Raw genomic sequence first — 72,089 nt, forward strand, 5'->3', positions numbered from 1 at the left:
GTCTTGTCAAGCTTATTGCCGGGTTTGGTCGGGCCGTTTGCTCTCTTTTCTCATACTCTGCTCTGCAGACTGTACATCGTACATTGCTGAATGAGCTACACTGATGAGTATATCCAGCTACCCAGCTCTTACTATCGTGATCCAGGTACAGGTATTTATGAATGAATCGTATCGCGTGCGTGCCAAACAAAATCCCCCGATTATTCTACTCTTTCACTGTATTCGACATTACTTGTTCTCTCAATTACTTTATTGACTTGTGTTTAATTCTAGTGTGCAATTGGGCTTCTGTTTCATAATTTATGGTTTCTTTTTTTGTTATACAACTTCAAGTAAATTATTCCAAGAAAAACTGTAGGGTACGGCAAATTGGAGGAATTATTTTTCAACTGTATTATAATTGTAATTAAAATAGTTGGTGAAATAAAAAACCGAAGTAAAAAAAAGTACGTCTGAGGTCGTTGGTGGTTAGCCGCGCGACGCTGCTGTGAAACGAACAAAAGAGCATCAAGTGTAATGTACGATATATAAGCTTATATATGAGAAATAAGAAGGAGTAGGCGAATAATAAAAAATGAGAGAAAGACGACGATGATGATGGTGATGAGGGTTGGTTCTGTAAGAACCAAAAGAGTTCACGTTGACGTCTCTTGTTAGAGTTAGTACCTACGTAATTGGAACGGTCGCGTGCTCCTGTCTACGGACAATAGAATCGTCGTAGTGCAAATTATTAAAGTGTGTTTCGCAACGTCCTTTACTTGTACGACTGCTGCTACTGGTACTGCTACTGCTGCTACAACCAAACAACCATCTAGAATGTCATCTCTTTCTCCCATTTCTTTTACTGGTACCCGTAGAACAAAAATAAGCTCAGATGTATAACGAGCAAAAATAAAAAAGTAAAGAATGTATATAGCGTAAAAAAATAAAGAAAAAAAAATTGAATGTTCTTGCTGCAGTAGCTTAAGAGTGAACGCATAATATTCAGAGATACAACCAAAGTCTTTTTTATTTATTTTGATTTTTTAGTCGAATGTATTCCAAGATGAGAAAGCACAAGAGAATGAACGCTGAAGGAGTTCTTCATTCGTGACCGCTGGGTTTTCAAGGAATCAATAGACCTCTGACGTATATTTACAGATATCTCTTAGTATATTTAGTTTCTTTCATTGAAAGTTTAAAAAAGAAACGAAAGAAAAGATCTAGACAGATAAGACAAACCCAGTAGCGTCTACTGTACGGTCAAGCGCATTTACCGATGGTCTTTCAGCGACAGAAAAATTGCGAGTCTAAAGGAGAACAGAAATAGATAGAGTTTTTACATCCTTGAATCGAAGATAAGAAAAACTGAAAAAGCTTTAACGCAAAAAAATTCTGAGCTTAAATTCCCCCCCCCCCCCCCCCCCCCCCGCTCAGGTTGCAGTATTCTCCTCAGCAGGAAGGCCTACTACTGAAATGCAGATGAGAAGAACAACTCTGGTGGCCAATCAGGGGTAAGTCCTATTTGAGCCGCGGCTTCGTTACTCTTTTACTTATTCGGAGATCTCTCACTTTTATATCTGTATCTGTACTGTATCCTATGGTACTATACTGAAAGGGATTTAGCCAGATTGGCTAAAAGGTCCTTTCATTAAACATTTCACTTTGTCTCATTCTTTTACGCTACATCTTTTATTTATCTTTTTTTAGTTCCGTTCCGTTCCATTTTCCTTCTACTTCTTTTCTCTTCTACTCTCCACTCAAGTTTGTATTTTAAATGCTAATTGCTACTTTTCAATGGGCTGTGGTAGACTATTTGATTGTACGCAGGAGTGAGTTTTTAAAATAAAGTATAAAAGATAATTGTAAGGAATAATTAAAAAAATAAATTTTATAAAAATAAATTACCAAGGAGATTAAATTCGTTGCTAAATTACAAAAACGTTTATATTTGAATGCGGCAAATATACATTTATAATTATGACTTATATGTTATTATATTCGTTTAAGTTTTTAAGCTGTTTACATTGTATAATATTGTGTGTATTTTCCACTTCCTTTTCAGCATTCATATCTTCTTATCACTCGTCTTTGCTCTTTGTTGGCTCCAGTAATTAAATTAACCGTTTTCCGGACAATCTAGCACTAATTTTAATGCTCTTTTCTTTCAACGAGTCACATTAAGAATCACCAAAGTAGCAAACTCGACGCCGATAGATAGATAGATTACTAAAATAATGATGAATAAAAGTAGTCAGTGTGTAAAGGAAAAAAAAAACGTCATTATGTGTTAGAGGGCGGATTTAGTCAATGCGTGTATTCCTTTGTTAAAAACGGTCGGATAATAAAAGAAAATACCAATAGAGTCGAGAAAGATAATATATAACGAGGTTGTCGTTTTGTTACTTGTGGTAACCTAAGAACCAGGGAAGTCAAAAAGCTAAAAATAAACGATAACGCCTGGGTGGATGGAAAAAATGAAAAAATGTCGAAAATAAAAAGCCTGGATTCACTGTCACTGGTATGGCTGACGTCCATGTATTTTAAACCCTTATCCCTTACCCTTATTTCTGGTTTATGCATGACGGATGCATATAAAAGACTCAAAAAAGTTTATAGAGAAACAGCCAAAGAACACCCGGAAGAGAATTGAAAATTTTTCTTTTTCACCATCATTTTTAAAGGACAATTATTTTCTTGTCGTGGACTCCCTTTCTCTAGAGCACCGTCTAATCAGAGAATTAAAGCATGCCCAAGGCGTGTTCTTCTGGTGACAGAGAAAGAGAGAAAGCCAATTGTCTGGTTGCCACTGAAAAATTTTATCCTGGATGTATTTTTTAGCTGAAGTAAGAGACAAGGTAGTTAAAAGGCTGGACATTATTCACCAGTCTATAATGATGTCCCAGTCGTTCCCTTCCTGTCTGAAGTAACTCATTTCTGTGTAAATGTGTGAAAGTATGTTTTGTAAATGGAAATAAAAAAGTTCGATATGCAATTCATAAATTGAAACAACAGTTTAGTTTTTGAGCATTCGCGTAAATTGGTAAATTGACGAGAGGTTACGGAAACGCGGACTACCGCGGATGAGGTGTGGGGTGGTAATCAAGTAACTGCTGGCGAATAACTCGTCTCTAAACTCATTGAAATAGTTGTTACCAAGTTGTGTAGTGGGCCAGCATCAAAGTTTGCATGCCTAGTTTGCTGTAGAATTTAACAACTACTACTACGGTAATGTGTATCATGTTCACCAGAATCTAAATGCTAATTTGTGAGAATCGTTGTGACTATTTAACAATCGCAAACTCGTCTACTACCGGGCTTGGGGAGTGGTGGACTATAAACTTTGTACAGTTAGGTCAGACATTATTATTACTTACATCATTAAAAAGTGTATCAAACAATTGTCGTATTGTGTCGTTAGTGTAACACTATTGGCAACAACTGGTGTAAGAGTAGGAAGATCAAGCAGATCTCATCGGATTAAAAGTTTCGGAGAGACATAAATAAATGAGCTGCTGGGTACAATGGATCCAGAGATGTGGAGTGAGGCAAAGACCGAGGGGAATAAAGATGGAATAGGAAGGTGGAAGCGAGTCGGTGTGTTTCGAACAACGAACGAACGAGGGACTAGCCGCTGGCTCCGGGTTTACGTATCCGCTCTTAGTATATTGGAAGCGAAGCAATCCCTCCATCTACCTCTGCTTTCTACCTCTAACTCTGATTCTCATTCTCATTCTCCAGATCCCTTGCTCGCCTGGACCCAATCCTCTCGACTGGTCTCTCTCGATTCCCCACACCCTAACTGCTACGTCCACAAAGACTGTCTCCTCTCTCTATTCTTCAGGTTCTTGCTTCTCTCTCTTCCTTGGTTTGCTTGCTTACTTTTATTATATGCTGAATATACCAGATATATAGTCACCGGGTCTGCCGAAACCGTCCGCATTGCAATAGCGAAGTCTATTGGTAAAGTTTGCCAACACCCGGATCACCTTCGGATTAGCCATTTCGAGCAATATCGCCCATTCTTGTGGTTATCATCAATGTAAAAAAATATAAATCCTTAGGTTTTATCCAAAATTCATTTACTGTATATTGTTCATTCAACAAAAGTTTAAATAAATCCTTCAATCGATTTATTTCCATGAGCATAACAGAATCTTATAAGTACAGTTTATGTCATCTATTTCTTCGATTGGAATTTCTATTTCTTCAAAGTCACAAGTCAAGAATAATACCTGTAAACACTAGTAAAAGCACAGACGAATTGATTAAACTATATATGAGTGGAGCAGAAGAGCAGTGTATAAAACCAGCCACCAGCTTGAGACGAGGAATGGAATCGAGTATGGGAAACCGATAGACCAACCGAGATTGGATAGGATAGGAAACCTTCAAAGTAGATGAGCGAACTGTATATATCCAGCAATATCGGATCCTATATGACGAGAGTGTATACGAAACGGGTTCTGGAAGGCTTAAACTCGGCATCCACTGATATGATGATGCACGTGAACCTTTTCAGCAAAATTATACTTTTCACGGTCTCAAGAGATCCGGAGGCCTCTTTCTCGCAGATCATTGTGGATCATACTACCAAGTGTTGTTCCCTCCTCCTGTCTGCCCTTCTCTTATCGCAATAACGCTCAGTACACCTTTTACTACAGTTTTTATTCCCCACTTTGTTTTTTATGCAGATTGCCTGTGATTAACCCACGAGCTTCACTTAAACCTCGTTATTATATACGCTAGTTCTGTAATAAGTTAAGAGCTAAATTATTATTAATTTATTGGACTTTTAAAAGTCGTTGATGTCTTGTGAAAAATAATATTTCATCTGTTATTTATGACAGTTTTTATTCTTTATTAATTTGAATACTCATCCACAGTAATAAATTCACGGGACCAGTCAAAGAAAAACATTTGTTAAAGGAATTTATTAATTAAATCTTACTTTTAAATTGAAACAGATGAAACTTCTAAGTGAATAAACGTGGTTTTAACAATTTTCAAGTCATTAACAATTGTGTTTGGTGATTATTTTAAGTGTTAAACTGTAACCAGAGGACATTAAATTTCACGAGGTGATGAACAAATGATCTAGTATGGTCCTTTGATCAACCTGACAGAAAATTTAATCAACTGTAATACTCTGGGTTTTTAGTTTTATTCATTTATTTATTTAGTTTATTTGGCATTACATCTCCATTAAATGATTCAAATAAAATACTAGTCTATCTGCAGACTAAGTAACATCACCCGGAGATCGTTGGCTTTGACATTCGATATGTTGCGAACAAAGCTGGAAAAAAAAAATTACACCCGAGAAAAAACTAGTATGAGAGATACAATATATATTTGACTAACGGAATGGAGGCTAACAGGAAAAACCCAGAGGAGGGTTGAGAATAACGTATTCGAGTGTTTCTGAGTATCCGTGAGGGGTTGGACTAGGAGTTTGGGGTGGATCCTACGGCTAGATATATTTTCCTATACGCGTTCATTCGCTTTACTTTTCTCCAATAAATCTACGCCTGGAATTCCAAAAATGTCAAAATGAAAAACGAGAAGAAAAAATATTGAAACTGTTTCATATAAAATAGAAAAAAAAAGTAGCTTTCTATTACTGCTGTATTTATTCTAACATTTTTTTTTTTTTTTTAAGGCAATTTATCCGTGAAATGACGATAGTAAGACTTGTCTCTTAGTCCTCGTTATTTTTAGCCGATGGAAGCAAAAAAGCATCCAGATCTCAGTATCTCAAGCCGAAAGCTTTTCTCCATCCAAAAGCTCTCTCGTTTCTGGGATCGCGACATACAACACTGCGATTTACAGAAATATCACGTGGATTTAGCGCGTAATATTTTTTCTATCTTTTATATATTTCACAGCAGTTCTTCATTCGATACTCTCGATCACGATATTAAGACTATTAATATACATTTTTAACTTCCCGCTAAGAAAATCAAAGATTTTCAAAAATCGGGAAGTTATTGGTTTTACCCCGTTTTTCGAAAATCGAGTTTTCATCAGATCTCGACGTTATGAGGTCCTAGAAAGCTTCCCTGACTATTCCCGCGATGGTGTCTGTATGTCTGTATATATGTATGTGTATGTGTGTGTGTGTGTGTGTGTGTGTGTGTGTGTGTGTGTGTGTGTGTGTGTGTGTGTGTGGATGTATGTAAACCTCTTATAACTTTTGAACGGCTTGACCGATTTCATCGCGGTTGACGCCATTCGAAAGTTTTGGACTGAACTTAGATTTTGAATACGATTTGGACCGATTTGGACTAGTAGATTTTGAGAAATCTCGAAAAAACTACGAAAAAATTTTTTTTTCAAATGTGGTTTTTCTCTAATAACTTTTAAATGGCTTGATCGATCAATTCCAAAAACCAATCAGCTGTTACCATCGAAAAACCACGTCGATCGTCACCAAGCCGGTCAAAATCGGTTGATTTGTTTATGAGTTATCGTTGACAAAAAAAATTGAAGTGTTTTTTTTTTTTCAAATTACACCGAAGTTTCCGGTCTGATCAATTTGTGTTCAAAAGTATTTTATAGAATTTGAAAAACTGCGTCGAATGCTACTAACCACGTGAAAATCGGTTCATTCATTCAAAAGTTATTCCGGTTTGAAAATTCAAAAAATAGTGTTTTATTAAGCTTCTATTAGACTTTTGAGCTCGGAGAGCTCAAAATTACACGAAAATTATATTTTTGAGCTCGAAGAGCTCAAAAACGTAATAAGTGCAATTTTGAACGCTTAGTTATGAAAGTAGCGGGAAGTTGTAGGGATGGCCTTCAGAGTCAACCGTTTTCCTAATTTTTTTACGTATATTTATTCCATTCGCGATGACAATTGATAGTACAAAAACGTTAAAATTTTTTTAAACTTGCCGAGCTTTTATTCTTAACACATTGTGAATAATGATAAAATGTTTTTATAAATTAGAATAGAAGCTGATCCAAAAAAAAAAGGAGGGGAATATGTGATATCACAGTACGGGGAGAGATAACGATCGGGAATATTAGTTTCAACGTTGGTTCGTTTGAATTTCCATCGCTGTAGGGCATGCCAATGTTAATTATTTTTTTTTTTTTGCTCTTTATATTATCTCTTTTCTCACTCTAGTAATACACTCCATAGAATCACATCTAGTCGATAGAATCGCGATACTGTGAATGTGAATAGATTTTGTCCGTGGTTTTTACTTGCTACTAAATCCACGAAAGTAATCTCAATATGAGTTGGATAGTAGTGCAGTGGGTTTCCTTCTTTATTTTTTTTTCTAATTTTACGTAGCTTTCGCAAAATCTCAATGTCTATAGCTCGGGGTGGCTATTCACCAAGCGGATCTATTCAAACGAGCATAAAAACACAGACATCAAATTTTTACGAGTGGGTTTATCCTAGAAAAAAGAGCCAGCTTGGTTTTATGAATGTTCGCTGATATTAAGGTAACCCAGAGAGAGAACGAGTAAGAAAGGCCGACCCCAAAAATGATGCAGGTGGTTTCATATTTCTATTCGTTTTGTATACGTCAAACCCGGTGGGGATTTTGCCACCTGCAGGCTTAGGGTTCAAGATTAAATTCTATTCAGTTGATTTGACTTGTGAGCTGCATTAAAGAACATTAGAGTTATTAACGAATTTTAACACCAAAACCTGGTTGTTCATACAAACGCAAAAGACTGAATGGAATTAAATAAAAAAAGAAGCTGCTGAAGTGGGTATAAAGTCTTGCTCATTAGTAGTTGCTAGTATTAACACCTTTTCTAAAACTGAATCGCTACAAAACATCCCACGTTCTAAGTATCTATTCAACCGTAATATTCTATTCAATTATATTTCTTGATTTAATTGCATGTAGGGTGAAAACCGAGAAAACATGAATAATTGTTGTAAATGTCGACGAAAAGTTTGACCTGGACATTGACAATGCTGAAGATTGACATTTTGAGAATAAAATAAAATTTGATATTCGATATGTGTACTGTAGATAAATGAGGATAAAAGGAAGAGAAGAGAAGAGGAGAGGAGAGTAGAGTAGAAAAAAAGAAAAGGAAATAACGATATAGAAATAACAAAAAGAAAGGTAACGGAAGAAGAGAGATAGGTTCCTCGCACCCCGGGATAGTGTCGTTCAACGAAGTCGTCGGGACGTTTAATTGAATTTCGCTCGCTCGACGATTGCGCGTTTGAAGTTTCTCCGTTCCTTTTGCCCCGGGTCTATCCGCGATCCCGGGTCAACGGTAGCTCATACTACCAATACCCGGTTTTCGAAGACTACCATGGCTACGACAACGACCGGGCCATACGGGAAGAAGGAGAGAAATCGTAAAAGCAAGCAAGCAAGTCGGAGAGACATTTGAAATCCCGAGGACGCAGAGATAAAAATAAATCGGCTTTAGCAGGGCTTCTGCGACAAGAAGTAGACGACAAGAGAAGTAGAAAAAAAATATATGAAATAAAATAAGAAGAGAGTAAGATAGGTCTCCGTGCCGTGAGGGGTTATTCTTAATATTTGTAAGGTTTTCATCTTTACGACTGTGTAGCCCCGGGGAAAACTGTAAAACGAACTAAGCAAAAAGGATAAGATGGAAAATCGACCAGGATACCTTCCGGTTTGCCAGTAAGGGAAGATAACACAAAATAATAAATAATAAAATATGAAATAGGAAAATCCCAGAGAATCCAGGATTATAGGTGGCTAAAGACGCTGACGTAAATCTTGGGATGATCTACTAGTCAATAAAACACCTTTAATGTATCGTATGAAAAGTCGCAGTCATTTAAAAGGAAAACGTTCACCAAACATTGATTGAAACAGTTAAACAGTCTGTGTTCCGTTCACGCTTGTTAATCCCCATCTGGTTGATAACTGAAAACACCCGAATGCCCGTCGGCTGTGAGACCCGCGAGTGGATTTGGCCAGCAGTCCAAACCAGAGAGAACTGGAGACTCAAGGCATGTGTGGATATGTATGTTATGCTGTTGAACATATATACTTCCCATTTGAAAGCATCACCCGGAGCTCACGGCAACATAACTAATTACCTGATCTCACTCGCTACCAACTAAGTTCCGTGGTGAAGGGGCCAATGTGCTAGTGAGAAAGGATAGAGGACGTGTATTAAACCGCCACTGAATATACGAATATACTACGTACTACAGATATACAACCACCCGTACTAGCTGGATGGATGATGAGCGAAACAAGAATATACTGTGTTAGTAAATGAGGGTGTTGTAACCCCTTCAGTTTCTGTACTCTATAGGTTCTGGTGCTGACACCAAAGCCTCCTCACTACACTACTGTAGATGCCAGCCAACGCAATACAACTTTACAGCTCGCAGCACATTTCATCGTGGATTTTGGTTATTCTGCGAGAACGGCCTTTATTTTATACATCTATGAGTTTCGTTTAACATATAGTCAGTAGTATGAAAGTAAAAATACTTGGAAATTACCACTGGGAAATGGGAAAATGTAAATTTTATGCATAACATATACATTTAAGATCCTCACAAGCAAAAAAGTTGCTTGAGAAAATATTTCCTGTAATCTATTTTACTTATTATTGCAATAATAGATGAAGCGAATGATTGTAAAGATAGAGTTTCTTTTTTTTTCTTTTTCTTCATCTTTAAGTACATGAATGATTTGGGATTAGAATTTTGAGTGAGTGAGGGTGGAAGTTGCATGGTATGCGAATAAAAATGTAGATTCTAAACTTAGGTATTGGGAAAAACGGGATCCAATAAATATATATATATATATATATAAGCGTTTGGTTGAACCAAAGACCAGAAGCAACCTCGCAAAGCCAAAGTTCCATCAGAGAGAAAGAGGACAAGAGTAAATCGATCGGATTTTCCAATCTCCCTCATACCACCGTTTCGGTCTATACGGACTGTATTTGAATTCCAATGTCGGTGGATGCTGAAGCGCATAGTTGTCTAGGTAGCAGTATGGACAAACTCTATCTCTCTCAATCTCTCTGGTGTTAGCATAACACTAACATCCTGATTCTCTGCTAGCGTAACAGTAGTAGAAGCAGCAGCAGCTATGTCCGCCGCTGCAGTGAAATGTCGGTAGATAGTAGCTAGATACATCACATCTACCACCCACTCTGGTTTCTCTTGCAGCGGCACTCTGGCATGTATCCGCACACAGAGGATCAACACCAACGTGGCCTATCTCTATGCAGACAATCCTGTGCGCGTAGTTGCGACCGGCGCTGCGATTGAATGCTAGGAATTTCATCATGAGTTTGAGTCGAGAGTGAAGGGGCCAAAGGGGGGGTCACAAGCGGTGGCAGTAACAGCACCAGCAGCAATAGCAATAGCTGTGTGGATGTGGAGAGATCGGGAATAGAACAGGGAGACGAGCGAGTACCGCCCTCGGCCACCCCCTTAGCAGCCCCTGGTGAGAGCGATAGACGATGAGAAAGAGAGAACTAGAGAGCCAGAGAGAACGGGGCCAGAGCCCCTTACTTAGCAGTGGCCGTTCCAATCATGATTCCACGCTGCACCGTTTGAAGTCTCGATTGAAAAGGGGCGGAGGATTGACTAAAGAACGAGTCCTGGTTATATCGACTATCCCAGAGCAATCCACGCTCAAGCTTACTTCTCGGTGTATCTATGTGACCCAACGCGTGCATACATATGTATATTTCGTGGGGTTTGTTTGTGGGACAGAGGAGAGTCGAGGGTGGAGGGTTAGGCGCTCCAGTGAGTGGACCCGACTGCATGGGTGATATCCTAGCACAAACACTACCCGAAGGTCCAAACTCGTCCGCGTAATGCTATATATCCGGAGATATCCCCGGGAAATTTGAGAAGAGTCTGTATCTCAAATACTGCTTAATCTGGGCACCGTCAATTATTTTAATTTTTAATTAGAAAAAAAGTATCACCCCTTTCTTACTGATTGTTAATTTTGCTATGGCAAAACTCGTTTTGTTATTTTCTCCAGGCAGCAATGTCGCTCTTTAGTCCTGAATGTTATCAAAAGCTACATCACATCTCGCTAATCGTTCGTTTACGTTCAGAACCTGGTGTGATCAACGCTGTCACCGTTATTACGTCATTTAATAACACATCTACGCTATAATTTCAGTGAGATTACCCCGTGATGTAATATCCACGGCTACTTTATAGTTATAACTGAAATAAAACTGAAGCATATATATTCTTTTTATATATTATATATACACATACAAAGGAGAACCTACGGACGTCTAACATGAGGCCTTCGATGAAGTGATACGTCGAGGGTTGATGCATGAATGAATCGAAAAGCAAAGGGTGTATCGAGATGCTATCGCACGTCTCTTTGTGATCGCAATCCAGTCAATGTGTGCACTTACTCAGAATCTAATAGACCTGGTGAAAAGCACCCCGGTTGAAGGATCCGAGGGGGTTGATACGGTCCATTTTGATAATAAGGCGTTTCTCAATCTATCACCCCCTCGTATCTTTTTCTCCTACACTTACATCATTTGTAATTGTTCTGGGTCAAGATAAACTCTAGTACAATGGACTTTCACAGTTTTTATTATATGCACTACCGGACAATCCAGCTTTTGTCGAAGGCAAAGGGCGCCCTTGAATAAAAATATTCGATCAAGTGATCTTATATTTTTTTCCCACTGTATATGTTATCTGTTTTTTTTTTTTTTTTTTTTTTGTGAGGACAAAGGTTTAAGAATCAACAAGTGAATCGTCATTGAATATCCGATCATATGAGATCTGATGCCCCCCTTGGTTGCTTATAAATAATAAATGTTCATATACCCGATGTAACTATAAAATCTCTCGTATTTTTGGCATTTCTCTCAATTCTATTACACACTCGGTAAGCAAAGGTCCGTCACAGGTGCTTCCACATGACTTTCCTCGTATTGTATGATTGCGAAATTCCACATTGCAAAGGGATCAATTGAAAGACAGGAATGACCTATCGGTGTTAGTTTTAATGCAATTTATGAAAAAATATTAAAGATAAGGAATTAAAAGTGCGGATATCATTAAAATCCAAAAACTGTATGCATATAAAACAAAAGTATGAGTAAAAAATATGGAAAGTGACTTATAAAGAAAAGGCTTAAGAAAGAGAGGATGCGAGGAGAGGAAGTTAGTTTACGCTGTATAATCTAGTATCTTTTCGCTGTGGCAATTAACTTCTCTCAATAATGTCACGTTCATTCTAGCCTCATTTCAAACGCGTAACAAACTTGAACCTCATTCCCCTGAGCTGCCCCTCTTTCCCGGTTTCACTGGTACTCTCTTGGTTCTTTGTCGTATACTCTCACACTCTCCGATCCTTTTAACTCAGCTCCTAAATTTTGTAATCAAGTTTTTCCTTGACGCAAGTAAAATTTGTAAATTTTCGCTTTTCCTCTCGCAAACTTAACTTAGTATTCTCGCCATCGCTTTTTATCTAACGTTATATTATATTCACACGTAGTATTCTCTCTGTCGCCCTTGCTTTATGGCCTATATGTTGTGGAGTACGTTTACTTTGATGTCAAGCTGAGAAAACGCCACTGCCGTTTAATTTACCGGATGATATATTTCCAAGAAATCTACAGCCTTACTCAACTACTACGACAGCGATGTCGTCCCAACATTTTCAATTCCTATCATCAACTTCTCATCTTTCCATTCCAATTACTTTTATATTTATATATATATATATATATATATATATATATATATATATATATATATATATATATATATATAGAAATGTAACGAACCAACAACCCATATTTATTTTCCACCAATTATAATTTCAAGATAATTTGATTACTTCAGGTCGATTCCGTTTGAATTTCATTAAATTAAATTAAAAAAAATAAAAATCTCAAAGATCTCACCCAAGATTCCAGAAAGCTCATAAACATAGATTGTAGTTGAGTTGTTGTACACAATTTTTAGTATGCGAAGCACAAAGTATGCCAAAGTTGAGAGCCAATAACGTTTGGAGGGTAGACAAGAGGTAAAGACAGAGAGTGTTACGCCGGCAAACGTGTAGGCCGAGCACCCCGCGAAGTCAATGCAAGTGGAGCGAAAATCAGATTTGCTCGTTGTCGCCTCTGCCCTCCCGACAAATCCACCCCGAATCACCCAACCACCTACCAGATCCACTCGTTCTATTTCCCTCTGCCAGGACATTTCACTCACCAGCACACTCTTACAGTTTCGTACTCCAACGTGTACATTTAGCAAGCTGCCAGCTCCACTACTTTTGCAATTCACAAGCCACCCTTCACTCTCTTTCTCTCTCAGCGAGTCGTAGCTGAAACGAGCGTGTAGCCCTTTGATCCTGCCGACAGTCACCCTCCGATCCTCTACCACCCCTTCGAGTCTACCGACCTAACTTAACCCCCTAGACGTTCTCTACCCCTCACATTTCACATGCCACCTTCCAAATTCTCGTTCTCTTTCACTTGTGTCTCCACGTCCTCGCATGTCGCACCGACCAACTTCAAGTCTGAGTACACCAACGACTGCGACAATCCCCTTCGAGAAATATACCAACGACACGCGACTATCTGCGTTTACACGTGCGTGCTACAGCCTTCCAATCATCCTCCAACCCTTTGTCTTTTAGTTTTTAAATTATTTCCGTCTTCCGTCTTCCAGATACTACCTGGCTCCTCGAGGTATACACAGACTTTCTTTATCTTCGGAAAATGACTTTAGCAAACGTTATGCTGTTATGGATTTTATAAATTTAAACTTTAGACAAGATGATGATGTTTACCCGTCACAACCCGATTTCTGAATTCTGGGATAGATCAAATGTTAGCTGAATTGTTTCCAAGAACACGTCAGTATTAGTATAAAAAATTGGTTTATAACCACCTCAAGTATCATTCACGGCCCGTGATAATAAAGAGAGTCATTATCAATATAGGTGTTAATCATGTTTTTGTATTTCGGTGTATTTTAGTTAGTTAACACTTTAACTTTAGTTATCTCTTACTTTGTGTGCTAAACTTGAAGTTGAACTAAAACTTCCGTGCTTCTCATAATGATCCTCTGAGACGTGTTAATAAAACAAAAGGTGCTTTTACCGGCTTGTCTAGCTGGTGTCTTTACCCAAGTTCCGACCCGACGGACACTTGGAACCTCCGGGCTAATACTTCAATGTCTTTACAAGTAGTCTCGTCTTTACGTTATTGTCACTGCGGGTACCAAGATGCTAATAATCAAGTGTTTATTTCAATGACTATTAATTTAACACTAAAAAAGTAATCACGTGTTCTCTCAAAAGAAAACCATCTTTGTTGTAGGTTTTGAAATTAGGTCTAGCCAAAGGGTTTTTACTCTCAATAATCTACTTATCAAGCTGTAATAACAGCACCAGAGTTTTCTTTAATTCTTATCGGATCGGCTTGGAACATCAAAGGCTCGACAGTAGCGGCACGTTTGAATATAATCCGTATGCGATATTTCAGTCAAGATCGCCGTGTAAATCGCGCGAAACTAAACTCAGTCACACGGTCTCTGTCGAATTATATATTGCTAACCATCACTCATGTAAGTGCAATAAACATTTGTTGTCGCGTATTTGCTTAATAAATACTCGACAGTCACGAATTACAGTTAAAGTATCGGGTTGTATTTTCCGCTATTTATCTACATGAAAACAAGTGTGAAAATAAAATTGATTCAATAAAGTAAATTAATCTGCTGTTGGCGTTTAATTTTTTTTCATTCAACTATGGCTGTGATAAGTTTGAACTTTAAAAGTTCTCAACAAATTTTCTTGGCTGTTTAGTAACGCGTTACAAGTTTATTTATAAAACTAAAGTTAAAATTTGCATGGAATCGTTTTTATCAAAAAGGAAAGTGGGCCACGTGTAGTCAGATATAGTTTAAAAAGAAAATAAGAACTAAGTAGTACTAGATCTTCAAATGAATATACACGCAATAAAAGCTTTAATGTTGTCCTCTCGATGCTTACTGAACTTAGTGACACTTATCAGCTTTCTCGAAAAGTGGGTTACACCAAGTTTCTTCCCTTATTCACTACTTCACCATAGCCTTCATCTTCGACAGTAAAAGAGATACAGATATAAGGGAGATGCGCTATCGATAAGAGTGGTGATGATACCTGATAGTAGTGATGGTGGAGGAGAAAGTCACAGTGGAGAGAAAATAGCTCGCATGGTGGGAGTAGATCGGTGTGTCAAGTGAACGCAGGCGCCGGTAGCCATGGCGACGACTCCTTCGGATTGGCCACAGCATCCACTTTAATATCCCCGCTCTTGTGTTTCTACGTCGTAATCCACCATCGACAACCCCTCCGGTGTCCTCGTAACCGGCCATCTACCCTTACTTTTTCTTTACTTCGCTCACTCTCGCCTCAAGCCCTGTTTTTTCATCCTCACTTCTCCCCTTATCTGCTTTTTTATACGTATTCTTGGTATCTCCAACTAGTAACTTCCTAGGATCAGTCTTTACTGCGAAAAAAACTATCCGAAAAGACCAGTCCGAAAAATGAACCAGCTTTCGATGAGGAAAAAATATCAGAAAATTTTCATGATTACTTGGTGAGAAAAACCTAAAACAATTTGGGCTGAAGTAAATTTGTATTTATCGTCAGAAAAAGTAACCCCTCTCACGGTATAGACTCCCACTCGAAGTGATCTCACCCCTCTGCCTACGCCTCTCTGGTTGCCTCGGCAACTTGGCTTGGGGTTGGCTACTAGGTCTCGTATTCGCCGCCCTTGTACCCTTGCTAGATCTCAGAGCTAGTGAGAGAGTGAAAGACTGACTTACAGCATCACGAGGGCGATACTCCTCGACCGTAAGAGCAACAGAGAGAGTGAACTCCCTCGGTAAGGATACTTCAGCGCAAGCCAAGCGGATTAATGTATTTCGAATAATTCATAAGACCCTGTACATACTGCGTTGTATGTCCCGTATACTGTATATATATGTTTATTACCGGCACCAGCCAATTTATGCTTAACCTCCTCTACTGAGAGTGTCACGCATTACAAAAAATCCACCTTCTATGAAAAGATTATTATGCTAGTTGGATTTTAAGTAGTTAATACATATATTTATACTTGAAAATTTTCCATTTTAAAATTCCCATGAGAGCAAATTTCAATTCATCGTGATATGATGCATGGAGTTGTCGTGAATGATCACAGTCACTAATTTTTATTTGAATTCTCCTTTGGAGTACTTGAAGATAAATAGTACGCGACTTATTTGAATAAGTAACTTTTTTGTGCTCCGTGCAAGCCTAATATGTCAGAAAGCTTTCGCTGTAACGAGGTAGATGTCAGATAATGAGGCAATTAGCGGGGAAAATCATCTTTCCATGTTGCAACAAATCCCTCCGATTAAAGAATATGTAAATTCAGTTAATTCAATGCAATTTAAATTAATAACAAATTAAACATATAAGATTTATACAAGTAAGATTAATATATACTATTTAGTTTATTATAACATAACTTGAGAAGAAAATATAGTTTTATTATAAACTATAAAACGGGTTTCCATATTAGGTGATAGACTATGTCGACAGTTTTTGAGAGGGAAAGGTTATAAAAGCTTGTCAGGCTACTAATTCTTGAGATATCCGGTAAATATGTTTGCGTTATATCAACACGAGCCAAATCCTCGTACGTCATTCCTGTTCCCCGTTAATAAATTTGAAAGCTGTGTAAAGCAAACACGTGTCAAGAGATTATTTATGATTTATATATTGTGAAAGTTACGTTTATGCCTATTTACATACATCAGAAAACAACAAAAGTACATTAATAAGTAATATAACTATGTTTAATAATAGAACTTGTATTTGCGTATATTTTTTTTAAGTAAAATATTTATATGAAACCGCATTAGACTTGAAAAGGTCAGTTACAAGTTTCGATCTATCCTTTAGCGCTATTTTTTCACCCTCTATGAATATTTAAACTGTAAGCTAGAGAATCGATGCTTACAGAAGCTTTTTTTTTTAACTAAGCAGCATCGAAATACACGTCATTTTTGGGGATAAATATGGAGAACGTACTTGCTGATAGAGAGTGAATTGAACCAACAAATTCTGGGTAGAATGATACTACTAAGATGGTGTTATTTTGAGTTGAGTAACATAGCTTCCTCTCTTACAATAAGCCCTGGAAAACGCACTGGGTCCTTGTCTTGTCGCAGCTCGTTCTCTGTGTAGATCATCAATGCAGCTGTCTTGCTTGCTCGTTCGCAAAGGATTCTGGTTGGTACCACTTTGGTATATCTGGCGTCGCCTCTTCCCCAACACCCGCGGGCATCCCATGCCAACCAGCGAGACTGGGAGCCGCTTTTGCTTTGTGCGCGTCGGGCGGTGGTACATCAAAGCCTCCTAGTTACCGCTCCGGCCTTTGACGGTTACGTCGCAGCCATTCGCTCAGTCGTCGTTCGGTAGCGCGAGTGCCCACCACTGTACGCGACGTATCAGTGTCATTTTAGGACGTTATTTTGGTGCCGCGAGTCTAAAATACCCCTCCGGATGCATTGGACAAAACAGTTAACCAGCGTTTCGCTGGGCTCTAAATCCAGGGTTTATTGTCCAGCTGTTACATGGACTACTGGTAAGCAAACGTACTGCAGTGTGAGTCCGTTGCTGCGATTATGCCGCCTCGTAGTAGTGGCAAGAGTGCGCGTGGCAAAGTTGTTAGAAAAGGGCGGAAAGTGCGTAGTGGCGGTACTACTATGGTGGTGCCGCGACTAGGTGAACGAACGACAGCACCTACCCAAGAGCGGGAGCGAAGAAACGGAGAGACGATGAGAATGGACAAAAAGCCCGTCGCCGTAGTAGTTCCCGAGACAGGTCGATGCACCGCGACGCGCACGCGCCAGTCCCCAGATTCCAAGGCACTTGGCAGCGCCCTGATGCTACGATTTATGGATAAACCTCCAACGACCACTGCTGACGCTGATGCTGATGCCGCTACTGGAACGAATAATCAAGATGTAGACCCACATCTTGATTACAACGATAATAATGACTCAGACGAAAAAAACTACGAAGTAGTTGAGGATAAAAAATTAAAATATCTCAGGACAATTAACAAATCCGAAGATACGTTCAATTACGATGATAAAAAAATATTCGACTCACCAATTTCTCTAGAATCATTCAATTCATCCAGGTATTCAGCATCTGAAGCATCGTCGATTTCTGTGAATATTGACTGTCTAGAAAAATCAGCATCAAACTGTTGTCCAATTACGAGCATTACGCATACGCCTCTCGAGACATTGAAGAACGCTTTAGAAGGTTATGACCATAGTCGTATTTATTTAGCTCATGTATCTTTTTTGGATTGGCGAGATCTGCCGGGTAAACGTGCTTGCAGTGAGAGAGTATGGGTGGTTGGTGCTGCCGATCACGGTGGTCGTCATCGAACGAGATTGCTAGTAGCTGGTCGTCACTGGAGGCCAAAGTGTTTGATTAATGTAAATATGGTTACTCAACCAGTTGTTTATGCAGGTGGTGGTAGTGGATCGTTAACAGTAGATCTCTTTTTATGGTGGTTTCATCGCGAATTCGCTACTACTGCTATCGCTATGCATCCTGATGGCGCTATTCTAGTGGCTGAGTCCGCCGATTATCTCCCGTCGGAGATAGAATGCGTCTCAGCTGATGGATTGGTCAGACTATTTATCGTTCCCAAAAACTTCTTAGAGCCAAAGATTGTCGCCAATGAACTAAGGATCCGTCTGGCAGCAGGATTGCTTACTGGTATCAGAATAGATCTTAACAGTAACAGAAAAAATTTGACGGAACGCGTGGGTGGGTTTACACTGAAAGAAGCGTTTGCTGAAATGCATCGGGCGTGGCTTAACATACGATCGGAGACATTTGCCAGGTGTTGGAAGCATTTGTATAAGCGGTCAGATGCAACACCACCTCCTTCAGGCCCATCACTATCCACGCAGCTTCATCGAGTTAGCGATCACACAGAAGATCGTCTGATGATTGCTGAGCTAAGGAGACTAGCCCTTGAAGCCGGTCTGGAGGTCGGAGATTCGGAACTCGAGCGGTGGATACTTGACGAAGAGAGTGAGTTTGCTAAACGGGTCAAGAAGAATGAACTCGATGAAGAGCAGACAGATAACAAGGAAACTGTAGCCGCTGTACCAGCAAACGATGAGTACGATGACGAAGAACCAGTAGATAAAGACAAGTACGATAGAGTAGATGAAGAACCACCCACCTCTGAAGAAACCGTCCAGCTCCTATCCCGAGTTCTCTTGTGGATGGAAAGAGAACCACTCGACCCAGGTCTCTTACTTGCGGTTAGGTCGATGCGAGATACTGCCGCCCTAATGGTAAGCATGTATGTAGATGATGGACTATACCACCTTGACAAGTGCGCTCGTTGTAACCGTTTCTTGTGATCGACTTACCGGGCCCTCTTGTCTTGTCTTGTCTTCCCTAGTTCTGTACCACCTTCCATCGCACTTGCCGTATAAATTGGGCTAATTTAGCACTCTGGCTCATTCAGGGGGTGCCAACATCTCACGATCATGTCAACGAAAGAGACTCTCAAAGCAACTGGGACTGGCGAAATCATCCACCGCTATTACCTCTCTTTCCTTCTTGTTTTCAGTAACTGCAAAACCTACCGGAACCCATGTTATACTCAAGAGCCTTGAAGTAAAGGGCGCAACCAAGCTTTCGTAAATTGATCCTTCACTCGGTTTTCTTGCGCGACCCTTATCCTGCAGTCTTTTCCAGCGTTGCTCATATTTCAGCGTAATCAAATACTCGACTAACTTTTATTTTTTTTAAATCAATCGAAAATTTTACTGGTTTTTAATTTTGAACATTTTATCTGTTTTAGGCGAGCAAGATGGGACTTGCCGGCACGCATCCAAGTGGTTTACCCTTCTTTTGCGGAAACGGTGACCACTTAACGCAACCACCGCCGGCACACATGGGGATCCCACCTTATGGAGCGTTGGACGCGGGGAAGGCGGCTGCGGCTGCCGGTGAGTACTGGCCAGCACCCCAACACGGTCCATCCTCACACCCTGCACACTGGAAACGACTTCTTGCAGCAGCAGCCTCCACAGGTCAGCCACGCTTCCAACCGCCCAATCGTTTTGTTTCATATTTTGTTTATTATTTTATTTTTCCCACACTAAAACAACCACTGCTTTCATCAACACACATCATTCATTCATTCACTCATTTTTTTTCGATAATACCGAAAATTTTTGTTTGTTTTAAAGAAAGATTATTTTTGGGTGGTGGTGGCTGAGGTGGAGGTTGTGTGTCCTATTCGAGCCTCCCTTTTCTCTCCTACATTAATGCGAGTTCGCGTGGTGTTTATCGGATAAAATAAACGATTTCTCAAGTAGACAAAATCTTTTGAACGTCAGGCAAGAAATACCCCTCAACTGTATTCAATGTAAATTCAACAACTATGATATCTCTTGATGTTCATCAGCTCGTCGAGAATTAAATCAAACGCTATGGAAATTTCGCTTTATTCTCCGCTTACCTGTCTCTTTTACTCCAGTAAAAGCTTTTAAGTGCTTGTAAATATTGATGTATTTTAAAATTTTTTTTTATTTTTTTTATGACGTCCTAATTGAAAGAATATTCCATATCGAGTCAAGTAGCGAGAACGTCGTCAAAAGGAAATATTTCATGAGATAAAATAAAAACCGAGGTTATAAGTTGATATTAGTTGTGTATGTATACGTGAATGTATACTAAATAAAAGAAGGAAACGAACGAGAAGCTGACAGAAGGGAGAATACTTGCAAACTGGCCTCAAGTATAAGAACAAGAGACTTCACCATTAGGCTAATCAGTCAGGCATGCAGTTTTTTTCCGGCGTCAGGTCAACGAGTTTCAATGCTTTATTTATACATATTCCTTTTTCATTCTTTTCCCTCTTGTTATCTCTCTGCTCTCTGCACTCCACTTTACTGGAGTAGGGTAGTTTCATCTCATCTACGCTCCAAAGCATGTTCAGTTCTTAAGTAAATGTATTAATATACATATACAAACAATTTCAAATAATTAAGTTATGAACATTTATACTATATTTTACTCAAATTATTAAGCTTCGCGGATATCATTTCACGAAATTAATTTACAGATAGACACATCCACGAGAAATCGTTCAAAATGTGCTTGACTTTGATTGCACAAGATTTGGGTCACGAGAATTTATATCTATAAAGAAGAACCTCTTCCACTCGGTATTCACAGATTGAAATCCTGACTGTAGTAAATCAAGATTGGAACAGTGATTACGCACGAAAATAATACGCGCTAGCGCGTTAATATCAAAAACGAAGAAATCAAGACGTAAATTTAGAAAATAGTAGAAATGAAAAAATGAGAGCAAAATGATCTAGCTTACAATTACAGCTATGTCATATCATATCATATAGTATATGTAGATAGGATTGATAACGTTTATGCAAGACTATAAACTCATACAAGCTGCGATGGAGTTCTTTGTCTTGCAAACAAGCGAACGTTTCTCCCCTTGTCAACCCTCTTTAGCCGACTATCATATACATATCCCCACGTCAGAAATTCTCACAATATCTTTTCCTCTCACTCCGGCTCTCATTTAGTTGCAAATGTCTTTTTCTCACGGAACTACAGCGTTACAACTCACCTTTTCCATTATCCTTTCTCAGGTCTTTACATTTTCCCCTGGCCTTATTCCAATTCTACATTACCTGCCATTTCTTTACCCCTTGAGTCGCTCGGAATACTTCTAATTAGCCAGCACTTTTCGATACCCGTTTATTTCCAACCACTGAAGTACCCGCATTGATTCCCTTAATTTCAGCATCCTTCTCTAGCTTTTCATCCCTATTGGCTTGCAATAATCCTTTCCACTTCACACACTACTATAGGAAACAAAAAACCTGAATCTAGGCATAATTGACATGTCGTAGAACGAGAGAGCCTGCGTTTCAATTTTCCTCGGATCCTTTGTTACCTCCAACGATTTGATTTTATTTTCAGAATCCTTTAGCTTTAGCTTGCTCCTTTTCTTTGGATTGTGATTTTCCGTTTCCAGAGCTGTAGCTTGATCGTTCGCGTACGTAAATGCAAAGAACAGGGCAGAAGAATCTGCAGAGATGGAGAATCGGGGAGTTGCCTCGTGGCACTCCTTGCACTACACAATTACAGGGCAACTAGTTCCACTTGGCTAGTCCAGTTAAATAGCATACCGAATGCAAATAACGAGCAAGAGGCATTACACAGACACTTTAGCTCAAGGCGTATCTGAGCTTCGTTATAACAACACTAAAGTCCTCCAAGACTTGCTGAAACAAAGCTTTACTCCACATTGCACACTACACATTAGAACCGCCGCTAATTTACAACCATTGAAAATTGAAAATCAGTTATCGAACTATTGTTCGTGCTTGCTAATGACTAATTATTCTCATGATTACCATCAACTGGATTTTATTTTAACGATGATTTACAAGCTCTGCCTCTTGAAACAGGTTTTGAAGCTGTGTAAAAACGGCGCGTGTGCGTGTTGACTTACCAGAACTCAAGTCTAATTACTCAAGTATTTTTACGTGGGTTTTTTTTTATCGCTGATCTGTTCGTCATCTGTCCGGTGATCGTCTGTATTATCTCATCCGCTGTATCGTATATCAGAGTTAGGTGTAGCCAGTACACCAGTGCTATACAGCAGTAGCCGTTTTACACAGCAGGATTCATTATCACCCTTACTCTTGCGGGACCACGGGACGTCGAGTAGCCACGTGTCTGTAAGTTGTGTTCTCCGTCTAAAATGTACCGTCAACTAATGCAATTATCGTGTATCAATGTACAAATACACTAGATAACATGAATACATGTATATGTCCGATATGATATGATGTGGTTATAATCTAACCCACTAGAGCTTATAAGTTAATAGCTTGCTCGAAAAGTATCCGAGAATGCCGTGTGAAATAAAGGAGTTTGACACATTACGCAAATTCAAATTACGGAGTGTAAAACTCTCTCGCCTAGATTTTGCAGCGATTGTTGATTCATTTTATAATAATAAATAATGGATAATAAGTATAATATACTATATAGTCCAAGTTTACTGTGACTCGGGCAGTGTCGTCGGGTTACGCTCGATTGGATCGATAAAACGCGGAATTAATGCAATTATCGCGTACGTATAGATATCCGCACAGCGATCGCGGTTAATTTTTTAAAATATAACAGCCTGGATATTTATGTACTCTTAGCAAAGGCTAATGGCATGTACATGATGATGGAGAAAAAGAAAGACGGATAAGAGTAAATGGGTGCGCCTGAGAAGGCTACGGTAAATTATCTACATCCACGTCCAGTGTACGGAGAGCAATAACTTGCTGATTAATGAGTTCCAAATAAAGTCTAAGGTGGTTAACGCACTGGTAATAGTCGGTGTTGTTACCTGTTCTTTTAATTCACACTTGGTGATCCTTATAATGACGATGATCATGATAATGATAATAATGATGAGCAATGCTTAGCTAAGTCAGTTGAGAAATATCTTGTGGTGAAAAGGCTTCTTGATCATTGATCCTAACGCTCGATTAGACTCGTCTAACTAGAGGTATGATTGAAGAAATTTTCCGGGATGGGGACTATTAATGCTACTGCTTCCTCTGGCTAAAGTTAACGACGGGATCTAATAAAACGCAAGTGAAAAAGGAGCCGGAGCCAGAGCAGGAGGATGGTTAAAACGGGCCAAAGGATCAAGGATCCAAGTTAGAGTACGGAATGAAACGGAAAATGGTTTATAAAGTAAAAAACCTGACAAAGAGTAAACGATTGCTCGCCGGAATCTCGATCGTTCGATTCCTCGAGCTGCTCACGAGAATAAAAGAGTAATTTTCCGGGTGGTGAAACCTCGATAATGGGGCTCCAGACTGCCGAGTCGACTGGAAAGTGATTAAGCACACATGACAGAGTCTGGCGGACTTGCCAGGATATTACCAACGAATACAGCTACCCCTTCATCTCTCGTCTTGTTCATCGTTCTTCGTTCATCATCTGATTCTCATCTACTCTTGTTCACTTACCAGCTTTTACTTTCCCGATTCCCCGGCTTGATTCAGTACTTTATTTCTATTCACACACTTGTCGCTAAATTTGAATACTAATCCCTATTATTATAGTGGTAAATAATTGGCCAGATTGCGGAAAAACATGCATAGGCAACCCACACGTCGGCCGCCATCTGCATACAAATTTCTGGGCAGCGATAACGACACTCGTTAGCTCTTGACGAAGCCAATTTCGGCAAAACTACTGGAGGCCCTCAATACTCTGAATTATTTGACACAATACCCGCACCGATATCAATATGCAGACACGTCAAGCTTTGTCTAAACAGATATCATTTCAAAGTTACAATTTCTAACAGTAATGATGAAATCATTATTAGTCAAAAAAGCTGTATAAACATTAACCAAACGAATTTTTAGCGTTTACATTCGGTCATACGATTTCACAATATTTATTTATCAAATCGAGCGTTAACCCCTATATATCTACGAGCAAATAACAGTCACTCATCTTTTCATTTGATCCGACAAATTTTCTTTGATGTTCTCATAATATTTGCACTAAATTTTCCGTTGCACCAACTCGCTTTCTCTTCCATATCTGCAAAAAAAACTTGATTTCATTCACGTTTTTTAACCGGAGTCATAAGTCAATATTTTTTGTTTAGCGTGTTAGTTTTTAATTTTTTCTTTTATTTCCGCAGGTTTGACGAGGGCGCCGATGTATCCATTCTCGACGGGCCAGTATCCGTACCCTATGTTGAGTCCAGATATGACGCAAGTTGCATCGTGGTAAGTGTGATAATCAATAATCCGATGGCAATATTTATAATTTTTAACCTCCAAAGTTCATAATCTCTACACTTATAACCTTTTCAACCTTATCAGCTATACATACATCCGGAGAAAAAATAAAAATAAATAGTAACTAGCCCTGAAAATCAGGCAAAAGTGTCCCTAAGCAAAAACTGGTTGGTCATCTTGTCTGACCATCCTTTCAGTTCCAGTCTATTAGCTCGTGTACACCCTCTTGGCTAAATTCACTTATAAACCTTAGTCCCTCCTTGTTATTTGGTTTCTGCCTGAACCACCCCAAATTGAGATTTTCCACGGATGATTAGTCCTCCGTCCTCAATTACCGTTCCCTCCATTTTTCTTCTCCTGTTCCATCTATTAATAGTTAATAGTTTATAAATTGTCGATAACATATAAGTTACTCCCCTTTCTCTAGAAGTACAAAAAGAGAAAAAAATAACAATAAACTAACTTTAATTAAAATATTCAACAGGCATACACCAAGCATGTATCCTATATCTCCAGCAAGCGCAGGGTTTAGGAGTCCGTATCCTACAAGTTTACCAATCACAAGTTCCAGCTTACCCAGGTATGTGCTAATTTAATTAAACCTACTGTTTAGCGATATAATTAATTCCGCTATGGTATTGTTTGCAGTGATCTTTATCGGTTTTCACCAACGGGCCTTATGCCTCCTCATCCAGGACTGAGTCCACACGCACACGCACTAGCGTCTCACGCGTTAGTATCTTCAGCACCTAAAGCGGATCACTCTACCTTGGATCATAATCACAGGTAGCTGATAATTATCAATTATAATTATTATTTACATTAACATTTTATCATTATAATAACGACAAACTATCCTTTCAACGCATTTAAACTTAGTATCCGTGACGGTAAATATTATATCGCACAGAACCGAACGTTACAATGGCTCCATCCCCGAAGAAAAGGTCAAGTGTGATATAAATATGATAAAAAAAAGTGACCGATAAATCAAAACGGAATTATTAACCGTCGGTCCAGTCGATAAAGATATAGTCGCAAATGATAAGGAAGATAAAGTAGTTACAAAAGAGTGCCGCAGGGGGTAGCACGTCCTAAAGCAATAGCTTCCCTATGACAAAAGTTATCGAATAGTCGACTTGGTTGGTTCTCTTCTCTTGTCGCATTTCAACAAAGCGACTGCGCTGTTTCCGCGTATTGATCATTACCCTCTTAACAGATTCATAATTTGTATTAGTACTTAATCTACGTTATTGGTTTGTATTTATTCCCGAGGCACTTAAGACATCGCAACATGTGCTCGTTGCCAGAGTTATCATTGTCTTTGGGTAGATACCTCACACATATATAGACTCCTCATGCTCAATACGGATCTGTATCTATAGATGCGACACAGACAGAGACAAATACAGAAACGCAGACATAGACTCATCGTATATATATATATAATATGACATTTCCGTTGAAAATTACGAGTTTGCTATTATTATGATTGTCGAATCGGAAAGAGGGGTGGTCTCCCAAAGGCTCAAGGCCTTGTATTACAATGTAGTTGCATCTATCACTTCAAGTAGTAACGTTCGTCTCTCAATATCGTATTCACATTGTTTAAATATTAATCGGCGAATAAATATCGTAATTTCATTACTCCTGTTAATTAATTATTCATATTCATCGTGTTTGGTGCGACTGAGTCATTGACCTACGGTATAGTTTCCCGACCTGGACGTACCGGTAGAGGACTAATTGCGTCTTACCATTATCTACTTGGTCTACAGACAACCCGGACTTGAGTGATTAGTACATCAAAGAGTGATTTGTTTGTTTTAAAAGTTAAGATTCAGTGAACAGGACGACATTTGCATCGTAGCTCGACGACAGTAGCGCCACAGCCCGCCAAAAAAATGCTATTTTCACCCCCAACGAGAATTATACATTGGATATATACAATATAGACTATAGGGCTGAGAGAGTCGTATAGCGAGAGATGTAGCTGTAGAGAGCCATGAATTGCAATGATGGGCCGTGCACCCGCACCGTCCACCCCCTAACCCCCCAACCCACGGATAATCAATCGTAACACCGCTGGGTTATTCGTGCTACGACGACTCACAAAAGACTTTACTTCACCATTAATATTTTCATCCAACACAACAATAACTTATCAGTGTGAGAATAAATTTGGGTAGTTTAATTTACAACTGATAGTGTAACGCCATATATGATACATATTTGTCGGTAGATATTTATGGTGCTATATTGTATAAATATTGGGATATTTATGGCAGTCGAGTGCAGATTTGTTAGTAAAGAGCTCGGATAGTAATAAGCAAATGTGATAGTTTTTGTTGATAATTATTTATTTATTTCGATTTGGCTAAAAAGATATATATATATATATGTATGTTTATAAACTTAGACATCTTTTATGATAATGATAATGATAATGATGATATATATATATTTTGTCGATATATTTTTGTGATATTGTGATATTTATTGAGTTAAAAGTAAGTTTTTTAACAAACAACAATTGCCAAATTTAGTCTGTGATTTATTTTAAAAAATATTTGAGTGGTCAATTAGTGATAAATATATGTATATATCTATATTGTAGATAAATAGTGAATAAAATGGCAATGGAGTCGGAGTGTTTAGAGCCCCTGAATTTGGTAATAAAAAAAGATAACAATAGTAGTAGTAATAGCACTACCAGTAGCGAGTCAGTTTTAGAGCCGGACGATTTGTCATTATCAAGTACAACTACCACGGGTACTGTTACGGCAAATAAAAAGGAGGATATTGTTATTGACGGCGATGATAACAAAGTTGTAGATGATGCCAAAGTATTGATGCAAACAGATCCAGACAACATGGCGATTGAACAATTGGCGAATGGGAACAAAAAGATAACCGACAGTAATCTCGCGATAGCTGACCATAAATTATTGACGGCGTTGCATATGAGTAATCTGATGCAGCTTAATCTCGGGAATTTGAGAGAAACGACACCGGAGTCGCAGGTTCAGGTTCCTCCGCCGTATGGAACTCAATATTATTTTATGCAACTCCTAGCGATGGTAGAAGCACAACAACTGATGTGTCAACAAATGAACTGGTCTTTGCCTCAACATTTGGTCAGGAGTCCCATGAGATTGCCTACACAGGCCTATTTCGATAACCCCGCGGTTAATTTAGGCGAACAACTGACCTCTAATTCATTGTACGCGGCTAATCTTAAGCATGAAAGTGACGTCAAAACGGCTAGCAAACGGTACGATTTTTTCCGGGTTCGAAGTTGTGATTTTAAAAAGATTTTTTATTATTCCAGGTCTTCAATGGATCAAAAAAACTCGTCGTCTTTGTCTTCGGATATCACAAAAGCTCAAGATACTGGACAACAGAACAATCAAGGTTAGTTTTCTTTGTAACGATGCGCGCGCATCTCGTTTGGCGCCATATTATTTTTTTACGCGTCGCCATCTTGTTGAACAAAAACTTTCGATATTTTTCTTTGTTCTTCTGCATTTCACAGCTGAGTTAATAATTTTTTTTATCAATTATGAAATAAACTAGTAAAAAATGATCGATTTTGTTTGCAGATAAGAAGAAACCCCATATAAAGAAGCCTTTAAACGCTTTTATGCTGTATATGAAAGAGATGAGAGCGAAAGTGGTGGCAGAGTGTACCTTAAAAGAGAGTGCTGCAATAAACCAAATTTTAGGAAGACGGGTAAGAAAATTTATTTATTAAAAAACAAATAATTGGTGATTAATTAAAACTTGATAATTTACAGTCGATAAAATGACTTTATTTTGTTTTTAAAAATTAGACTTTCAAATGATAAATAATTTTCTTGCATGACAAACGCTTTCGAAAAAAGAAAAGCTTTACTCAATTATTAACAAAAAAGCAGAGAAAACATTATTAGTACAAATAGAGCATTGTAGGTGGGATCTATGGAATATATTATAAATTAATCGTTTAAATCGCGAGGGCGTTGAGGGTGGGCGAGGGTGGTAATTAGGCAAGTAAGTTAGTACCTCGTATGAAGCTAGTGAGCACGGTGCACGCTAAAAAAAATAAAGATAAAAATAAATAAGAAAAATCTGAGACTTTGAATGACTATTCGATTTGGGGCATATGACACGCAGTGGCATTCGCTAAGCCGTGAGGAGCAGGCGCGGTATTATGAGGCGGCCAGGCAGGAGCGCCATCTCCATCAGCAGCGCTACCCCGGCTGGAGTGCCAGGGATAACTACGGATACGGCAGCAAGAAGAAGAAGAGGAAGAAAGAACGCTCCGCAGATCCCACCGGAGGTACCACTTTCCAGTGCTAGAACAGCAGGCCCTTTATTAATTAATGATAATAATAATAATCATAATAAGAATAATAATAATAATTAACTATTATTTATAAATAGTAACCTCATTGGTATTTTATTGAAACGATCAAAGTCTCTGCGTTTCTTTTTTGTTATTTTTTTTTCTTTCTTATACATATATATTTACATATATGTATATATGTATGTATGTTTTTTTTTTTTCGTTTTATTTTTTCCTATTCTCTTTGATCAGCGGATTATTTATATTGTTTTTATTGGATTGGATTGTCTGTGGGAATTGTGGAATGTGGCAGCATTTAATAATAATAATAATAACCATAATAATATTAATATTATTAATAATAATGATAATAATGTTGATTATTTAAAATGAATATAATAAACCCGCGAATGCAATAATTATCTCTGGCCAACTCCCTGAAGCGGTTTTGATTTTATGGTAAATTTTTTTAAGGACGTTCATGCGTGGGATCAACGGATTAAAATTTTAAAATGTTTGTGGTTTATCACAAACATTTATTAGTTATTTTTGAAGTAATGGCTTCGTTTAAGTTTATTACACTGATAAAAAAATCAACTTTATTCAAGAAAAAAATCTCTAACCCAGAACATCATTCTGAAGAATTTGATTATCTTGAATCAAGAAAAAAAACTTTTAAACTCGGAAATTTCTTTTGGCGCAGTTAATTTTACTTTATTCAAAAGTTTTTCTGCTTGATTCAAGATAATCAAATTCTTTAAAATGATGGTACTTGGTTTTTTTTCCCTTGAATCAAGTACATTTTTTTATCAGAGTAAATTCTTAGCAATTCTTGGACCGAAAATTGAAAGTGGTTTTCTTCTTCAATAAGAATTTTTATGAAAAAATATTAAAAGAGATAGAATTTTAAACTTTAAGCTCTTCAGCAGTAAATTTTAAAGCATTCATTGGTTCTGTTCAAGTTTCCTAAATTCTTAGTAGTTTTTGCGTCAAAAATTAAAAGTGGATATATTCTTCTTAGAGTTTAAATGAGAATAAGTAAACTTGAACGCAACTAATGTAAAAAAGAACTTGAATATTGTTTTAAGAATTGAATTGTCAAAACTAACTCAAATAATTGGCTGGCCCCCACCGTAAGAACGTCCTTAACTGAAAAAAGGGGTAATAACGGTAATTACTGTTTTATTTATAATTGTAATTGGAATTTTGAAATAACGAGCGGGGAGCATAGGCTGTTCTTCTAGCACTTTAAACGGAAAGTAGGACCCCCACCAATGTTATTGTCGAATGCTTTTTTAAATACTTAGTTTGATTCTAATAATGAGTAATTGCTCGAGGGTGGCGGAGTAGATAGTACTTAAACCTAAAATAAACAAAATAAATAATTTTACATATTACAATACTTGATAATATAAATTAATAAAATAAAAAAATAAAAAGTGTTAATTTGAAAATCGTTAGCCGCATAAACAATAAGTGTAATTGATTCCAATTGGTTCTCTCGGTAGTGGCACGCGCTAGGGCGAGAGGAACAGGCCAAGTATTACGAATTGGCGCGACGTGAGAGACAGTTGCACATGCAGCTGTACCCTGACTGGTCTTCCCGCGCAAATACCAACCGAACTAAGAAGAGGAAGCGCAAACAAGACACAAACAGTGATCCTGGAGGTACCCACATACCTCACTCCACACATTCTTACAAAATAACCCACCACACCCACCACCCACCCCTTAATTTATTATTATTATTATTATTATTAATACATATACCATATATCATATATCATATCTTATCTATATTATCATATTATTATAATATTTTATTTAAATTATTATATTATTATAAATATACTATTGCTACACTACATATTGTTGCATGTTTTCCCCATTTCGGGGCTAAAGGTCAATTGTATCACACATACGTACATACATATATGTATTTTTATTATCATAGATACTCTTATTGTTATTATATTGTTATTACTTCAACCTAGCTTAATATTTTTCATTTTTATCATCAAAAATCCTGTTTGTTTTGTTAGAATTCGATAGCAAAAATTTATAAGAAAATGGGCGCCAATTTCCGGGCCACAGAGAGGCGTGATGACGCCCAAACTATTGGAGCGCCCATGAATCTGACCCAGCCTGTGGAGCTAATCTTTTGAATCACTGAAACCTAATTCAACAAATAGGACCATGATAAAAACGAAAAACTGAGCTAGATTGTCGGAAAAAACGAATTATCTGAGGAGCAATCTTAGCGAACATTAACATTATTAATTATTATTAATATTAATATTATTAATATCACAACAAACATACGTTGAGAAACAACAGAAAACGCTATAAAGATTCTTCAGTCTGTTATTTGTCAACAAGAACATACATATATTAATAACGTACTTATTAAAAACACCGAACAACCACAACAACAAACTTTGGGGACGCTGGCCATCTTGCATTTACAGGGACCTAATTTATCCGCAATCAGACAATCCTAAAGCGTTTTTTATTTATCTATTTTTCACGTCTTTTTTATAATCCTGTTGAATTTTTTATATATCCTTTGATCGTTTCAATGTTTATACCCTTTTTTTACGTCCTTTTTATTTATTATTTTAACAAAATTATTATTTGCATTTACTTTCAATTATTATTTACACCCGTTAAATATATCCCAGCTAAATTTTCGTTCACTGTTTACCTTCGACGCTTTTATCCAATTATTGTATCCACGCTTACTATCGCGAACAGAGTAGTTATAAAATTCAAATTCATTATTTTTTCATTAAGTTTAAAATACATTGCATGCGCTTTATTTACTTTTTTGGGAATGCTTTCTGTTGCTACTGACTAACTGATTGGGCGCCACATTGGCCTCCATCTTATCAGTAGTTAAGAAAGCAGCCTCAACAAGAGCTTTACAAATAGTTATCGATATTTCCATAGGGTTTGGTAGTGCATGTCATTTCTTATTATAAATAATAATTATTTAAAATAACGTCTGAACTTAAAAGCTCTGCTTTGTTCGACGAATTCACACCTACAGCGAACGAAAATTTATGTTGCTTCTTACCGATTACTTATTAGGCACTATTGTGACTACTTTGTACTAATATGTCTTTGATTTGTAGGTAATAATATGAAAAAATGTCGCGCGAGGTATGGATTAGATCAACAAAGTCAATGGTGCAAACCTTGCAGGTATGTTTTTGACCATTTTTTTATTATATTAATCGTTAGTTATTTTAATATATGGTTAATCTAAGTTTATTGCAGTTAATTACGTTTAGGGTAATACAGTTTTGTCGGTTATTCCATCTTAAATCCGTCGTCATCCATAATAAAATAATATTAATGATTCGTATTTTTACATTTAAACGTTTTGCTTTATAAAAATCTAATTTATTTTAGTATAATATAACCGTCAGAAAATGTGTCTTCCAAGAAGAAATAACTTTAATAATTGCTTGTAAATACCTATTATACATAGTTTGTAGTTTAATTTTCGTGTGAAAAATATAGTAAAAAGTATTAAACGCGAGGGGTTGGATAATTAAAAAAAAAGTCCGATACCTCTCACGCTTAAATATTTGCACTACTGAAATTGATTTTCACACGGAATAATTATTAGAACCAGCAACGGTAATTGTATTGTTTATTAAAATTAGTGCCCTAAAAACTCCGCATCTCCCAACTGGGTTTTAACGATGTCATTAAGCTCATTAAAGGGGTGAAGAAATAAATAACCAAAATTTAAAACAAACTTTCTTCTGGGAGACATATTTTCTGATAATTTAAACAAATGGTAAATAATTAGAGATAATAGATGTTTTTAATGGTTTTTTTGGAATTGTGGGTGACTTTTCGGGACTTAAGGTGGGAACAATAAATAAATAATATTTTGCGAGCGCCCCTTTAATGGCTGGTGGTTGGTTTTGGCAGCCCAGTGGAGCATGGAGCGGGGATGGGCATCCACGCGAGCATAATCCATCACGGTGTGGGAAATAGCGCGGGGACAGGGGTCGGGGCTGGAGGTGGTGGTAATGTTGGGTCAGCAAGTGCCCCAACAAACACAAACACTGCCTCCAATGCCTCCTCGCCTCAGCAAGAACCCACTTATGTTAATCTCTAGTCAAGCCTATCGCCTCCCTACTACTGCAACACTTCTTCTTAAACAGTGGTCAGTCCCGACTTAAACCAACGGACTTGTTTTCTCTTAATGCCGTTTTTATAATTAAAAAATTTTTTATTAATCATTCGCTAAAATAGTTACCAAATTCGGCCATTTTGTTTAAACTGGCATTAAGTGACAATCCAAGTTCCGATGCTCGCATTGTTTCTCATTGTTGTGGCTCTTTACAGCTTATTGTTGTTATTTATTATTATTATTGTCATTATTATTATTACTATTTTTATTATTATGATTATTATTATTATCTTTATTTGTCCTCGTTTAGTTGAAGATTTTATTTTTTTACTCAATGTCGCCCTCAGCATGGCTAATCTGTTATATGTATCACATTTTTTTAAATATATATATATATATTTATTTATTTATATATATTTATATGTATGACAGATTTTATCGGTTTAATCAAACAGTTTGATAGATTTTATATTTATTATTATTTAATTTTGGCATGGCAATTATTATTACTATATAATATATACAATTTTTGTGTATCAATATTTATTCGATCTGTGCTTTGGAAGTTCACTTTTAAATCGCTAGATGCTGATGCAGCTAATTTCCAATCCAGCTATTCGGCGAACATAATACGACACTTTTCACACTTTTACTTCACTCACAATTTTCAAAAACTGAACTTTCAAGTCGTGTATTGCGTTAAATATTGTTTGCAAACTCAAAAACTAAAAAACCTACTCAAATATTTTGAATCTGTGCTTTGGAAGCTCACTTTTAAAATTTATATCATCAGTTTTTGGACTTATACTCAATTAATAATTTGAAATTTGAAGTTATTATCGCGAAAAAGTTTCAGAAAATTGAACTTTCAAATCACGTGTTGCATAAAACATGCAAAAGTTCCAAGTATTTTTTTTAGGTTACAAAAAGATCCGACAGACTGTGGCAAAGAAGAATATGAGTTCAGCGCTGTTTATCGAGTCCTTCTGTAACTATTTTTTGGAACTTTTGTATAACTAGCTGGGTATTTAGTGGCTATTGTTAATGCCATTGTTTTTCGAGCGCGTTAACTTGAAAAAATTTTTAAAATATTTACTAAAATATAAAATAATACTAAAATTAAATGCTCTATAAATGAAAACTAAGAGATGAATAATGAGAGCCAATGGCAGAGCGGTAATGTCTCGACTGTAGAACTGAATAAAATTTGTAGGTTCATAACCTCAACATAAATCCAGTCCAGTCCATTCCTTAGCAACAAAATACGTTTATTAATTTTTGAAATGGATTTTTGGTGTTTATTTTATTTTGTTTAAAAGTTACATGCTTGCAAAATATTTTGAAATAATTCATTTATAATTTTATTTAATTGATTTTATTGAGCATGGCATTGCAGCGAGTGGACACAATAATATTTTTAATTATCTTATCGTATATCAACGCATGATATTATTTTTAGTTAGTTGTGAGGTGGTAAAAAATTAAAATAAATTTTTTTGCTCAACGGGCAGAAAGCGTCAACTTTCGGCCCTCTGCGCTAAACGAAAGTGCCGCTTTCTGCCTTCGTTGAGCAAAAAAATAGTATACACTCCACGGGAAGTAAATAAGAAAGCCTCAGATCACATGTTTGTCAACCTCGGCTTCACCTCGGCCGACAATTACATGTGATCTGAGACATTTCTTACTTTACTTCCCTAGGTGTGTAATATACTATTTTTTTAATTTAATTTTAATGTTAAAAAAAAAACAAATCACTTTGAAATTCTAACAATTTTATTTGCTTCCAGGCGTAAGAAGAAATGTATCAGATACATGGGTGAGGGAGGAGATGGTGACGTTGAAGGTGACGGCGACGGTGAGGATGATCACTCGGAAGACAACTTAGGGAGCGTCGGAGAAGCGGGGACTCCTGAAGATGACGAGTCGCTGAGTAGTCCTGGTGGATTATCGGCGTTATCCAGTTTGGCGAGTCCTTCGTTGGTGCTGCCATCACCAGCGAGCTTGGCAAGTCCGTGTCCGTGTCCACTGACGCCTCCAGTGGCGCCCCAGTCGTCGATTTCGATGAATCATAACCCAGTGCCGGTCCCGCACCGTAATCCAGTGGGAACTAACCCACATGACATAAACAATCCGCTCAGCGTTAATCAATTAACTGGTCAGTGTATAAAGAGTGAAGTTAATCAAGCGCCCTCGGGTCCTTCTAATCCGGCGATCAGTGTTACGTAGCCCTGGATGGCCCCATGTGACAAGACTCTTCTACGATTCGGTGTCATCGGGGTTTATATTTTTAAATTTACTCGAAATGTAATGATAAAGATTAATGTTGTTCTCTACTTGTCTCAGTACTGAGCTTTTCTTCTTTTAATTTCTGCCCTGAAACTCAATTTAAAGAAATGTTCTTTATTCGAATTCCTTAAATTAAAATTTTTTTGTATTCTAAGAATTAATTTTTTATCTTAAATTTTTTTTTTGTTTATTTAAAAATAATGAAATTCTAGTTTTAGTAAATTTTTTTTTACGTTATGAAAATTTTTTGAAGTGTAAAGCTTGATAGTGAAATAAGTAGATCACAAAATAATTATTATAAAAAAAATTATAAATAATTTTACTGTCCGGAATTGATAAAAATTCCGGAAAGAAAAATGAACGTACCAGTTAATTATATAAATATAGATTTATAATTAATAAGTAAAATAATACAGATTAAGTTAGATAATAAAAACTGTAAAAAAAATAATACTCAGGACCAAGTGTCTAGCTGTATAATCCACCTCTCGACGCCTCGTGCAATTAATATTTAAAAAATGACAGTGACTGATTTTATTAAAGACAACTGGAGGTTGATTCTTACAGCTTGTAGTCCTTGTTATGTTGTGATGCCAATGACTGATTGAGGTCATGTTCCTGTGCCAGGTACTATATTCTATTGAATTTATAAATTGAATTTAAAATTATGATTATTAGAGATAATTATTATTAATAATAATAATAATATTATTATTAATATTGTAATTAATAATAATAATTTTTATTTAATATAACATAAGTTAAGAATTATTTTAAGTTAAATAAGGTTAAGGAATACACGTGTCAAAATACCTTTTTCTGTATGTAATTTGTTATTTTTTTAAAAGTCTATACAGCGATTTTTAATTAGCTCGTAAGACAATTATTAATTTTTTATTTTATCACGTCGTTTATTTTTTTTAAGTATCGAGTCCTTTGCCTAAAAATGAAAATGAAGATGATAATGAGTAAAGAAGAAAACAATTGTAATAAGGCTTTTTATACTGACTATTTGATCTCCAGTTTTAAATAATTTTAAATTATAAATTCTAAGTGCATTTTGTTTGGATATTTTGATGAAATTTATAAATTTTATTAGTTCATTGTAATCGGAAGAAATGACTGTTATAGTTTTTAACCGTTGCTGAATTATGTTTGCAAAAAAAATTATGATTTTGTGTAATAGATTGTTATTTTTTTTTAATTTTAGTTCATGAAAAATGATGGTAATAAAAAAAAATAATTGGATATGAAATTGTGAATGGTTTTATTTGTTGAATATTGGCGACTGGTTTTCGCGATTTGCTTCGTGCAGTTATTATTAATTAATAATTTTTTAGACTTTTATTGATTAACTTGTGTCAAAATAACCAATTTGTCTGGTTATCTGTCAAATTTTTACTACAGTAGTATATTTTAACCCTACAAATTTTAATTTAGTCTGTGATTTAATTTTTCATGATAAAGAAACAAAATTATGGATGAATTACAATAATTATTGAGTAATTTTATGATTTTTTAGCAAACAATGATATTAAATCATAAAAATTGATATTTTGTAATTTTGTTCCGTCATAACCTTTTTATCTTACGTAAATGACTAAACAATTGAATTAACCTCAAAATTAGTGAGAAAAATTTCCGTTATTTTGACTTGAGTGGAAATAATTTTAAATATTCCCTCCATTTCCTCATAAAGTTTTTTTTAATAATACTTGAAGAAAACAATCAATTTTTCCCAGCTAAATAATCTAAAAACGAACAAAAAAAATTGCATTAAAGGGCAATTAACCAAACAACCAAAAAGGCAATAGAATAAAACCGATTATATAAAAAAGAATATAAAACAGGCAATGTAAATAAAAATACGTTTAAGATGCATTTATTGATGATGGGGAAAGTGCAATGGGGAATTTTATTAAAACAATTGTATACGGTAAAATACAAAAACTAATCAGATGACTGATAACCTAAAAATTTGTCACAATAAACCGAAAATCTAATGATATAAACGTGCCATAACATCATGCCAATATTACTGATAATAATTAAACTAAACAATTAAATTTGTTTTTTAAAAAACAAATATCTTTGTCTGTCAGACTTAGCATTTATCAAAAAACCGAAGGGTGTATTTTATTTTTTTATAATTATAATTATAATCATTAATTGTAACGCCAATATTTTTAAATGTTTATACTTGACAATTGATGTAATAGAGGCCAAAATACTAGATAATAAATTGTTTTAAATTTATTTCTTCTTAACCGTAAAACAAATTTATTGATAAACAAAGATATTAATGCACACTCCGGTGGGCATCAGTATGAATTTTTTTATATAAAATAAAATAATTATTCAAAGTACTGACAGACGCGAAGAAATAATGATAAATAATAACAAAGAAGACTATTATGAAACAAATTAAATGTACTGATGTGTGTATGGATGCCCGCTAAAACTCTGTGATGCCAGTGACATTAGGCCGGAATTAAATTCCTCATAAATAATAAAACTTTAATTAATATAATACTAATTAATAACAATAATAATAAACAAAATAATAATTAATATGAGTACTGACACGATAATTAACCGCGGCCGTCACTTTAACAATGTAAACAATACAATAAGTGAGGTTAGAACGTAATCTATTGATTGCGTTTTTATCCCGAACAAAATGGCCTAGTGTAGTTCCAAGCGGAGAAAAATGAAACTAAAAGTAAAATAAAAAATGATATATTGTAAAACACGAGCCGTGTTATAATTTAGTGCCTCGAAACCCGAGACGGACATGAATGGTGATAGTGTCTGGCTGGGTGTTTAGAGAGCGCTTTGTATTATATTGTAAAGTATATGATGATATGATGTAATGAGACAGTTATACTGCGTTGTACAGTGTTTTTTAAGTATCTAGTTTATAGTGTGTAATTGAGAAACTAAGAAAACAACTGCTAAAAGAATAATAAATAAAATAATAAAAATAAAACTATTAAAAACACACATTGTATTTACAATTAAATAAGTGATCTGTATCAAAAACACTAAATGAAGATAAATTCATTCTCATATAGCCTGTAATCCTACTTATGTAGATGCTAAAAAAGTGATTTGTGTCATAAATCTATTAATAAAATTAGAAATTTCAGATTATTGTACATTTTTAAAACGATTACTTTATTATTTTTATTCATTCATTCATTTCTTCATTTTTTTTTTCTTTTTCTTCTTTAAAAGAATCCATAGTGTAGAATTTTGTTATAATTTTACAAGCCAAAAATATTTCTTTTGCTGTTAAAAATTTATATTTAGGATATTTGCATAAAAATTAATAAAAAAATACCATAATTTTATTAAAATATTTTTTTATTGTCCAAAAAAAAAGAATCCAGTACAAGAGATAATTACAATAATGACTTGCCCCCCAACAATTAAAATTATTGTTCCAATTACTTCGAAAAGAATGAAACGCTCTTTATATTCACAGCATTAATGGTATAAACACAAGGAACTCTATAATTACAATTACCAACAAAAATGCTCGCCAACCTCATTATACTCTCACACTTGGCTACACAAGCGCCACCTCCCCCGGCTTGGTCCTTCCTCTCGTCATTATCATTATCATCCACGTCATCAAGATAATAAGACCTGCCGAATTTGTCACACTCACTTGGATCGAACATGTAGAATTTACCATAATGCTGCATAACTGCAACTGCTAAATTGCTGGTGTGAAGAATACCCGCGCAGTAGTTTTTGAAAAAAACTCCAAGTGCTTGAGCCAAGTCATGCACCACTAGAATTCCCGCCGTCTCGTTGCTGCTAATACTGATGCTTACTCTAAAATCTCCTATAACGAAGCTATCTAACAATTCTTTAGCCAAAAGATTCCTCTTGTCAGATTCAGCATTTCTGATCCTTGCAGAATCTCGGTGCAGAACATCACCATACTTGACAATCACATCGACAAGTTCTAGCGTCCAAGTGCTTGGAACATGAAGAACTGCCACTGCGTTTGCAACTGCAGCAATCGCAGTACTCTGGCACCCTCTGTATTTCAAGTCAAACCTAGAACTGTTCATATGAATGCTTCCTTTCAAGACACTCAGATCTTTGTCTAGAAAGAAAAATTCACTGGCAACTTTAACATCAACAGTCTGCATTGTTCCTTCCTCTACAAATGCTTGGAATCCCACCGGACCGGGAAGACTTTCAACAATCAACGTATTGACAATCACTCGAAAGATTTCGAAGCTTCCAAACTTATCTTCTTCATCAATATTCTCCAGAATAACATCGTAGAGAGGTTCCAAGCACGCAAACCACATCACACAAGCAAATCCTTCTTCAGAAGGCCCAGAAATCTTCAAGCCCTGTTTGTTTCTGGGTCTAGGGTCCCAGAGAAAGTAGACACCATGTTCCATCCACATGGAAACCATGTAGCTGCCTATAACGAGGATTCCTGCACTGTTTCCTTCCCAAAACTGTTGGACCCCTTCTTGTAGCAACGGAAGCACTGCTTGAGAAGGCAAATCTCGGGTTTTTTTCTTTCCTCTAGCAGACTTCGGCTTCTTGGTCTTCTTCCCTTTTACTTCAGGCTCAGGAGGCTTGACCGCCACCAATCCTGCAACTGCAACTTCTACATCAGCCGTCAAAGCGTTGACACCAATATAAAACACTCGGACAACGTCTCCAGGCTTCATTTTGTCCTTGGTTACCTTCAGTGATTCTCGATGGAGCTTGTTTCCAATAACCAAGATTTCATCAAGAGTCTTCTTGGTCCAGGTTAGGGAGTTCTTTACAACGGCCATTGCAAGCGCTACCACGCAATTGGAAGCAGTTTGGCGGTTCCGGAGTGACGAAGGAAAGATATCGGAAGATTGGTCGATTCCTGCTTGAAGAATAGCTCTTGCTGGAGGGAGTTCCCGGTATGCATTCAGAGCTGGAAGATTAGAAGGACGTACCACTGAACTAGGGTCGTGTTTCCAAGGCGAAAATTTGTTCCAATCAACCACATCTATCGCGTGGATTTCGTAGTCTTCCTCTGCGTCAACCAGTCCAGAGAGGTAAGCAGCCAACTGTTCGGTTGTCTTGAATCTTAAGACCTTCACTTGATCACCAGAGTCAGCTGGGAACTTTGAACTCGGTAGAACAGCGAAGAAATCTTTAGTCTTCCAGATTCCGATGTTGACGTCTCCAAGCGTCAAAGCTCCGGAATTGAAGTTTTGGAAGAAGCTTTCTAAGCCTTCCTTCAAAGTCAACAAGGTGGAAGAAACTTTTCCAGATTCCACACAGTCGCGTATCGTCAAGTCTAGTCGTCGGTTGGACAAGAAAAATTCGGGAATCACTTGATTTACTCTAGGGTTGACAACAACACCAAGACGCTCTACTGTTTTGGTGTGAAGCTTATCAGCAGTCACTACCACTTCGTCGATGATTTCTTTGTTCCATAGCTTTGGCTCGTAGACTTTCGAAAATATCACTGCCATTGCAGCCAGAGCTGCTGTTTGGTTTCCGTGGTTTCCTGGAAGAAACTTTTCGTCGCTTAGGGACACACTCCCTAAAAGCTGCCAAACACCTTGAATAACCTTGGGGAAGTTGTACCAAAGCTCCTCATCGGACGTGGCCGGCTTAGGACGTTCATTTTTGGCTACCCGTGTTTCATACTCGCTTTCTAGGTTCACAGAATCCAGAACAATGTTCCCAGCTTGGTCAAACATCGGCTGAATGTTTGTTGTCAGGGCTGCGATGTTAGTAAACCAGAAGACCGTTGGATTTTCCTTAGTTTCTTGATCCAACCGTGGGCTGAACGTGAAGAAAACGTCACCCTCTTTCCAAATCGGCACCATAATTTCATTTTGCCGAAGAATCCCCGCAGTATTCCTGGCTAAGAACCCCTGGAGCATGATAACCAAGTTCTCCAAGGTCCCAGTAGCGTTTTCTTCCGCTTCGACACTAATTCTATTGACACCAATATCAAACTCTTCAATTTCACTGGGTAGGAGGTAAACTCTTTCCTCCTCTGGCAAGTTTTCAACGTTGTTTTCTGCAACCTTGACTCCTAACTTGACAATATCATCAACGACTTCCCTGGTCCATAAGAAAGGACTGTACAGCTTGGTCATCCCTAATGTCACCAAAGCAACAGCAGCTTGGGATTTATCATCCAGATCAACAGATCCGTATAAACAAGCACTGTCTTCATCAAGTTCCACGAAATCACCCAAAGAAGGCTTCATAGGCTTCTGCTTGTCTGCTTCTATTTCTTCGGGAGTCATAGTCTCACTCATCTCCCCAACTTGGAATGAGTGGATAAAAAACTCTCCAGAGCCCTCTTCATTTGCATGGATTCTCCGAGCTATTTCTTCAGGATCAATTGCACGAATCACACAAGCAGCTTCTTCTTCATTGGAATTCTTTTCTCCAAGTAGTCCACGAGGATTTGCATCAAAACAATAGTAAGTAGTTTCCGTTCCAGCTTCCTTGCCCTTTGTCTTCGGAAGAACTTGATCGTGCTTCCATATTGCGACCACTAGATCCCCGAACTCTACTATACCGTACTGGTTCTCAGTAAAGAACTTGGTGATTCCCTCTGATAAGGAAGAAAATTCAGAATTACCAACTACCACTGCTTCACCAATATCAAACTTGACTCTCCTACTGTTGATATAGACTTTGCGTTTCAAGTTTCTTAAAGTAATTTCTTGTTCTTCCTCTTCTTCTTCAGGAACACACCACTTGAAAAACGCATCGCCATCTCTCACCACCTGATCAACAACTGTCTTAGTCCAGTCCTGAGGCGCCACCTCTTGAGCAGTAACCAAAGCTACGACTGGGATCGCGATTCCTTGCATACCAGCGCTTTCAAAATCCTCGTCTTCATTAGAAATAGTTCCCTGTAGAACCCAAGTCTTTCCAGCTTCCCCAGGTTCAAACTCCCTCCATTTTCTCGTTCCAGGAACATCATCAACGACACTTACGCTATTTATAATAAACCGGTCATTTTTATTCTCTACTTTGTCGATAAAATTATTAGCTAATGATTCAACTGTAGGGAATCTTATTACACAGCATTTGCCACTTTTTTTTTTAACCTCTGTATCTTTCTTCTGCTTACGCTTGAGCTCTTCTCTAACTCGATCGCCATTTGCATCACACTGCCGAGGATCAAAGGAATAATAGCAGCCATTTTGCGTCCAAACCGCTATAGCCATTGAGGAACATTGTACAACACCATCTGTGTTTACCAAGAAGAACTCCAGCAACGCTTGCTTCAAATTTAGGACATCAGGAACCTTGGACGCCAGGGTACCGGTGACAGTCATCAAATCCACGTCGACAAAATGGTTTTTTCCATCGATTTGGATCTTTCGATCGTTAAAATCAATAGCACGTCTCGCAGAATTCAAACTCTTAATCTCCAAGTACAAGGCGTCACCTAGCGATAGAATTTCGTCCAGCTTAGGACGTAGCCATGTTCTTACCGGATTTATCTTCTTGATCGCTAAAGCAGAAATACAATTGGCAACATTTTGCGCACCTTTTCCTTTGTATACATCCGCAGATTCATGGGTCCATCCGTGCAGAATGGCTCGATCTTGTGATAACTCGCGAAATGTAGATGGAACATTAACCTCAATGTCATAGTAATCATAGCCCGTATCAAAGTTATTCTGATCAATCAACGGATCTTGGGCAAAAGTCGTCTCGATATTGTAATTCGATATCGCTATTGCCAATGGCTCTTTATTAACGACATCTTTCTTTTTTACCTTAAACCTATCTATCAATTTCTTTTCCCCTTTTGTATTTGTACTCGAACGGACATTTTTATTAACCGTTAATAGACCTCTATCGTCAGGCAATGAACGATTTATCAGATTAATCTTAACTACTGTAATTTTATCCACAGAATAACGTGAATTGTTGTGATTTAGATTCGTTAAAAACAATTCAACGAGGTCATTAATGTCCTTTGAAATTATTAAGCACGCTTCTTTTTGCCGGCCAGTTTCGTCACAAGATGTCGGACTAAAGTACCAGAACTTCCCCTCCACAGTGTGTCGCCATATTGCGACCGCCGCGCCAGAACTCGTCAGAACTCCCGCTTCGTGATTTTGAAGAAACTTTTTGATCCCGTCTCCAATCAGAGGACACCCGGCAGACTCGGTGAATAAGTTGCCACACACTTTGTTCGGCTCGCAAAGAATATTGCACTTGTAGTCGTCAATAAAAAACTCCGGGTACACCATTTGTGTCGTCATCAAGGTATCTTTCACCTTGTTACGCCATTGACTCAAGCGGAAAAGTTTGTCACCATTTTCCAGCACTTTGTTTACAAGATCTATGGTCCAGTTTTTGGGGTTAACTAGGCGGCTCAAAACAATGGCGACGACACAACACGCAGTTCCTTGCTGTCCACGGCTTACGAATTTAAATCGCTTGTCAAAAATAGAATAATTACCTCGCAATATCGCCATTTTTGGAGAAATAACTTGGAAATTGTTCCACTTGTGCGGATATTTCTTCTTTGGTGTGAAATTTTGTTTTTCTTCTAAAATTTTAGACTCCATAGCACTTGAAATTTATCAGGAAAATTTTCATACGGAAGACAAGAGGTTAGGTAACAAAAAAACAACGAAAAGTTGTCATTAATTATTTATTATAGCTTTGTAGATAAACCATAAAATAATATTTACATAAATAACAAGTTTAAGAAGATGATGAAAAATATTTATATAAAACAATTTTTTTTTTATGATATAATTAAATAATATTGTTTTGTAATTTTAACTAAGCTCATTTCATCTAACTATTTTTAATTTATTTACAGTATTAACTAATTATAATTATGTATTTACTAATTATTCTAGTCTAAACAGATCATTATAACAAGTTTAGCAAAAAATATCTACACGTAAAAATATAATTCGTATATTTTTATACATATATATGTTTATAGTATATATTTATATTTATTTATTATTTATTATGTATATATTCAAATTCACACACTAACAAGTGTGCGTATAAACAATATCATTGTTTTCAGGTTATGAACATCAATGAAGCCGTTAGCCTCAATAAAACATTTTTTAAAAATGTGTGATTATGATTAAAGCTGACAATTAGTTTTTCACACATTTTTCTAAAAACAAAAACAATGACGTAGTGTATAAATACATTAAAATTTAATATTGTTCAAACGTATCTTCATTTTAACGTGATTTATAATTTTTAGTTTGAAATCAACGTACATAACAGTCTCATTGATACAATTAATTCCACAGTAATTATTTATTATTTTGACTATTCTATTATTCACTATACAGTAAATTTATTATTATTAAAAAACAAATTGTGACAAGCAGTTTTCATTTCTTTATTTTGGCTAGAGTGGATTGTATTGCTGTTATGAAAAATATATACTAGTATTTCTTATATATATGTATGTATATTTTTTTTAATACAGCATATTTTTATATTTCCATAAGTAAATGTACACATAAATTGTGCTAATTACGGCAGATTTTTTATTGTTTATTATAACTTTTTTTCACAGTCTGCATTTTTATTTGAACAATGCACAATTTTTTCTAACCTTCAAATTTTTCAGAACAAACTTTTTAAATTAACATTCTTTGTCGATGGCTATTCCGATGGTTTTTTGACACCAACATTTTTAAAAAATTATTTTTAAAAAAATTTTTAAACATTTTTGAACAGTAGTCATTGCTTGTATTTATATCAAAAAACCTACAGAATTTACATAACCTATTAATATCATTAAAAATATGAAAAAAAATTGTTTCAGAACAAAGTCTTTAGCTTAACATTTTTACTTTTTTTTTTTTTTTTTTTTTTTTTATAAATTCGACAAAAATATTAATAAGCATTAACGGTAAAGGAAGATAAGAATTTTCATTTAATTTAAAACTTATTAATTAATGCCTTGTCATGTTTTGCATCAATTGTTGATCAATTAAAATTTATTAATTAATAAATATTAAATATTTCCAAGAGAACTCTCTATTTTAATTAAAAAAAAAAAAGTCTAATATTTAGTGCTAATTTGAAAACTGATCCTACTTTGAGCTCTCCAATTGTTTGTGTGTCATTGGTCCCACAAAAAATTCCACGATCTAAATAAAGATTTCTAATTAGGATAGGTTCAGTTCTTTAAACCCCGATCACCAATTATTATCATAGTCATTGAAAAAAGAATTTTAAATGACCGAGGAACATCTGTGAGGGTCTAGAGGAGTGTGGAACAAATTTTTAATTTTACTTTTAGCAGACTTATCGAGAATTAAAACTTTACGATTATGTTTTGTGTTAAGTGTAAATTTTATAAAACAAGTATAACTTTACACGATGTATAAACGGAAAAAATTTATCGAACAATTAAAGTGATAGTAGAGTTCCTGGAAAATTACCATAATATAACGATAAACTTTATATATTTATGCTGTAAAATTATTATCATTCGTTTATTTATTTATGTTTATAGTTTATAATTTTAACTATCATATTACAAAACCACAAGCAGTCATACGAGATTTGTCCGTCGATTTTCTTAACCGGCACTTTCTTACTTAATGTAAACCAAAATGATATTGGTAATTTTAATAATAATAATAATAATAATAATAATAATAATAATAATAATAATAATAATAATAATAATCGTAATAATAATAATAATAATTATAATTATATACATTAAAAAATGTTACCCCATTTCTAAACGTAAGTAGCTTCGTAATTATTTAATTTACGAGTATTAACTATCACGGTTGGGATGCTTGGCAAGAAACCTTCTTGGCCAGGGCAATGGCCAATCGTATTGTCTGGGTACTGTTCCACCAACATTCTTTTCGAAATATCTGAACAATCGGAACCACCATAATCGCGCCAAGAAATTATTTGGTCCGAATTGCTGGAATAAAAAATATTTTTTAATATTAAATTATTAAATTATTATTAAATTATTATCAATAAAAGAAAACTTGATTGGAGAAAAACATTTTAAAGAATTGTTTTTTTTTTTCAAGTAGGAAAAATTTGTTTTTTGATTTCAGTTAATTTTACTTAATTCAAGAATTTTTAAAATGAACCAAATCTAACTGAAAAAAATTATAATTGTTTAGTATCACGATCACTTTGTTTTTTTTTTCTTAAAAATTTTGTAAAAAAAGAATATCATTTTTAAATAAAATTAAAATTTGTTTTAACAATTACATTTTTTTTTGTTAAAATTAAGGAAAAAAAATAGGGCAATTAAAAAATGAAAATACAAAAATGTCAATTTTTTTATAAAAAAAAATTAGAAAGACGGTTGAGCTCTTTGAGCTCAAAAACACAATTTTTGTGTTATTTTGAGCTCTCCGAGCTCAAAAGGATAGCTATTCTATGCTTTTGAGCTCTTCGAGCTCAAAAATCTGATGACTTAGACACAATACCATTTTTGGAATTTTCAAACTACGATAACTTTTTAATGGATCAATCAATTTTTACGTGGTTGGCAGCGATCGATGTTAATTTTTAAGATCTATCAATGATTTGCAATGATGAAAATTGATCTGATGAAAAATTTCGGAGTTATTTAAAAAACACTTTTTTTCAAAATTATTCGTTTTCGATATCTCACAAACGAATCAACCGATTTTGACGGGACTATCGACGTGGTTTTTCAAATTTAAGAGCGGAATAGTTTTTGGGATTGATTGTTGAAGCCGTTTAGAAGTTATTTCAAAAAAGCCATTTTTTGAAAATTTTATTTTTGAGATTTCTCAAAATCTAACTAACCGAATCGATTCAAACTTTTACAAAATTTAATCGATCAAGCCGTTTAAAAATTATAAGAGGTTTACATACACACACACATACAGCCATACGGACACCATCTCGGGAATAGTGAGGACAGCTTTCTCGGACTGCAAAACGTCGAGATCTGATAAATATTCGATTTTTGCAAAACTTGGTAAAACCAATAACTTACCGAATTTCAAAAAATTTTCAATTTTTCTTAGCGGAAAGTTAAAAATTGAAATTTTTAAAATTGTTTGTTTTTACACGTAGTGAACAGAAAAAAAATGTTTAAATCGCTAGACTTATGTGAACAAATTTTATCAAGGATTAAAAGCTTTAAAATAAATAGAAAAATTTATTTATAAAAATTTTTAAGATTATTATCATAAATTTGCTATTAAATGAAATAATTAAAAAAAATATTTTTAAACTGGAAATTGAAAAAACAAAAACTTGGTGACCATGAAACTAAACAATTAAACTACCAAATAAGGTAAAGCCCCAATATATGATCATGTACCAGTATATGATCATATACTTGGGCTTTTACTTTAAATAAATAAATACCTTTAATTGAGCGTTATTAGCTAATGTGTGATAAATATACCACAAACGTGTTGTAACCCAATATGCAATAATAACGTCAACGGTGTAATGACAGTGGGCAACTAAAACCATAGCAACACCAACGAATGCCGTTATTCCAGCAATCCAGTGTAATGGTTGGAATTTTTTTGGTGAGTCTAAAAATGAGAATTATTGAATTAAAAAATATTCGAATTTAAAATTCATTGAAATAACTGAAAGGACTTACATTCTTGAATAATCAGGTAACAAAGTACAAGAACAACGGTGTGACCGCTGAAAATAAAGTCACCGCAATAAGTATGTTTGCCATTTATCGACAATCCAAACCCAGATATCAGCTGTAATACACGTTTCGTGATAATAAGCGGTGTTGTGTGATTCAACTTGGGACTGCAGTAATATGTTTTGCTGGACATTGGCAGGACTGTCACATAAAATGTTATACTTCTCATCATATACAGCAGACCCATCAGTATAAATATTCGTCTGACAACAATAAACCTGTAAAAAGTGTTCTTATTATATTAAATTGAATTAACTGAAATCGATAGTTTTTAAATAGGCTACACAAGCATTTACTTAGCGCTTGTGCTTATAAGTTTTCTATACCATCTATTGAAGTAGGTAAACAATGAAAACATCTACAAATACTCAACTAGGTCGTACATCAATTTAAAATTAATCTTTGAATATATCAGTCAATTCAAATATTACTTTTACAATTGATCAGATAAAAATTATCACAACTGTAATCAAAAATATTCATTTCATTTTGTGTACTGTTGACATTATCAAACAAGTTAAAATCTTTTTTTTTTTCTTGTACTGACATTGAAAGTATTTGCATAAAGGTTTCAAAGTAACCTGGTAATTATATTTAATTGTGAAATTACAACCTTCAATTGAGAAGCTAACAGTAAAAACTTAAATTATTAAAGTTTTAAAATTAATTGAGTAAGAAGAAATATTTTTAATGCAATTTAGTTATTTAGATTAGAGTTTTTAATTTTTTGTGACTGATTTTATTTTTATTGTACATTGATAAAAAAAATTAATTTGATTAAAAGGAAAAAATCTTAAACCAAAAACATTGTTTTAAAAAATTTGACTATTTGACTACTAAATTTAAGAATTTTTTTGCTTAATTAAATGATCCTGCGGACATTTAAAAAAATTTTTTTTTCATTAATTAAATTAGAACCAGAAAAATATTTATAAAAATTTGTACTCATAGTTTTTTTTATTTTATAAATATGATATACTTTTTTATTTTTGGTAAATATTTACAAGTGGGATCAACAATTTTAATTTTTATTTTTTGAACGAAATTTTTATTTGATTTTAATGATATATTTTTTTTTTGAAAAATACATAAACAATAAAAAAAAAGTTGATTATCACAATTTTAACAAATTTTATAAATTTTCAAAAAAATTTATGAATTTTTTAGAAAATTGTGATATTCAACTTTTTTTTTTAAATTGTTCGTTTTTTTATGTAACTTTCTAAAAAAAATATATCAAAAACATCAAAAAAAGATAAAATACAAATTTTATCCAAAAACATGAGAGCCAAAATTTTTTCCATATTTGAAGGCAAAGAAGCTATCGAAATCTTTATTTTTTTCTTTCACGACATTTTTTATCATAAATGCGCTGTAAAAACAAGCGAAATAAAAAAAATTTTAAATGTTAATTTTTCACCTAGTTATGACCCAAAATGGGGTTGACTCCGCTTGTAAATAATTACCTTATTTTTTTGTGATAATTTTTTTATTAAGAAAAATTCTAAAAATTTTAAGATGTCAGCTAATTTCATTTTATTTCAAGATAGTAAAATTCTTTAAGATGATGTTCTAGGATCAAGATTTTTTTCTCTTGAGTAAACTTAATTATTTTATCAATGTAAGCTCTTGTATTAATAACGAGAATAAATATAATAATTCTACTTAAAATGTAAAAAAAAAAATTACCTATGCTTATGGAATATTACTAATAACACAGCAGAATTAGATACAATAACAATTAAAACTTCCGAAACATCAAGTGCCCAATTTTGTACTTCAATATTATCTAATACAATATCCGGTAATGGACCATACACACTACGATCTGGTACGCGTTCGTGTAACATTGCAAGTGATGTTGTTGTTAGTATAAAATTAAAAACCATAAATAAAAATGCTGAAACAAAAGAAGAAAACAATTAATTATTGAAAATAAATCTTTATTGTCTTTTAAATAATAAATAAAAATGAAAACTCACCAAGAACGGTTTTCCATTTTTCTTTGGGAAATCGCGGCTCTTCTCTCAACGGCGGAGGAATATCAATCTTGACAATTCCGCTGCCATTTTGTAAGCCACCGGTACGCGTACTAATATTATCTATTTTATCATTATCATCTTCGTAATAATCACCACTGGAACCGACGGCGCCCCACCGGTCTTTACTCTTAGCAGGCGCTCCTGGCAAAAGCGGTTGTCGCTGATAAACATCACTGGACTGTGCCATTCCACTGGTACTTCCATCAACTGCAACTTCAACGTCCCTGTCGTGATTCTGCTCACCGTTGCTACTTAATGGTCGATCAAAACTACCGTAATCACTGTGTAGACTCGTTGCTTTATGATCCAATACCATCCTGGAACATTATTTTATAATTATTGTTATTTTTTTTTTATGTTTACGACTGTATTATTATTTTTAATTATCAGTTCTATTTGAGTTATATGTAAACACCGCTACCATGAAAATGATAAAGATCTTTCATTTTAATTAATTTAGTTTTTTCATACGTTTTTATTTTTTTCAAGTTTAAAAACGTCTTAAATAGCCGGTAAATTGAAGAAATTGTATTACTTCTTTTTATAAGACAAGATGGTGGTCAATTTTAAAATGGCCGCGTGTAATTTCAAATTTTTCAGCCTTCCAAAAGAAATAATTGAAAATATAAAATAAAATTTTCATAAAAGAATACTTAAAAAAAAAAATACCCGCAAAATTAATAGAAACTAAGTTACTTCTTATTCTACGACAAGATAGCGGTCACATCTAAAATGACTGCCTGCGGTTTTAAAAATATAATGAATTTTTATCTCTCTAAATAAATAATTGCAATAAAACAATAAAATTTTTATAAAAAATAGCTTTTAAGTTCATAAGAATTAAGTAATTATTTATTGTAAGACAAAATGGCAGTTAATTTTAAAATGGCCGCGCGCAATATCAAATATCTCATAAATTTTAACTTAAAAAAATAATCAGTTACAAATAAACTATAAAATACTTTTTATAAGAAAAATAGCTTCTAAATTTATAAAAATTGAGTAACTTTTCTTCTTCAGACAAAATGGCGGTCAATTTTGAAATGGCCGCGTGTAATTTCAAATTTTTCAGCCTCTCAAAAGAAGTAATTGAAAACATAAAATAAGATTTTCATAAAACAATACTTTCAAAAAAAAATACCCGCAAAATTAATAGAAACTAAGTTGCTTCTTTTTCCACGACAAGATGGCGGTTACATCTAAAATGGCTGCCTGCAGTTTTAAAGATGTAATGAATTTTTAGCTCTCAAAATAAATAATTGCAAAAAAACAATAAAATTTTCATAAAAAATAGCTTCTAAGTTCATAAGAATTGAGTAATTATTTATTGTAAGCCAAAATGGCGGTCAATTTTAAAATGGCTGCGCGCAATTTCAAATTTCTCATAAATTTTAACAAAAAAATAATTAGTTACAAATAAACTATAAAATACTTTTTACAGGAAAAATAGCTTCTAAGTTTATAAAAATTGAGTAACTTTTCTTCTTAAGACAAAATGGCGGTCATTTTTAATATAACCGCGCGCAATTTTAAACTTCTTAAAGCAAGTAATTGCAAACAAACAATATAATTTCCATAAAAAATACTTTATACAGTAAAAATAGCCTATAATTATCCTAGTTAACGGGAAAAGTGAACCGGAAGCGATTATCGATTAAGATTCGTTCTAATTTTAAAATAACTATAAAATCTCAGCACACTGTAGATTGTCGCACAGAAATAATTCAAATTATAATAAATAATAAGTAACAGTACATTATACGAAATATGAATGAAGCCTTATTTAAAAGAACACAGGAAGACGTTTTGCGGTAAATTAAAGTAGCTGTTTTTTATATTTAAGAGTTATTTACCAAGTATGTGGACATGCACATTGTTGTGGGCAACACATGGTACTTATTTCAATGCACTCATTATTTTTTTTGTTATAGCTTATTCTGCAGGCGAATTTGTGAATTGGAGTTAAATATACTCGCGTCTTCATGGTTATTTTGTTACAAACTTTTTGTTGAAACTAACAAACTCCAAGTCGAGGTATAATTTATTTTTTCACATACATGGATACAACAACCTGTTTTTATCAACATAACTTAAATTATACGGACTTATCAGCTCGGACATTGAATACAACAAAAATGAGTCAACACCGGTGAGATAACGACCGCTTAAAAATTTATATTTTCACGATATAATGTATAGTATAAATATAAATACGAGGATAAATTTAATTCAAGTTAATTTATATTTGTGTAGATTTTAGATTGTAGATGCAATGTTTTGTTGAATACAGGTGAATTATGTAACAATTATCACGGCGTAACGACTTATAGTCATGGATGTTGTAACGTCTATTTAAAAGTTTTAAATACAATAACTAAGTAATTCATGTCTGTTAACTTATAAACGAATAATATTTAATTTTACTAGTGACAATTGATACCCATTACTCATAAACTCATAACTCATAATTCATAAAAATAATATATAGGCATATGGCGAGAGACGTGTATTTGTGCTAATGTAACTGTTATTTATGAGACAATATATACATACATATATGAGTATTGAGAATTTACCAGAAGAAAAAAGAAGAAATACATAATATATAAATTATTTTAACGCAGATGGTTAATACAAATACTTACTCTAGGACAAATTAATAATTGTCAAGGATTTATTGAAATTATAATTATTCTATTATTAGTGAAGTTATATTTCAAGTTTTTAAACTTTCAACAACGCAATTGTTTCTTTACAATTCAATAATTCATTTTACTGTAACAAATTTTTCAGATCTTTTCAAGAATTTTAAAGTTTTTTAATTCTATTATTTTTTTTCTGTCTTGAAGCAAAAATTTGGAAATTGTTTTTTTGATGATATTCTATTTATACTTGAGAGTATAAATTAACAAATTTACTAAAATCAGAATTTTTAAAAATTAAATTTATAGTCTACAAAATTTACACTTTTTTCTCATAATTTTTATATTTAAATTTATTTTAAAAAAACATAATTTTTTCTTCCAATTTAGAAAAAAAAAAAAAAACAATTTAAAAAAGTCAATTTTAGAATAAACTTAATTCATAGTTTTTGAAATTTCACACTTTTGCCATTATTTTATCAAATTTTGAACAATATTATTTTATTTATCATCTTTTATTAATCATAAATAATCATATTCATCTTTTATTAATCATATTATTTTTCTTCTTATAATTAAAAAAAACTAAATTTTGGAGTAAACTCATTTCGTAAATCTCAAAATTTGACATTTTAGCTGTTTCTACTTAAAATTTTTTTTTGAACAATTACCTTTTGCTTAAATTTTATCAAAAAAAAAAAAAAAAAAACAATTATTAAAAGTTATTTTTAATTTTTAGAAAACTGAAATGAGCAAACTGACAATTTTTTTTTCTTTAAGCAAATAAATTATAAAAAATATTTTTAAAAAATTGCATCAATTTTTTATTCATTTTTGCAAGTGGACTTTTTCCGAAATTTTCTTTATAAATTATCAAATTGATCTATTAAAAAATAACCAGAAATTTTCAAAAATTTCTTTTTCTTTATCATTCTATCTTTCACAAACTTGATGATTAATACATAATTTTAAACAAGTACTAAAATAAAATTAACTTTGCTAATTAAAAAAGGTTTACCTCAATCAAAATCAATTTTAATAATTATTTACAAATAAAAAAAAAAATATAAGTTATAAATTGTAAAATCTAAAAATAAAAAATGCCGTACTTAAAATTTCTAAGTATGCCTGACTCATAGCTACTTGTAGCCTAAAGTGTCTGAATTAAATGAAAACGTAATTTTAATATATTCCGGGTGTGTCTCGCATCACTATCATCGTCATTTTTATGACTATTGTTATGAAAATTGTCACTACCATTATTCATTGAAGAAACAATTAGATTTAGATATAAATAAAAAAAAAAAAAACAATAAACTGCAACCTAGATAATAGTACCAACAAACCGTGAAATCGATCTACTTACGGATCAGCGGAGATAGTCTGCACACGTTGCATGTTTACCAGAATAAATAAACCAGATATTGTCACAATAACAATCGAGAATCCTCACTATCTACATCAATTTATTCATAAATGTCTTTTAATAAATATTTTTAAATAAACTAATCTTAACAATTACTCTATCATAAAAAACAATCCGATTCCTATTTCTTCCCATTCAACATTTCTGCCGACTTGTCTCTTTATTACTTATCTACCTCATATTGAATATTATATTATATTCTTCATTATTTAGAAAAAAAAACATATTAAATATACGGATTATTTTGATAATAAATTAGAATTGAAAAGAATGTCAAGATCAAGTGAAAGGACAAGTTAACAGCAAGGTCTTTATCACAGTTCACAGTAACCAAAATATCCACAATTCACAAAACACACCGTACGCATAAATATTTACTTCTTCCGTCATAGTCAGTTACTGAAGATATATTTGTATTTTTATTTTTATTTATATCTTCATTAATTAGAAGAATACTGAGTGTAATAAGTAATAGTGTGCAAAGTCTTCTGAAGCTAAAACTCGACTGAAGATTATAAGACTCGACTTGCACTTAATAAATTGTATTGAGGCTTAAGTTATATATCAAGTTATGTTAGATGTAATGTCGAAGCCGATGATGCGAATAAACTGCGATGGATAAGGATATTATAAAGTATTAAGTATAAAACATACACTAGCACAAACACATACAATAACTGTACAGTTAAGACTTGTAAGACTTTTTAATCCCGTGCCGGTAATAAATAGATCGCGGTATATGATGAAGAAATGAAGAATAACTTTGATTGTGCTAAACTAAAATACTGGAATCCTCAGATACTGAATTAAATACTAAATACTGTTGACTATCACGGTCGTTTCGCACAATGTAACATGTAACTACACACACATGGTGATTTATGGTATGTATGACTGTAATAAGTAACAATAAACAACTGGAAGACTATATATAATAATTATTATTTGTGTACGTGTGTACTGCTTAGCTGAGACTCTGAGAGACTACTCACTACTTAATTCTATAACTCCATATGAGTCTACGTACGTAGACGGACTGGTCGACTGTTCAGTTCTCTTATCATCAATACATTTACGATTACATTCCGATTTCTTACGCGCTCACTACTGTAGAAGCTTTTATTCATATATGTATTTATGTTGTACCTTGCGACACATTGGATTTATAGGTACATGTAAGGAGAGTAAAGCTAATTTGCTTTTCATTATCGTTTGATCGGTGATTTTAGATATCGTGGGATTTTGTGGTATTATTTGATTGTTTTTACTTTTATTTTATAATCATTATTTTTTTTAATTAAAGTTATAAATTTTTTCAGCATTAATTATTTAAAATATGCTTTTGATTAAAAAAACATAAAAAATATCTTAATTATATTCTTCTTTAATTTATAAGTATCTGTAATTTTTTTTTTTATCCAAGAATTATTCTAATCTTTTACAATTTATCATCAATTTAAAAGACACATTAAGTATCATTTATAAATTAATTATAAAATCTAATTATTATGATTTAAGAAAATTTTTTAAATTTTGAATTAAAAAAAAAACATCAATTTTTTTAAAATAAAAGTGTTGAAAAAATTTTTAAAAAGTAAAGAAAAATTCATCTATTTTTTAGAATAAATAAAACAATAAAAAAATATTCATTTATGACCATGTATATGTGTTTGAAAATACTTGGTAATTATTAACAGACTGTGAAATAATTTTTACACTAGCTGATTTAATTATGGAGGCCGTACAATTTCATTCAAAAGTGAATGTAAGCTAATTGACAGTTGATATAATTAATTTAAAAATACGTCTGCGGTATATTATTATTTATTTATTATTTTTTTTTTTTTAGATTAAATCCATAGCAAAAAGAAACGTTTTATTTACATTTATTCCCAGCTGAAAGCGTAACTAGATAAATTATGTATCTTGCAAAGCTTTATCGGAAAAAAACGATGGAGCTTAATTCTAGTATTATCTACGGATTACAGGATTCAATAAAATTCCACTTTTAAAATATTCTATAATTTTTTAAATAAAAATAAAAGAAAAATCTATTCTAATAAAAATTTAAAACGAAAAATCCGTAATTAACTAAATATTTTCTTGAATTTACCTAGAGCATTAAAAAATAATTAGTTTTCTCCATAAAATGATAAAATAATAATAAAAAGCAATTATAGATATCACCTATCGATTAAAACAGATTTTTATCGTCACACGATATAATTAGAATTAATAATCTAATAATTCTCCAATTACCAGACACGGAATTTTTTTCTTTCACCAAGGTCTCAAAATTCTTTTGTTATTTTAAATTAAATCAACAAAGAAACTTTACCTTGAAAATTTCTTCTACTCTCCATAAATAAATCTTCTAAAAAATCTAACTTGATTTTAAAATCTCATAATATTAAACTAGTAAGTACATAAGTACATACAGCCCGATGCACTCATGTAATTGATATTTATACTTCACTAGTATATCCTCAGTACTATATATATGCCTATTTATGTATTCAAATACATATACATATCACATATGTCAGTACTAGTTGAACGAACAGAAGCAATATACGAGTGACGACGTAAATTGGAGCAATACGATCAGACATTTTCATGTATTAGCTGTTCATATATCACGTCTTATGTACTCAACGATCGATATACACTAATTTGGTTATTCATGTTATTATTACAATCCACATTGTCATCAGTCATCACACATACATGCGTACTCATATATATATATATATATATATATATATATATATATATATATATATATATATATATATATATTTAAATATATTTTTTCATTTAATATAATATGGGAATTGTGCGTGATGATTCATTTTTATTTTATCGGGTAATTATTTTCCTTCTGCGTCATTTTTTCAGAATAACGCTCATTAATTGTAATAAGTCATAAATGATAAAATTATTAGATTAAATTTCCTGAAAACTATAAAGAGTTTATTAGAAAATAAAATTAAAAATAAAAAAATTTTATGAAACTAAAATTGAACATTTTTTTTGACAAATAAATTATGACAAACAAAAATCGATTTATAGAAGTTGAAAAAATGATGCAATATCTTTGTCTTAATTTATTTGTTAAAAAAAATTTGTTGAACTGCCAAATTTCAGTTTTATAAAATTTTCTCATCTCAACTGTTGAATAAAAAAAAAAAACAAGTTATAAGTAAGTAAATAAATAAATATATCAATATATCAATACCTTCCCTAGACATCCCCATACCTTGTAATTACAGAAGGCAATTCAACCTTGACAGGTAATCTTAATTTATGCATATTATTTATAATTTATAACAAATAATTGACAATTATAAATAAAAAACAACAAATATAAATAATTATGCACAGAACACAAAACTCACTGTGCTGTGCAATAACTGAAAAACAAAATAGAAAAAAAATAAATATTATTAATTAATCAACACGTTTTTAGTGCGTGCGCAACAATCATGTGATTTTAATAAAAATATGATGAAGCACTTTGATATTTACAAAAAAAAAGTAAAATGCAAATAGAGTAAATTTCAATAAAAATGAATAAAAATAGTTATTAAAAAATAGTAATTTTAATTGTAATTGAATATGAATAATTAATAAATGATTAATTATACGCTTTTTACACAAACTAACCAAACAAATAAAATAAAAATGACGGTGAATAAAAACACTTTGTTAGCTGGATCGCAATTCGGAAGCTGATCTATGACGCAAACTCACTAAAGTTAATCACTGACATTTTTTTTTATTAATAACCGTTAATCACGGTACATAATCACTCTACATACATATAATATAATGTAATGCAGTGTAACTGTTATATTTTAATTATTTTATCGTTTTTATTAAAAAGTTTAATTTAATAAAATAGCACTGAGTTTTGTTGCGAAAGCTAACACCAAATTATTATTAACTTTTGTCTATATATTAATAATATACATTATACATTGCAAACAACTATTTTTCTAGTTATCGGAGTACGTTTTACTCACACATTGGCGTCTAGTGAGTTATTGTTTATTTTTACACTGCTGCCAATCATTTTAAGTGACTGCAGTTGCGCGGTTATTTTTTTGAATTCCCTAGATTTTACGCGGGAAATTTAAACAAAAAAAATTATTTTAAACAATAAGAATATTTTTACAATATTCTTCATAGTTACAAAAAAATAATTACGATAAATTACAAACTATTGAAAAAATAATTTTTAAATTTCTTAAATTTCGCGGGAAAATTTAATGTGAACAAGAAGCAAAAAAAAATATTTTTTAAACTTGGAAAAAAATTTAAAGAGTATATTTACCTCAGTAATGCTTTTCTCCAGCAATAATCAGTCTCAATTACCAGTAATTGCAATTTCATTATATATGTAGAAGTTGCACCGAACATGGAAGAGTCCACAATTAATTACAATAATTAATGATAATCAATAAATTAATACTTATTAATTAGAATAAATCGCTCGATATATATATTTAATTTTCTACAGTTATTAATGGATTTCTATGATTAAAAGTACACACTGAAAAATACCCTTATAAAAGGGTCCATACAAACACAATAAAAAAATAATCTGAAATCTGAGGTATTTTTGCTTAACTCAATTAATCGTCAATAATGATATTAATAGTGAAATAATTATAAATATGGTAGTGAAATAATTATAAATATGTTAGTGAAATAATTATAAATATGTTTAACGTTGATAAAAGGCAGTGGTTGAACCGCTTACGCGGATTCACTACTGACGAAAATTTCAGGGCCGATAGTCGACAAACCTTGCGAATAAGGGTCAGTAAGAGCGCAAGCGCTCGCTGATAGATCGAATTTTTATCCCAGCTTTACTCACCGATTTCTCACATCCACGATAACAATTCCATTGTATTATTATGTTTTGCGTAGTATGTAGGTAAGAAAATATATATATTGACTCGTGACGTCATTAGACTTTTCATTCACGAATGTTCCACGCCCACGCGACACGATAGTTATATATTTTTATACTGCACTGATATATCATTAGATTGAGTTCTTTTTTATTAATGATTTTCCCATCGTGATTTATTATTACAATCATTGGATATTTTAATCTGGAGATTTCAGAAGTTTATTGACTTCAAATCATCATTATTATTATTATAAGTTTCCGCAATCCTGCAATAAAAACCAAATTCATTGATTATCTAATCAGAAAAATGAATATGTATGTAAAATTTTTAGTACTTAGATTGAGAGATCACAATGATGTCAATTTTTGGCAAACTTACCCAGAAAAAGAAGTTCACTTGAATCAAGTAAATAATTTTGAAGAGCTTTGATTTGAGTAGAAAAATTCTTAAACTAAGAAAATTTTTCTTGGTTAAAGTAAATTTTACTTGATTCAAGACAATGAAACTTTTCAAAATTATTTTCTTGGTTCAACAATTATTCCTTTAATTCAAGTTAATTTTTTTTTCTGTGTATAGTTATTTTTTTCCACTGCTCAAAAAACGATTGTCGCATGCGAATTTTCAGTAAACTCCAAATTCAGTATACATCAATGAAGTCACCGAAAACATGATTTTCACTATTTTGATAATTTTGAGGAGCTAACATTTCTAAACTTATTGACGAATTTCGCTCATTTTAGGGCTCATGCAAGCTAATTGTCCAAGAAATCTATATACTAAATTTCGTTAGGGTCTGTTAAGAATTCTCGATAGAATAACATTCATAAGTCGGTTGTACTACACATTGCCTGAAAATGGTTCAGTTTCACTCTTAACTTTGATAAAATAACTAGAAATGGTCAAAATGTCAATGTTATATAGCTATCACATGAATTTTTCAAAAATTAGCTATCTCTGTTCAATCAAAAGTTATACATCAATGAAGTGACCAAAAACGTGATTTTCACTATTTTGAAAATTTTAAATGGCCGCCATTTCTAAACTAATTGATCAATTTTGCTCATCTTCGAACTCGTTCAAGGTAATTAACTAAAGAATATGTGTGCCGAGTTTCATCTAAATCCGTTGAGAATTGTAGACGCTATCGTGTCCACAAGCCGCGTTATATTACATATGTATATGTGTATGTAAATATATATTAGGGTGCTTTTTTTTCAACTATTTTTTTTTTCGGTCCCATCGTGAAATTTTGTTGCAAGTATCCAAAAAAAAATACCCTGAAAGTTTAGGCCTTTAATATTAATATTAAGACCTCGACCCAGGCGTTTAAAGATTTCCCCTTAAAAAAACACAGAAACTTTGGCTTTTTTATGTTTAAATTTCTATAGCTCAGTGGCGTTTCATAGCATTGCTTCGACCATGGACGGGTTTTTTTCAGAATTGAATGTTCTACAAATGTGTCCATTGTGGCCAAGCCGTAACTCGAACCGGTAAGGTAGTACAGGCCTCTAAACTTGATTTTTCCATGAAATTCGCGTTTTTTCGCATTTATCTCGTGAATCACAAGAGCTACAGAAAAAATGTGAATGACAAACTTGTAGAAAATTTAATTTCCTACCAAAAAAGTTTAGAACACCAAGTCGCTAAAATCAATATTTTCGGAGATATTTAATAATATTTTTAAAAGATATTTTTTATAATTTGACGCAATTTTCGATAAACATTTGAAATTACTAAAAATTTATCATTATATATCTCTGAAAATTTTGATTTTAGCGATTTGGTGCTTCAAACCTTTTTTGTAGGAAATTGAATTTTCTACAAGTTTGTCGCTCAAATTTTTTCTGTAGCTCTTGTGATTCACGAGATAAATGCGAAAAAACGCGAATTTCATAGAAAAATTAAGTTTAGAGGCCTGTACTACCTTGCCGGTTCGAGTTACGGCTTGGCCGCAATGGACATTTTTGTAGAACATTCAATTTTGAAAAAAACCCGTCCATGGTCGAAGCAATGCTATGAAATGCCACTGAGCTATAGAAATTTAAATATAAAAGAGCCAAAGTTTCTGTGTTATTTTAAGGGGAAATCTTTAAACGCCTGGGTTAAGATCTTAATATTAATATTAAAGGCCCAAACTTTCAGGGTATTTTTTCTTGGATACTTGCAACAAAATTTCACGATGGGACCAAAAAAAAACAGTTGAAAAAAAAAAGCACCCTAATATATATATATATACTAGCTGTTACCCGCCCGCTCCGGTGGGCACTTTATAGAATCTGAACAAAAACAGTTTCACTGTAAAAAAATCGTGCCAAGTCCACGTTCATAAGACTATTAAGAAAAAAGAAATTTTTTTTTTTTTTACAAAAAGATATAAAATAAAAAAATTAAAAAATCCAAGTAACCGATATGATTGTATAAGATTTTCGGAAATTAAAAAAAATTTTGTTGTAAATTTAAAAATTAAAAAAAAAATTTTAGAACGTATTTAGTGTGCGTGGTTGCAAAATATTTTACTTTTAATGAAATTCGTAAAATCTATTTACTAGGATTTTAATAAAATTGAAATACACAATGACGCACACCAAGTACGTTCCAAAATTTTTTTTTTAATTTTTAAATTTACAACAAAATTTTTTTTAATTTCCGAAAATCTTATACAATCATATCGGTTACTTGGATTTTTTAATTTTTTTATTTTATATCTTTTTGTAAAGAAAAAAAAATTTCTTTTTTCTTAATAGTCTTATGAACGTGGACTTGGCACGATTTTTTTACAGTGAAACTGTTTTTGTTCAGATTTTAGTATTTTTTGTAATTATAATAAAAATTTACAATTGGTACCAACTTAAATCTCGCGTTGGCTGCATTTTTTATAGCAAACTATCCCCTTGAAGCTACAGTTTATGTAAAAATAATTCCAGCGCACCCTGGCGGGTATAGATGCAAGCTGTGAAATTTATTTTTTTAACTGTAGTTTCCCATCTATTGGAGGATTACCATGCATTCTCAAATTATTTAGTCTGTGGCATGTCACTTTTTACATCGAAAAAAAGTCAGGATCGAAATTTTTGAGCTTGCTATAGTTTACGTTGATAAAATTTAATAATTTCAAGTAGATTAATTGTCATAATTGAATATAATGAACTAATATCAGTAAAATAAAGTATGAATTACTGTTATAATATAAAATTTAGGAACAAAAAGTACCGTAGAATTAAATAAAATTTTGCAACCTCGAAATACCGTTCTGCTTACGGTAAACACACTCGGTAGTCTGGCGCTCCGTTTACAACGGATTTGAACGGAACTTGGTGCCAGATTCTACCGAATCTGTGGATTGTATTTTGAGATCTAGACTTGAAATTCAATTGGAGTATTGTTCTGACTTGCACAGATTCAAAATTCTATCGGATTGGCCTGTATCTTTTATCCATGTCATAATTCTAGCGAATATCCATTGTAACTTTCAATGTGCAATCACTATAACATTCCCGTGGCTTTCTTCAAAAATAAATAATCATTTTTGGATTTACGATTTTAATTTTTGATTTTACGAAATCTCTTAAAATGAATAGCCAAATTTCTTTTCCACATCTCAAGTGTTTAGAAAATGTTTTCATTTTAATCTGTTACATTCCCGCGATCCCGTAATAAGAACAATTCATTGGTTGTGTGATCAGCAAAAATAAAATGTATGCAAAATACTTAGTCCGTTGACTATATAGCTACATGTAAAGTTAAATTTTAGAAACCTTACAATGACTTTTTCACCGCTGCCAAAGAGACGATTGTGGTAAGAAAATATAATTATTAAAAAAGGAAAATATTTTAATCCGTTGACCTTGGAGGCCATCCCTGTAATTACCTGTTTCTCTTAAGATTCTATCAAATTTTATATCTCTAGGAAATATATTTGAAGAATATGAATTTTTTGACAACTATCACTCCCGCGCTCTTATGTGAAAGAGAAATTTCGTAAGATCCTATTCGAGATGATTTTTACATTAAAAATAAAATATTCCAACAAAACTTCGAGTCCATAGAAACTATTGTTTTGAAAAGAAAGATTTTCATTGTTAACGCCTCCGCAGTCCCTTTGGGATTGGAATTTGATAAAATTCATTCTTAGCTGAACTTGACATGATACATGAAGACTCCCACCAAATTTGAAGTCTGTCGAAGTTACAGTTTGGAAATTAAAATTTTAGATTTTAACACCCACCCCCGCAATTCCTATCGGAAGTAAACTTTATTGAAATCCATTTTGAGATGATCTCTACAGGAGAAATAACAGATTTCTACACGGAAAGAAAATTAAAGGAGTTTTTACTATTTTACTATTGTAATTTTTGCTAAATAAAATAGTAACGGTGGACTATACTTCTCATTTAGTAATTTTTACGATCTACTATTGTAAATTTTATCCAACAAATAAGACTAGCAAGAGTCTTAAAAAGTCGGATACTATAAAGCAAATTTTACAATATATGTTTGTGAACTTTACAGTTCAACTATTGTAAAAATTCACAGTTGGTTTTTTTAAAAGAAATATTAGGGAGGGACAGAGAGAGAAGGTTGGACTAATTGGTACCGGTACAGTAATCGAAAAAAGAAACCGACATTTTCGTGTTATCTGAGAATCGAACCTAGAACCCTGTGTTGGCAGCCAGAGACTCTCCTTCTACGTTATCCGAAGTAAACTAAGACGCATATCATTTAACATTTACATAAACTCGGCGTCTAGTGCTGTCACGGCCATCACTCACACTAATTGAGAAACATTCCAATTCAACTATTGTAAAATTTGCTATAGTTTTATTGGAAAGATACAGAGGCAGCACTGGAAATTTTCATCTCTTAATTTTTACAATAGTAATATCGTATTTTTTCATGAATAAATAGTATTTTTTCTTCTAAAATATTTGACAATTAACAGTAATAAAAGTATAGTCCAGCTTTACAATAGTTGTATCGTAAATTTTCCCAGAAATTTTTTCCCGTGTACCAAATTTAGAGTTTTCAGAAGCTATATTTTGGAAATGAACATTTTTTATTGTCAACACCCACCCCGCGATCCTTATTGGAGGTGATTCGTTGTAAAATCCGTTCTTAGATCATTTCTATATCACATATAGAAGACTCCTATCAAATTTGAAGTCTATAGGAGCTATAGCTTTGAAATTAAAAATTTTAATTGTAAATAACCACCCCCGCAAACCCCTGTGGGGTGAGCTATCGTAAAATTCGTTCCTATATTATTTCTACATCTCTTACAGAAAATTCCTACCCAGTTTGGAGTCTATTGAAGCTATAGTTTGAAAACGGGAATTTTTTATTGTTAACGCCCCCGCAATCCTCTTTGGGGTAGGATATCGTAAAATTCGTTCATAAATTATTTTTACACCACGTACAGAAATTTCCTATAAAATTTGGAATCTGTAGGAGCTATAGCTTGAAAATTAAAAATTTTCATTGTTAATACCCACCCCCGCAACCCTCTGTGGGGTATAATATCGTAAAGTTCGTTCATAGATTATTTCTAGATCTCTTACAGAAGATTCTTACTAAATTTGGAGTCGATAGGAGCTATAGTTTATACACAGTAAAAAATTTTGCGTCATTGCGTCAAAAAATTTTGTGTTAAAAATTTTTATGTTAAATATTTTACACTTTTTTGTGTTAATTTAACATTTTTCTGTGTTAATTTAACACAATTAATGTTAAATTTACACATAAAAGTGTTAAATATTTAACACAAAAATTTTTAACACATAATTTTTTGACGCAATGACGCAAAATTTTTTACTGTGTAGTGGGTGGAATTTCGTTAAATCCGTTCTTAGCTGACTTCTACTCGATAAAAAAAATATTCCTACCAAATTTCAAGTCTCTAGGTCTTATGGTTCAAGAGATATCGTGATGAGTGACTATATACGTGGAAATCATATATATATATATAGATAGCTGTTACCCGCCCGCTCCGCTGGGCGCTTTATAGAACTGTATTTTTAGATCTAGATTTGAAATTTAATTGGAAGATTGTTTTTACTTGCACAGATTCCAAATTCCATCAAATTGGTCTGTATATTTTGTCCACATGATTATTCTAGCTAAAATTCATTGTAACTTTCAATGTACAATCACTATAACATTCCCGTGGCTTTCTTCCAAAAATGAATATTAATTGACACGAAGAAAAAAAATTTTAAATGAGCATTGATAGTTTTAGTTAAAGTAATTGCAGGTCTCATAAGTGAAGTTGAAATCTGCCTAGCTTAAATTGTGAAGAATTTCGCTGTTAATTAAAATTTCTTCCGTAACATCAATTATACATAGAAAATTATTTGTACTTTTTTTTTACGAATTTTCTTAAAATGAGTAGCCAAATTTTTTTTCTATATCTCATGTGTTTAGAAAATGCAATGCTTTTAATCTGTTACATTTTCGCGATCCCGTAATAAGAACAGTTCATCGGTTATGTGATCAGCAAAAAAAAAAATGTATATAAAATTCTTAGTCCGTTGACTGAATAGCTACATGTAATGTTAAATTTTGGAAACGTTACAATGACTTTTTTGCCGCTGCCAAAGAGACGATTGTCGTAAGAAAATATCACTATTAAGAAAGAAAAATATTTAAATCCGTTGACCTTGGAGGCCATCCCGGTATTTGCCTGTTTCTCTTCAGATTCTATCAAATTTTATATTTGTAGGAACTGTATTTAAAGAATATGAATTTTTTGACAATTATTACTCCCGCACTTCTATGTGGGGGAGGAATTTCGTAAGAACCTATTCGAGATAATTTCTACATTATAAATAAAAGATTTCAACAAAACTTCGAGTCTATAAAAACTATCGATTGGAAATGAGAAATTTTCATTGTTAACGCCCCCACCATCCCTTTTAGGGTAAGAATTCGAGAAAATCCATTCTCAGCTGAACTTGACATCGTACACGAAGATTCCTACCAAATTTAGAATCTGCAGGAGTTACAGTTTGGAAATTAAAATTTTAGATTTTAACACCCACCCCCGCAATCCCTATCGGAAGTAGAATTTTTTGGAATCCGTTTTGAGATGATCTCATGACAAATTAAAGATCCCTACCTAATTTCAAGTTTGTAGAAGTTACAGTTTGGAAATGGAAATTTGAAATTCTAACACCCACCCCCGCAATCCCTGTCGGAAGTAGAATTTATTGAAATCCGTTTTGAGATGATCTCTACATGACAAATAAAAGATGTCACCAAATTTACGCCTTTTAGAAGCTATATTTTGGAAATTAAGATTTTTTTTGTCAACACCCACCCCCGCAATCCTTATTGGGGGTGATCTGTTGTAAAATCCGCTCTTAGATTATTTCTACATCACATAGAAGATTCTTACCAAATTTAGAGTCTATAAGAGCTATAGCTTGGAAATTAAAAATTTTAATTGTTAACATCCACCCCGCAAACTCCTGTAAGGTATCTTAAAATTCGTTCGTATATTATTTCTACATCTCTTAGAGAAAATTCCTACCTAATTGAAGTCTGTAGGAGCTATAGCTTGAAAATAAAAAATTTTCATCGTTAATACCCACCCCCGCAATCCGTATTGGTAGTAGGCTGTCATTAAATCCACTCTTGAATCATTTCTACATCACATAGAGCAGATTTTTACCAAATTTGGAGCCTATAGGAGCTACAGCTCGGAAATTTAAAATTTTCATTGTTAAGACCCACCCCCGCACTCCTCTGTGAAGTAGGATATCGTAAAATTCGTTCATAAATTATTTTTACATCACTTACAAAAAATTCATACAAAATTAGGAGTCTGTGGGAGCTAAAAGTCGAAAATTTTTAATTTTCATTGTTAACGTCCACCCCTGCAATCCATATTGGGAGTAGATTGTCATAAAATCCACTCTTAGATCATTTCTACATCACATATAGGAGATTCCTACCAAATTTGAAGTCGATAGGAGCTATAGGTTAAAAATGGGAATTTTCTATTGTTAACACCCCCGAAACCCCCTTTGTGGGTGGAATTTCGTAAAATCCGTTCTTAGCTGACCTCTACTCGGCGAAAGGAATATTCCTACCAAATTTCAAGTCGATACGCCTTATGGTTCCAGAGATATCGTGATGAGTCAATCTATAGGTGGGAATCTCTTATATATATATATAGATATAGATATATATACATAAATATATAAACTTTTGAACCAATGCTAATTTTGAGCTTTACTCAACTACTTAAGAGATAAAATGACAAAATCACTGTAAATCGAAGTGTTTTAAAAGTGACTACAATGCTTCAAGATAGGAACAAAACACTTAATGTGTGTTTTGTTAAAACACTTGGATTTACAGTGATTCCGTGTGAATTCCGACACAAGGACCAATGAAATAGATAGATTTCTACGAAATCTACCTAAAAACTGATTGAATTCGTGAATTTTTACGCAAGTTATCGTGATTCTTTTAACTATTTTACGCTCTAGCGAAGGTAACACGTCGTGGGAAGAAATTGTAAGTGATGTACCTCAGGGAAGTGTGCTTGGTCAGTTATTATTCTCACTATACATCACAGATCTAGCTAAATGTTTAAATTGCCAATACTTATTCTATGCTGATGACTTACTGATATACCTTTCTTGCCATCTTTCTCAAATCAGTGTTTGTGTGAATAAGCTTAACGGTGAAATAATAAAAATCACAGATTGGTGCAGAACTAATCATCTAAAAATAAATCCTTTGAAGATGAAAGCAATTATTTGTAGAAGTAGAGCAAAAATTAGTAGTGATGAGTGCAGACTAGCCGACACAATCTTTGTGGAGGGGTGTGCTATTCCTTATAGTAGCACTGTAAAATACCTTAGGGTGATTATAGATAGTACTCTCTCATGGGAGAATCAAGTAACAAATTTGTGCAATCGCGCTATGATTATTCTCGCACAGCTAAAAATAAACAATGAAATATTTAGTAAAAGTTTACGTATTAAGCTAGTATCTACTTTAATGATTCCTCTCTTTGATTATTGTTGTGCGGCGTATACGAATATGTCAAACAAATTATTATTAAAGATGCAGCGTAAATTGAATTCATGTGTTTTATGAGATTTATCATGAGATTTATCTATAAAGTACCAAAATATGAACATGTTACTCCATATTTCAAAAAGTTAGGTTGGCTAAAGCTTGCAGCGAGAAGAGATTATTTCATTGCTTGTCTATTTTATAAGGAAATTCGACTAAATTATCGGCAGCTATTCGGCTGAAAACTAGACTTTTTGCCTGTAGCACTGCGTAGAGGTGATGTCCGACAAGACTATCTTCGTATACCGCAGGCTAATTGTGTCATGTATGATAATTCATTCTTAATTCATGGCATACATATCTGGAATGCACTGCCAGCTGAGACTGTGGCTGTAGATAATTTGGTTGAATTTAAAAATGCTTGCTTCAATCACTTTTTTGAACATGACAATTAACAATTGCAATCTTTATTTTTGATCTTATTTAAATTTTTTTTCTTGTAGAATTATTATGACTTTAAATTAAGTTATTTGTTTGTATTAAATAATTTATTTGAATTTTATAACATTTGAAATTAAATCTAATTGTAAACCTTTAATTAGTTAAGTAATCTTGTAACCTATGTAATCCAATGTAATTTAAATATTGATGGCTTTGAGGGAGCTTAGGTTCCAGAGCCAAATAGATTTTTTATCTATCTATCTATCTATTTTGATTTTTTTTCTGGTTTTATTATTTTAAATTGATTTTTACCAGTTATATAATTAATCTCTATTAAATTATCTATCGAATGATGCGCAAATTAATTAGACTACGTCGATTACCAATCGTGTAGTTAATTAAATAGTTGCAAAATGGAGGCGAAACAAATTTTTCGATCGTAAAGCACTATCTGATGCTTCGCATCATGAGTCGTGCAAAATCGGTTAATAATTGCGCGAGTTACCAATGCGACCAATTTGGAAAAAGTAGTTTCGAAAAAAAACATGTTTCAAGTTTTTAATCCATTTTTCTCAGTATCAAATCATATGTCTTCGTTGATCTATCTATTCTCACAAAAATGGCTGTAACTTAATCAATTTTTTAAATTATGTACACATATTTTTTAATATATATAATATATTTTTTAATATATATATAAACTTTAATTTAGATGAAAAAAAATTAGGAAAACAGTTGACCCTAAAGGCCATCCCTGCAACTGCCCGCTAATTCCATACCTGGGCGCTTAAAATGGCATTTACGACTTTTTTGAGCTCTTCGAGCTCAAAAATACAATTTATATGTTGTTTTAAGCTCTCCGAGCTAAAAAAAATAACTTTTCTATGCTTTTGAGCTCTTCAAGCTCAAAAGTTTGATAGAAGGTTGATAAAACACTATTTTTTGAGTTTTCAAACCGCAATAACTTTTGAATGAATGAACTGCTTTTCACGCGGTTGGCGGCACTCGACGCAGTTTTTTAAGCCTTATGAAAAATCTTTAAGTTTGAATTGATCAAACTAGAAATTTCGAAGTAATTCCGAAAAAACACTTTTTTGTGTTTTCTTTCCTGCACGATATCTCTCGAACGAATCAACCGATTTTGACCGGATTAGCGGCGATCGACGTAGTTTTTCAAGGTTAAGAGCTGATTAGTTTTTGGAGTTGATCGATAAAGCCGTTCAAAAGTTATTCCAAAAAAAACCACTTTTGAAAAAATTTTTTTTTTACAGTTTTTTTTAGATTTTTCGAAATCTATCGGTCCTAATTGTATCCAAAACCTAAGTTTGGACAAGCCCAAACACACACACACACACACACACTCGGGGCAGAAGAGATACTGCTACCGGGCGCGTCTCCCCGAGCGGATGGGAGAACGCTCGCTGTCCTTGGATGACACTTAATCTCTTAGTTGATGAGGTACAGCGGGTAGGAGCCAAGCAAAATAACCAAACAAAATAAGCTCCCGTGGACAAAACTCCCCTTTAATGGGTTGGTCACACTAACTGACCTAGCAAGACGATTGGTTCCTGTTGTAACTCACTGGGAGTCTCCGGAACCTGTATCGTAGTTTCCGACGATGCAGGCCACGGCTGATGTGAGCTTGCTCTGCCGAGGTGGAAGTTGCAGCAGTGGATCAGGAGCCAGCCACTTCGGGCCTTGATCAGGAAGTACGCAGTGAGTGTTAGAGATCGGAATCTTCACCGCTCCGAGCGAGTCTAGTCCGTCCGTGTATTCCGGGACTGGCTAAGTGTCGGCTAGGCCTCAGGGAACTGGGGTAGGAGTACTATCTCCGAGGGTACACCCGTTCCTAGTTATGGCAACCCGCTCCACTCCGTACGATGCGCTGGTAAATCAAAAAAGTATGAGTAACTTACAGGAAACAAACAAGAATAGAAACGGGCTTCATGCTCAACAAGCAGCGATTGAAGCAAGTGCTGCCATGAAGAGAACGCAAGCGTTGGAGCGCCTTGAGAAGCTGACCATTGAGCTGCAAGAGTTTGTCCAAACTAAGGTCAATATCCACAAGGAGATAAAGACCAAGACAACCGGTGTAGTCAATGCTCTTGGAAGATTCAAGAAACTGGACAAGGAATGGCAGTCATCACGACGACGCATTCAAACTGAAGTTGAGACGGAAGAAGCAATGGACACTGGAGCCGACGGTGACGGCGAATCTGCTGCTGAGGACAAGGGTGAGACTGACACATGGCCCGGAAAGAGAAAGGACCGAAATTCGCCAGAGCCAACCGACAAAGTCACAAAGAAGAAGGACTTGAAAAAAAGCCCTCCCCAACGACTGGCAGGGCAGGGCGACAAACCTAAGAAGGTGACTGATTGGGAAAAAGTACAGTCTAAGAAGGAGAAGAAGCTAGCTAGAGAGCAACTCTCAAAGCAGCCGCCGAAGGAGCCCAGGCCAGAGCCTAAGCGGAAAAAACCACGCAAATGGATCAGACCCGACGCACTGATCATCCGCCCGACCGAGAAAACAAAGTATGCCAAGATTCTGCGTCGCATAAAGCAGGACGTCCCAGATGAGCAGGTTCGTTCAACGGTAGATAAGATCAACAAGATCAAAAGTGGCGACTTGTTGATTACGATTTCGAGGAAGAGCACTGACAAAGGCCAAGCCCTCCAAAAGACGATCGCGGACATCCTTAAGGAGGAGGCCAAAGTGATCTGCAAAGGACCACAGGAGATCATCGAGATCCGAGATGTCGATGACGACACGACGAAAGAGCATATTCAGACCGCTCTAAAGAGGGAAGCTGGAGAAAGTTGTGAAATCCCACTAGAGGCAATCAAGATCCGTAAAGCCTTTAGGGGTACACAGACAGCCACAGTGTCACTACCAGCAGCTGCAGCACAAAAGTTACTGGAGGGAAACTGCAAAATAAGGATAGGCTGGTCTAATTGCCGAATGAGAGCAACGAAGAGACCCATACAATGCTTCAAATGCTGGCACTTTGAGCACTTTGGATCGCAGTGCAAAAGCGAAGTCGACCGGTCTAAACTCTGCATAAGGTGCGGAAAAGAAGAACACAAAATTGCTGATTGTAAAAATCCAGCTAAATGTGCACTGTGCTTTGAACGGCACGGCGTAGAAAAGGCGGCTCACCATGCAGGCACGAACAGATGCCCCATCTTCCAAGAAGCGCTCCAGAAGATAACGAAGCCAAGAACATGAAGATAGTGCAGCTCAACCTCAATCATTGTGAGGCTGCGCATGACCTGCTCATGCAAACTGTGCGC

General features: G+C 34.1%; 3 protein-coding genes across 13 annotated transcripts; 1 reads left to right on the forward strand and 2 right to left on the reverse strand.

The window, feature by feature from the left end:
• Positions 1-17,191: 17,191 nt before the first annotated feature.
• Positions 17,192-38,764, forward strand: LOC123270387. 5 transcript variants are annotated; one of them, XM_044736412.1, is made up of 11 exons: positions 17,192-19,333; positions 19,849-20,080; positions 24,754-24,841; positions 25,338-25,433; positions 25,502-25,639; positions 28,185-28,267; positions 28,456-28,586; positions 29,009-29,174; positions 32,315-32,384; positions 33,126-33,363; positions 35,118-35,256. In XM_044736412.1, the coding sequence occupies exons 1-10, from the start codon at positions 17,630-17,632 to the stop codon at positions 33,313-33,315; spliced, it is 2,898 nt and encodes a 965-aa protein (XP_044592347.1). In that variant the 5' UTR covers positions 17,192-17,629; the 3' UTR covers positions 33,316-33,363; positions 35,118-35,256. The 5 variants fall into 5 exon arrangements, with proteins under 5 accessions (XP_044592347.1, XP_044592348.1, XP_044592344.1 ...); XM_044736413.1 differs by lacking the exon at positions 29,009-29,174 and adding an exon at positions 30,689-30,848 and having other exon boundaries at positions 17,200-19,333; XM_044736409.1 differs by lacking the exon at positions 33,126-33,363 and having other exon boundaries at positions 17,207-19,333; positions 35,118-38,764.
• A 233-nt stretch (positions 38,765-38,997) lies between these two features.
• Positions 38,998-44,200, reverse strand: LOC123270386. The gene has a single exon (XM_044736408.1). The coding sequence runs from the start codon at positions 44,190-44,192 to the stop codon at positions 39,066-39,068; it is 5,127 nt and encodes a 1,708-aa protein (XP_044592343.1). The 5' UTR covers positions 44,193-44,200; the 3' UTR covers positions 38,998-39,065.
• Positions 44,201-44,762: 562 nt separating this feature from the next.
• LOC123270388 (phosphatidylcholine:ceramide cholinephosphotransferase 2-like) lies at positions 44,763-59,191 on the reverse strand. 7 transcript variants are annotated; one of them, XM_044736416.1, is made up of 7 exons: positions 58,078-58,226; positions 57,671-57,824; positions 50,284-50,660; positions 49,991-50,201; positions 48,245-48,519; positions 47,998-48,173; positions 44,763-46,558 (listed from the first exon to the last, which is right to left on the reverse strand). In XM_044736416.1, the coding sequence occupies exons 2-7, from the start codon at positions 57,721-57,723 to the stop codon at positions 46,403-46,405; spliced, it is 1,248 nt and encodes a 415-aa protein (XP_044592351.1). In that variant the 5' UTR covers positions 57,724-57,824; positions 58,078-58,226; the 3' UTR covers positions 44,763-46,402. The 7 variants fall into 7 exon arrangements, with proteins under 7 accessions (XP_044592351.1, XP_044592350.1, XP_044592353.1 ...); XM_044736415.1 differs by lacking the exons at positions 57,671-57,824; positions 58,078-58,226 and adding an exon at positions 58,748-59,191; XM_044736418.1 differs by lacking the exons at positions 57,671-57,824; positions 58,078-58,226 and adding an exon at positions 58,233-58,435.
• Between the last annotated feature and the right edge of the window lie 12,898 nt (positions 59,192-72,089).

This window comes from Cotesia glomerata, linkage group LG8 (genome assembly GCF_020080835.1).
Source record: "Cotesia glomerata isolate CgM1 linkage group LG8, MPM_Cglom_v2.3, whole genome shotgun sequence".
Lineage (NCBI taxonomy): Eukaryota > Metazoa > Arthropoda > Insecta > Hymenoptera > Braconidae > Cotesia > Cotesia glomerata.

What these genes read in the sequence shown, in the direction of transcription:
- LOC123270387 (XM_044736409.1), top strand. Translation starts at nt 17,630, where the DNA reads ATGCCGCCTCGTAGTAGTGGCAAGAGTGCGCGTGGCAAAGTTGTTAGA. An exon ending in ACAAGTTCCAGCTTACCCAG is followed by an intron (nt 25,434 to 25,501) that starts GTATGTGCTAAT and finishes TATTGTTTGCAG; the next exon opens with TGATCTTTATCGGTTTTCAC. An exon ending in ACCTTGGATCATAATCACAG is followed by an intron (nt 25,640 to 28,184) that starts GTAGCTGATAAT and finishes TTATTATTCCAG; the next exon opens with GTCTTCAATGGATCAAAAAA.
- LOC123270386 (XM_044736408.1), bottom strand. Translation starts at nt 44,192, where the DNA reads ATGGAGTCTAAAATTTTAGAAGAAAAACAAAATTTCACACCAAAGAAG.
- LOC123270388 (XM_044736414.1), bottom strand. Translation starts at nt 52,327, where the DNA reads ATGAAGACGCGAGTATATTTAACTCCAATTCACAAATTCGCCTGCAGA. An exon ending in GTAATATTCCATAAGCATAG is followed by an intron (nt 48,520 to 49,990) that starts GTAATTTTTTTT and finishes CACTTTTTACAG; the next exon opens with GTTTATTGTTGTCAGACGAA. An exon ending in CTAATAACGCTCAATTAAAG is followed by an intron (nt 46,559 to 47,997) that starts GTATTTATTTAT and finishes TTTTTATTCCAG; the next exon opens with CAATTCGGACCAAATAATTT.